Here is a 72,089-nt window from a genome sequence, read left to right on the forward strand (position 1 = left end):
GGTTTTCCTCCTCATCAAGAAGTATAATTTTCCATTGAATTAGTGCCATGTGTAGCTCCAACATTCAAAGCTATGTACAGAATGAGCACACTAGAATTAGTTGAGTTGAAGCTACAACTCAAGGAGATGTTGGACACATTTTACATAAGGCTAAGTATGTCTCCATGGGGAACACCAGTTCTGATTGTTAAGAAGAAGGATGGCACACTCAAGTCGTGCATTGATTATAGGAAATTAAACAAGGTGAAAATCAAGAACATATATCCATTTCCACAGATTAATGATCTATTCGATCAGTTAAGAGGAGCAACAATAGTATCCAAAATTGATCTGAGATCAGGATATCATAAGGTGCGTATAAAGGATGAGGATATCCATAAAATAGCGTTTAGAACAATGTATGGGCATTATGAATTTGTGGTAGTTCCCTTTGGGATTTTTTTTTTTTTTTTTTCACGGGTGGTTCATGGATACCCGTGGTCACTGGGTGGCCGCTACGTCCACGGAAATATCTGAGCTTGATCAAGGGTATCAAGCCCCACAGCCAATAGCTAGGCCTAACCTCAAGGGCTTTGGGGAGAATTGACCCTGTGACCTCCTGAACGGCGAGGCACTTATTTGACTAGTTGAGCTAACCCTTGGGGATACAAATTCCAATCCCCACAAGTTCCCTTTGGGATTACCAATGCACCTACAATGTTTATGTGCATTGGGAACAATGTGTTGCTTCCTTACTTTGAGAAGTTTGTCATAGTTTTCAATCATGACATTTTGGTATATTCAAAGACCGAGGAACATGAAGAGAATCTGGACACAATACTACAATTTCTAAGGGAGCATAATATTTATGCTAAGCTTAGTAAGTGTAATTTATTTTAGTCACAAATTCATTACTTGGGACACATTGTCTTAAGGGAGGGAGTAGCAGTTGATCCAAAAAAGATCAAGGTCGCCATGGAATGGCCAACACCTAATAATGTGGCTAAAGTTATATCCTTCATGGGACTGGTAGACTATTATAGGAGGTTCACGAAGAAATTTTCTAAGATTCGCCATCCAATTACTTCTTTGCAAAATAAAGGGAAGCGGTTTGAATGGATAATTGATTTTGCTGCAAGCTTCAATTAACTTAAGAAACTATTGATCCTGAAAAGGATTTTATTTTATTTACAAATTCCTACAAGGAGGGAATTGGTGGATTCCTGATGCAAGAAGGCCAAGTGGTATGCTATTAATCTTGAAAATTAAATGATCATGAAAAAAACTATGTAATACATAACTTGGAATTGGATTCCATCATCCATGCATTGAAGAAGTGGAGACACTACCTCATTGGTAGAAAATTTACTCTAATGACCGATCATGGAGGGTTGAAATATTTTCTCGATCAACCTATGCTTAATGAGTTTGATTTTGAGATCAAATACATTAAAGATAAGGAGAATATGGTTGTTGATGCACTTAGAAGAAGAGTGCAAATAAACCACCTAGAAGCCATAAGTTCTTATGGGATTGACGTTGAAGAGTAAATAAAACGTGATGGATAGTATGATGAAAAGTATCAATAAATAAAGTAAAAGTTACAACAAGTTGGTGAGGGTGAAAAGAATGAGGAACATAATCTTACAAGAGATGGCTTAATTTGATTCAAGAACATAACCCGTGCCAAAAAATAGTGACTTGAAGAAACTCATACTAAAAGAGTTTAATTCCAAGCCATATTTTGGCCATCCTAGATACTAAAAGACCCTCATGACCATAAATAAGTTTTACTGGTGGCTTGATTTCAAGGGATAGGTAGCTGATTTTGTTGCAAAGTGCATGGCATGCCAACAAGTGAAGGCTGAGTGCAAGCACCCAACTGGCTTACTGTAGCCTATTCTTGTACTGAAATGGAAATATGAAGTGATTTTGATGGAATTCATTACAGGGATGCCAAGGATTCCAAAATAACATGATGCAATCATGGTAGTGGTCGATAAGTTGAGCAAGGTGGCTCACTTTGTGGTTGTTAAATCTACAAATTCAGCTAGTGAGGTGGCTCAAGTTTTCATAAAGGAGATTGTGAGACTACATGGAGTTCCCAAGAAAATAATCTTGGATAGAGATGCCAAATTTACTTCAAGGTTTTGGAAAGAGTTGTTTGCAGGCTTGGGAACAGAGTTGGCTTTTAGCACAACATATCATCCTCAGACTAATGGGAAAATATAGAGAACAAACAAAATTCTTGAAGACATGCTAATAATGTATGTAATGCACTAACCAAATAAGTGGGAAGAGTACCTTCCACTTGTGGAATTTTCATACAATGATGGGTATCAGAATTCGCTAACAATGAGCCCATTTGAAGCACTTTATGGGAGGAGTTGTAACACTCATATCAGCAAGAGTGATCTAGTGAATAGGGTCCTTATTGTCCTGATATGTTGAAAGACATGGAGTAGGAAATGAAAACTATTAGAAGAAGTTTAAAAGTGGCACATGACAAGTATAAGAACTATGGGGACTAGAATAGAGTTCACAAAGAGTTTCAAGTTGGGGAACCATTGCTTTCTTGCGAGTTAGACCCAAGAAGAGCCCCTTGAAATTTGGGTCATGTGCCAAGTTGGAACCACACTTTTGTAGTCCTTTTGAAGTGCTCGAAAGGATGGGGCCAACATGTTATGAAACTAGCTCACAAAAAGATAGAAAAGATAGATCAACACCTTATAATTCAGCCTCTTCGAGGGGGAAACCTCCTTTACATTACACAAATGAACAATTCTTCGATGATACAAATGAAAAGACCCTCTTTCTATATATAGGAGTCTAAGGGGTCATCATATAATCATAGCCGACATAACAATAATAATGTAAGGGCACAATAATAACAATATTTGGCTTCTATGGGGCACAATAGTAACAATATGGGGACTACATGGGTACAACAATATAACAAGGGGGTTGTACTAATAACAATAAGGGGTTACACTAGTAGTATAGGGGCCTAACATGCCCCTCTCCTTCAAAAAGTGTTGTCCTCAACGCTTGAGTAGTTCTTGATGCTTCTGTATAAAATGCTTGTCCTCCCATGTGGAATCTTCAGCGGGTAAGTTCTTCCACTTGATGAGATACTCTGAAATTGATCGATTTCATAGCTGTCGGGTTCTTGTTTCTGTGACTGCTCCAGGTTCCAATATGATTTTTCTTCCTCTTCAAGTTCTAGCAATATTGTTTGAATTGGGATCTTTTGCAACTTTTGAATGAGTGGCCATACTTCTTCATCCTTCTTCCATTCAGCCCTTGCTTTGATACCAAATGTTATGAAACCAGCTCACAAAAAGATAGAAAAGATAGATCAACGCCTTATAATTCAACCTCTTTGAGGGGGCAACCTCCTTTACATTACACAAATGAACAATTCTTCGATGATACAAATGAAAGACCTCCTTTCTATATATAGGAGTCTAAGGGGTCATCATATAATCATAGCCGACATAACAATAATAATGTAATGGCACAATAATAACAATAGTGGGCTTGTATGGGGCACAATAGTAACAATATGGGGACTACATGGGTACAAAAATATAATAAGGGGGTTGTACTAATAACAATAAGGGGTTACACTAGTAGTATAGGGGCCTAACACAACAACTTATAGGCTAGATTGTCCTCTATCAATTAGAGTGCATGATGTTTTCCATGTTTCATTCTTAAAAGATATGTGTAAGATGCTAATCATGTGATTGATTGGTCCGTGTTACATGTAGAACGAGAGGGAGAGTTCTAACCAGAACCTCTATGCATCCTATATTGGAGGCAACTAACACTCTATAATCGTGAAATAGAGAAAGTGAAAGTGTAGTGGAGGAACTTTGGGCCCAAGGAATCCATGTCGGAAATGGCTAACTAGATGCAAGAAACATATCCTTTCTTATTTTTTGGGTAGAAGAAAATGTAAATACAATGTAAATGCTATGCACAATTATGTATATAAAGCTCCATAATCAACGATGCTTGGTCTAAAGAATGTTATTCTTTGTATGGTTATTGAACACCAAGGACAGTGTTCCCCCTAAGGGGGATGAGATTGTGACATCCCTTGGTTAATATTTTCCTATTGTAAATAATTGTAATTAATTAAAATGGGTTGAGAGGAAGGGACACATGTTCTAGATTGTTTGGGGAGGGATATTTGAGGAAATGGTTAATTTACATATATCATCCATGGGTTGGATGGGAAGTTAAAGGGATGAATGAGAAATCAATTTAACTAAAAATAAGAGGACATGTCTAGGTGTCCTTTAAGCTCCAAAAACAAGCAAGAAGAGGACAAAATATTGAAGGCAACACAGGTTGTGTTGTCCTGAATGGTCTATTAACATGGAGTTGGGAAGAAAATAGATGGTTAGTCTATTTGGAAAGACACACACCCCACACATGATACACACACGCATACACAACAAAGAAAAAAATCTCTCTCATTCTCTCTCATGCGCAGATACAGTGTAAAAAGGAAGAACACATTCTTCACACAAGCAACAAAAGTGAGGATGCAGTGAGAATGTTGCAAGAAAAATTACTCCAAGGTTGGAGGTGATAAAACAAAGAGCAATGATCTGATTTGGAGAAAGCAAGCTATAAAGAGAGAACTGGCTTGGTGGTAAGGCTGAGGAACCCAGTGGAAGCTTGTGGATTGATGAACCTATTGGTTAGGGAAAACTCACTCAAGTGGTTGTGAGGGATGTTAAACCAATAAGATTTTCCTTAGGGTTGAAGCTCTAGTTCTTGAATCATTAATGAAGCACCTAGAGAGGTGATTTCTTACCCATCAATAACTTATAAACTAATGAAACTTCCCTTGATGTGGACTCTCTTCTCCTGAAAGTGAGAAGAGACTCTTTGCATTGTGGTATCCTAGCATGGATGTCATTTATGTTTGAAAATATTGAGTGAAATTTTGTGTAGATGGTCGATGAAGGTAGAGTGGCCTTGTGGCATGCTGTTTTAGCTATAATATTGGTGAAGTATACCCTCAGAAGCATCTCACCTCAAGCATTGGAATCTGGCTTGGGGGCGACAACTATAAGTAACTATGGTTGTAGCTCATCTAAGGTTGAGTGGAAAGTTAGAGTTCCACTGTCACTTGTAAAATCATTGTGTTCCATAAGATAAGTGCTTACCTATGCTTCTTGTTTGAACGTTTTGTGCATATTTTTTGCATTGGTTGAATGTGGTGTTTGTGATATGAAATTGGACTCCACTCATAAAAGAGGAATGCCACTAATCCATGTAATGATGTTTAAGGAAGATTTTTTTTCTTGCGATTAATTCTAGACTACATTGTAACCTTAATAATTGGTTAAATGCATATGTGAAATCTCTTGTTAAAAATACTTCTATGTTTATTCTGAGATTGGAAATTTAGTTCAGTGGCACATATGCAACCTTTCTATATGAAGAAATATGTGACTATATGCATTGGGCTATATTTTTCTCATTTAATCTTAGAAGAGATGGCGTATATATATATATATATATATATATATATATATATATATATATATATATATATATATATATATATATATGATCACATGTGTATAGACGTCCATGGCCATGATTGAGGTTTGTTAAAGCTCTGGAGGGATAGATTGGAAGAACCTATATATGCCCTTGTATGTCATTGACTGTGTATCAAAGGCCTGGTTGGAGGCCTTGTACATTTAATAAGCGATTTCTAAGTGTGGGGATAGAACTATTTTAAGCCCAAGGCACAAGATGTTGGGAGGAATTGGCTAACCCTCCTTAACCTTGTGATCAACTGCAAGCACACAAGTAAGGAAGATTTGGCTCGCTAATGGACAAGCGCCCATGGCCATTGGATGACCCCGAAGGTTTGATACCCTAGAGGTTTAAATTGAAGCACCAATGGAAACTATGGGGATAAAATCCTTGGGATGATGTGGTAGTGGGGCCTTTTCCCCAGTGCAAAATGATGAAGGGAAGACCCCTAGTTAAATATTAAGAGAATGCTTTGTGGTGCAACCCACAATTACAGGGTGCATGGTATGGAGTATGTGATGAGGGATGATGTCACCCCAGGGCCCGAACCCTAGATATTTTGAGTGCAGGGCATAGTCGAACACTCAAGATCTAAGTCCCAGGGTGACTTGGTGTGTGTGGGTCCCATTCAATGGGATAAGTGCCATGTGGTATGAATGCATTTGCGTATGGGTAAAGAGGGTGACAAGCTTCAATGTGAGGTGTGTAATGCAACGGAACTCGAAAGATTGTCCCAACAAGTTCCAATGGGGAGCAGTATTGAGACCCTCAAAGATTTAACTCCTTAGGTGACATGGCCTTAGAGGGCCCACACCTACATATATCCATCGTATATAACATAAATTATGTTATAATTGGTTGCAAGGACTTTATGAATGTGGTTATATGTGACCTGGTATGAGCGGGTTGGAAACTGACACTTGGCATGACATGGCATGTGATTTGGCAGCCGCTTGGTAGGTTAAGATGGTGTTGCTCAATATGATTGGCCAAGACTCTAACCAACCATATATTTCAATCTGAGAGTCAAATTGAGACAAATTTTATATTGTTGGAAAGGTCTCGATGAGATGAACACAATGATGTTATCTATTTTACGTTTTGAAGAAGTTGTAAGAGGTCAAAAAAATTAGACCCCATTTCCTTGATGTGAATGTGGGAGTCTGGTCTTCATGCTAACCACCTCCTGCTAACCTTAGTGGTGGCTCATATTAGTAGGGGGTGTTTTACATATATTTAACACCTTCTAAAGAATGAATGCATTATAAAGTGGTCGCTCCAATTCAAGCACACAAGCCTTTGTCATTAAGTTCGCATGTTCATGAAATATTATAGATGGAGCTTTGTGCTTGATGAGGGGCATTGTGCTTATGTACACTCTCTTATACACTTGTAATAGCTTAGCTTCTAACCACTTTGGCAGGTGTTGAGGTGTTTTGTTCACATGTATGTTTTGTGGTCTTTCGTGGGACATCACCACCATCAATCATGTAAAATTTACATTTATCAATTGGGGTTTTTTAAAATTTTAATGTTTAAAAGTTATATATATATATGGGTTATTTCTGGTGGTGGGATGAAGGAATGGAATCCTCATCACCCAAATTAATTCTTGCAAATGATATGACATATGTTAATAATATTACCAGAATATGTATATTAATCATACAGTTTTGTGTGTGTGTATATATATATATATATATATATACTCAAGGTTAGCTAAATTTGATATTGTTTAGAGTTGTTGTTGATTATGGGTTCGACTCTCTTTGATTCCCTTGGGCCAACGTCTTTGTGAGGAAGTACTCTAGATTTTCTCATGCTTTCATTCCAAATGTGTGTGCATGTGCGTGTGCATGTGTGTGTGTGTGTGTTTGTGTGTATTACTCATATATAGTATATATATATATATATATATATATATATATATATATATATATATACTCAAGGGTTAGTTCAATTTGGTGGTGGGACGAAGGAATGGAATCCTCATCACCCAAATTAATTCTTGCAAATGATATGACATATGTTAATAATATTACCAGAATATGTATATTACTCATACAATTTTGTGTGTGTGTGTGTGTATATATATATATATATATATATATATATATATACTCAAGGTTAGCTAAATTTGATATTGTTTAGAGTTGTTGTTGATTATGGGTTCGACTCTCTTTGATTCCCTTGGGCCAACGTCTTTGTGAGGAAGTACTCTAGATTTTCTCATGCTTTCATTCCAAATGTGTGTGCATGTGCGTGTGTGTGTGTGTGTGTGTGTGTGTGTATTACTCATATATAGTTTTATACCTATATATATATATATACTCAAGGGTTAGTTCAATTTGATATTGTTTAGACTAGTTGTTTCTGATTATGGGTTTAACTCTCTTTGATTCCCTAGGGCCAATGTCCTTGTGAGGAAGTACTCTAGAGTTTCCTGTGCTTTCATTCCAAATGTCTATGTGTGTGTGTGTGTGTGTGTTTCATGCTATTTTTAATAATCATGTTTTAAGTAAGTTTTAATATTGGTTTTTATATGCTTTATAGTAAGTCTTTTAAAATTTGGTTTTAAATTACAAATTACATTAATAATAATATTATTTTTATTGTTCTGAGGCTTCTGCGATTAGTCTCTTGTGTATTGTTTTCTTCTTCCGGGATTATCGCATCCATGATTATTTAAATCAACGTTTCAAGCCATCCACTGTGGCTCATCATCAGGATAGATCAAAAGACGTATAAGCTAGATCTCAATGGGATGTATATGTAGAGGTGTGAGAGAAGAATGATGGTAGCCGACATGTTTTTAGGTTAGGTTAATTAGTAATTAATAATATTTAATAATTATTATAGTTAGTCATCTTATAATATTAATTTGGGTTATAAATCAATATTAAACTTATTTTAATTGTAATTAATATTAATTTTAGTTTCTTTTAATTATAATGTGTAATGATAAGAATTTTTATTTTTAATAATATTAATAACATTGTTAAATTCATAATTTATTATCATATTTATAATTGAGTGTTTTTTGTTTTATATGATATTAATTAATTTTAATTAATATTTTTGATTTTTATAAATTTGTTTTATGTGAATTTAATTAATTAATTTTAATTTTAATTTTATTATATTTTAATTCTTGTGTATGTTTAATTATATATAATTTAAACTTTTTTAGGTATATCCTAGGTTATTCGATTTTTATAAATTTGTTTTATGTGAATTTAATTAATTAATTTTTATTTTTATTTTATTTTAATTTAATTCTTGTGTGTATTTAATTATATATAATTTAAAAATTTTCATATTTGATTTTTATAAATTTGTTTTATGTGAATTTAATTAATTAACTCTAATTAAATTTTATTAATTTTTATTTTTATTTTATTTTAATTCTTGTGTGTATTTAATTATGTATAGTTTAAATTTTTTTTTAGGTATATTCTTAGTTATTTAATTTAGTGAAGGTGATGTTGATCTTAATGATTGATTCAAATTTTTGATATGTTTAGGATTAAATCACATTAATCATTTAAAAAAAAAATTTCTTAGTATGATTAAATTCAAATTTAATTAATTTAAATTAATTATTCAAATTTATTTATTTAAAATTTTAATATTTGTTTTTAAATATATTTTTAACATTTATGTTTATTTTATTTAAAAAATGTGTTTAATGTAAATAACATATTTGTTGTTTGTTTAAATTTATTTATTTAAAATTTTGAATATTTGTTTTGAAATATATTTTTATTATTTATCTTTAGTTTATTTAAAAAAATGTTTTTAATGAAATTTTGTATTTTTCATATTTATAATGTAATAATGTTTTTTGTTTTTTTGTTGTTTTTTTAACGAAATTATGTTTTTTCTCATATGAGGGTGAGAATGCGGGTAATGGTGGAGAGATAATAGAGAAAACATATTAACACGAGGGTGGAGGTACACATTTTTATGTTTTTACTATTATTTCCCCCACTCTCCCCATTAGATACCCTCATCTATGAGGGTGGGGGAAATAGAGAAAACATAAAAGCCTAGATACCCTCATCTATGAGAGTGGGGGAAATAGAGAAAACATAAAAGCCTAGATACCCTCATCTATGAAAGAGTGGGGTGAGGAAATAATAGAGAAAACATAAAATGAGGGTCAGTGTGGAGAAAAATAATATAGAAAACATAGAAACTCATGTATGAGGGTGGGGTGGCAGAAATATAGAGAAAACATAACATTAGGGTCTAATATTTTTATTTTCTTTATTATTTCCTCACTCCCCACCCAAATACCATCATCTTTGAGGATTCTCCTTCTTATTTTGTTTTTTTGCTTTATATTTTTATTTATTTATTTTCCTTTTTCTGTGATTTTGTGTAATATAATGTTGGCTTGCGAGGCATGGGATCTAAAATGTTAAAATTTTATGCCTCCAAAAAAGACCTTGTTAATGATATTGTCTCTTTATGGTTACATTTTTATTCTTTTCGATTACATGATTGATCTTAAGATTTTGGTTCTAAGGGTACCAGTGGACAAGGGCATAATTTCATGAAATTACAATTTTTTTTAAATGGGGCCCACTAGAAGCACGCTTTTAAATTTTGGGGTTGAATCATTTTAAGATTTTGGTTGAAATGGAACTTATTAATAAGTCTAAAGGTTTCAAAATAGTTGGAGTTTTAACCTCGAAAATAAGAGCATGCTGTTTTTAACAATAGTTTTCAATTTGCTTGTTGATTTTAAGGCTTTTGTCGATAACATTGCCACATTATTAAGTCCATGCTTGGAAAAGGTAGTAATTTTAAATCTTAAAAGAAATAAGGTGCTACCAATAGCACCACATTTTGAAACATAGATTGTTTTTGGTTTTCTTAACCTAAAAATATAGTTTTTAGGGATAGAGCTTTGTTTTGAGATTGTAGTTATTGTTAAATCAATAATTATGTTACTCATTCAACTTTAACTCTAATAATTATGATATATCACAATGTATCATTTCTCATAATAACATTCACAAACAATTGATGTTGAATCAATCAAGACATATTGTAGAAAATCTGTTGTAGGTTAACCCAATAATGCAATAAAAATCAAAGCAGAATATTATAACCTACTTCTACTATCAATTTGCGGAAGCTTAAAGAACGAGCTGAACAATATAACCAAAAGAAGAAGAATCAATGGCACAATACACATGAAAATACTTCGGGGAAAGCCTCAGCTAAAAATCCCACTCTATTTTATTATCATACATGTGGAAATACATAGGAATTATACAAAGCCTTAGCTCTCACAACTAGCCAACTCTCAGTACAATCCTCACAGATGTTCACAGGCAATATTGGCTTCTCTCTAGCCTTCCTTTCTGCCCTCCAAGCTCCTATTTCCTTGTGCTATTCCTTGTGGATGATTCTCCTATTACCAAGTGGAACACTACTCTCACACACTTTAAAACTGCGCAATCCTCAAGGAATGATGCCTTGATTGCATGCATGAGTTTCTGATGAGGGAATCTTCAGTTAACTGGAGTAGCACTAGTTGAGTGCATGCATGCATCAACAGACTATTAACTCACCATTAGTTCCTCAAACAGTTTGGAACTAATTTAACTGGATTTAACTTAGTAAACTGAGTTAACTAATTACAACTCAAATATAACTCAATATTATCTCCTTAATTTAAGGGATAACTCTTGCATGACTTCAGAAATAATTCTAACTTGAATTTCTCCAACTAATTAATTCCTTGTGAATTAATTAATTATTTCCAAGTAGTTGTTAAGACTAAATTTGATTTTAATTCACAATTTAATTCAAGGACAAATTAAATTGGAATATTCTTGTTGCCATATTTCAAAACTCCCTCTCAACAAGAAATGGATTATCTGCCACCCCGATCATGTCTTTATGGAACTCAAATTTACACTTTGACAATGCCTTTGTCAAAATGTCAACATCTTGCTTCTCTGTCGAAATATACTACAGCAACATGATCTGTGAAAAGCCACGGGCAACAAATCTTGCCTTATGCTTCTCCACACTACCATCAACAGCTTGATTTACCTTGTAAATCCAACAGGAACTCACAACTGACTTGTTCTCCGGTCTCAGAGCCACATCCCAAACACTATTACGAACTATGGAGTCATAATCCTCCACCATAGTATCAACCCAAATCGGCTGCTTCACTACTCCCTCAAAGGAAGATGGCTCGGTCTCAACACATTCCCTAGCAAGGGCCATGTATCCAGTGTACCTCTCAGGTGACCTCCTCAGTCTGCGCTGAGAATATGGTGCTCCCACGTTCTCTCTCGCATCCTCCAACAATCTATTAGCTTCTCTTGTGCACTTCTGTCCATCTCTGGAAGACTCTGCTTGAGTGGATGTCTCCACTCTTGGAACCTCTGCATGCTTTTGCTCCGCATTAGTCTGAGGCTCCTCCTCCTTAGGAACTAACAGTTCCTCCATAGCCTATAGTTGGAGCTCCCTCTCAAGGGAAACTCACATGACCTTCTACTCATCAAACTTGAGATCTTTGCGAACCACTGTCCTCTGACTGGTAGGCAAGTACACCCGATAGTTGTGAGGTGTATCAGTGTACCCCACAAGTATCTCCAACTCTACTGTCGGCTCAAGCTTCTTCCGTGCATCCTTTGTCACATGGAAATATACCGATGAGCCAAAGATCCTGAAGTGACCCACATTTGGTCTCTTACCGTAGAAAGCTTCCTCTGGTGTCTTCATCCCAAGTAAGCGATGTGGGCTTCTATTCTACAAATAGACCGTTGTGTTACATGCCTCAACCCACAAGTGAAGTGGTAGGCCTTGGTCATGCAGCATTGCCTGTGCTGCCCCTACAATAGTTATGTTCTTCCTCTCGGCCACCCCATTCTACTGTGGGTTATGAGGTGTCGTCAACTCTCATTTAATTCCTTCTGCTGCACAGAATTCCTTAAACTCTTGAGAGACATATTCTCCACCATTGTCACTTCTCAAGGCCTTGATCTTCTTCCCTGACTCTTTCTCGACCAAAGCTTTGAACTCACAAAACTTTGTGAAGGTTTGGTCCTTCTTCTGCATGAAATAAATCCAGCATTTACGAGAATAGTCATTAATGAAAATCACATAATACCTTTGCTTCGCTGTGGATGCCGTCAAGAATGGTCCACACAAATTAGTATGAACTCACTTTAAGATAGCCTCTGCTTGACTGTCTCAATCATGAAAGGAATACTTGGTGTACTTTCCCAAGGTACAACCTTTGCATGTGTCAACTTGCTCAAGTTTACCTTTGGGAAGTCCTGTAGATATCTATTGCATTATCTTCAAAGCCCCATGAAGCAAATGGCCCAACCGCCTGTGCCACAACTCGCCAATGTGTTGGCTTTGCACTAATTCTTCTTTCATACTCAATGCTGCACAATTATCTACCTCTAGTTTATAGAGATTCTTCACCCGAATACCTATCCTCTTGGTCTGACCATTGTCTATGTGTCTTAGGAACACATTTTCTTTACTGAAGACAACATCGTAGCCTTTTTCCTCCAACATCGCGATCGATACCAAGTTCTTCTTTAGTCCAGACACATACATCACATCTGTCAAGGTGAGAGGAGCTCCATGCTCCCTCTAAAAAGCAACTGTGCCCACTCCTGAAACACTATACCTTCCATCGTCACCCATCTCTATGTGCATCTTGAGGTCTTTCTCCTCCAAGGCACTGAATAAATTTTTATCACTGGTCATGTGGAATGAGGCTCCACTGTCAAGATACCAGACACAACCCATCATCGATGACACCATGCATGTGATGAGGGTAAAGTCCATTTCAAACTGAGAGGCTAATGCCTCACCTTCTGATCCTTCCGAGGATCCCTTCTTGGACTTCTTCGATGGGCAATTAGTCACATAATGTCCCATCTTGTGACAATTAAAGCATCTTACTTTAGACATGTCACCCTTCTTCCCTCCATGAGAAGAATTTGATTTAAAATGGGAAGCCTTCCCATTCCCTTTCCTTGCCTTACTTTCTAAGGCCAGATTTTCTTCATCATCATTCTTGGATGAAGAACCATCTCGTGTGCTCCTCTTGATTTCCTCCTGCATAAGATCTGACTACAGTCGTTCCCAATCCAACAGTTTCTCCCTTCCATTCACAGAGTCCTGGTAATTATTCCAACTCTTTGGAAGGCCAAGGAGAGCGAGGCTCACCATATCCTCATCGACAATAGTTATTCCCACACTTCCAAGCTCATCTCTGCAGGTGGTGAGCTTGTTCAGATATGTGGAAATAGTATCGCCCTTCTCCATCTTGATTCTTCGAAGCTTATCCTTGAGCGCCAATTTACTTTGGTTGCTATTGTTATGGTAGAGGTCCTTCAATGTCTTCCACATTGAAAATGGAGTATCCTTCCCATGGAGACTCGAGACAATATGGTCTCAAAATCCCTCAAGCATGATCCGTCTCACCTTCACCACACACTTCTTCCACTCAGGCAACTCTTGTGCATTAGTTGAAGCTCGCTTTGGGATTTCTTAATCAATGAATTCCTTCAAGCCATTGTCTTCTAATACAACCTCCATTCTATCTTTCCATGTTATGCAACTCGAGCTACCTTCCAAGGCATACTCGAGTCTCAAGCCATAGAACGCCATTGGCCAACCTTGAAGTATAATATTAATTCGATTTGCACCTGCAACCTCGAAATTCAAACTTCGAATTCTCTTCTTAGTATATTGTTCACAACTCCGATACCATGTAGAAACTCTCTACAAATCTAGCTTTGGTATCATGTAGAAAATTTGTTGTAGGTTAACCTGATAATGCAATATAAATCAAAGCAGAATACTATAACCTAATTCTACTATAAATTTGCATAAGCTTAAAGATAGAGCTGAACAATATAACCAGAAGAAGAAGAAATAATCAAAAAATACACATGAAAATACTTTGGGGAAAGCCTCAGCTAGAAACCCCACTCTATTGTATTATCATACATGTGGAAATACATAGGAATTATACAAAGCCTTAGCTCTCACAGCTAGCCAGCTCTCTGTACAATCCTCACAGATGCTCATTGGCAATCTTCGCTTCTCTCCAGCCTTCCTCTCTGCCCTCCAAGCTCCTATTTCCTTGCGCTGTTCCTTGTGGATGATTCTCCTGTTACCAAGTGGAACATTGCTCTCACACACTTTAAAACTGCGCAATCCTCAAGGAATGATGCCTTGACTGCATGCATGAGTTTTCTTTATAAGAAAACACATGCAATTGATAGTACACTTCCCTTTACTTTAATCTCAACTGGGTCTTTCTCATAATAGACATGCATGAGTTTCTGATGAGGGAATCTTCAGTTAACTGGAGTAGCACTAGTTGAGTGCATGCATGCATCAACGCACTGTTAACTCACCATTAGTTCCTCAAACAGTTTGGAACTAATTTAACTTGAATTAACTCAGTAAACTGAGTTAACTAATTACAACTCACATATAACTCAATCTTATCTCCTTAATTTAAGGGATAACTCTTGCATGACTTCAGAAAGACTTCTAACTTGAATTTCTCCAACTAATTAATTCCTTGTGAATTAATTAATTATTTCCAAGTAGCTGTTAAGACTAAATTCAATTTTAATTCACAATTTAATTCAAGGACAAATTAAATTGGAATATTCCTGTTGCCATATTTCAACTAACCTAAAAATATAGTTTTTAGGGATAGATCTTTGTTTTGAGATTGTAGTTATCATTAAATCAATAATTATGTTACTCATTCAACTTTAACTCTAATAATTAAAATATATAATAATGTATAATTTCTCATAATAACATTCACAAACAATTGATATTGAATCAATCAAGACGTATCTGCTACTGTCAATGTGAAATCCATTGATAATGTATCCATGAGCCATCGATGTTGAATCTTTCAAGTTGAACTTTCAGAAGTTCGTGTTGATTGATAACAACTTTGATAGCCAAAATTACACAATGAAGACACTTGTTTTTACTAAAATTGTTTAAACAATGATAAATATGACAAATTCAAAATTTCCTTAATTAAAATCATATTTAGCTTCTATGAATTATAAAACCACCTATGATTGAAGGCAAGCTCAACTTTTTGGAAATAAACAAAATCACTTAAATAACTTAAATTTGAATGAAATAGGACAAATTAAAATAAACGAGACACCTACTTGTTCAATCAAAGGAGGATTGAACTTATTTGACTCTAACTTACTTAATCAATTAATAAATTTGAAACCACCTCATCCCCCCACCATCCCCCTTTTTTTTTAAATAATACATTATACTTTTCATGATTGATCAAAATACTCAATTGGCCTATATAACCATTTAGCATATAATTGGTTGATCCTATAAAACATATCAACATAATTTTAGTCAATTGCAGTTATCCCGAGTGGTTGGGAGGAATGATTGGGAACCTCCCCACCTGGGTTTAATTCCCACAAATGACATGATGAACTTTGAAGTATTGGATGGAATATGTATATTCCTATATATATATATATATATAGATAGATAGATAGATAGATAGATAGATATACCTCATTACTATATTTTGTTGAGATGTTGTCATTGATGGTAAAGCAAAGGGTCAAAATATCAAGAACAAACCAAGGAGTTATTGTGTTAAGACATTGTGTTGACCATCCTTTAGTACCTATGTCTTCAACTGCTCATTATTTGTACAATGTTGAACACAGATAACAATTCTTTTCAGGATACCATAGAAGTGTTTGGCATATTGACCTAGTGTCTCTTAGAAATTCATGTGAGAAGAAATTGGCCTGATTACTTTCCTAATGGTTACATAAAAAATGAATACAACGATTATGCGTTGACTAGATTGAGGTGATTTTTATTTGTTAGATTGGGAACTACAAATCAAGCATTTTTAGAGGAACATTAAATGGTATAATGTCTACAAGTCGGCTCTAATATACAAGTCGACTCTCCAAAAGACATGTCCATTCAATATGGGATTCAAATTGTATAAATACAACCTCATTTGACCTCAAGCAAGCATCCAAATTGATCAAGCATAGAATAAGGAACTAGGATATGAGGAAAGTGAAGAGAAGGTTCACAGCTCGTGAACCAAGGAGCAAAACAAGGAGAATAAGGTGGGTTTATCGATTGGAATATTTTGGTTGTCTTCTGCATTTTTCATTGTGTTGTCTTGAATCAAACTCAGTCCTTTTGGTGCATATTCAACCCAACAAATAAGGAATAACTCAATAATTACAAAGGAACACTATTCTACCTATCTTGATTTGATAGCAACCCTCTTCTCTGCTAAACATTCAACCCATCTATGGCTCAAAATTTTGGCCCATCTATGGACCATGATTCAACCCTTCTATGGATCCATCCTCAGAAAAACAACCATTAACACAACTCAGTCCAAACCTCAGTTTTGTGGGATGGACCTTGACTTGAAAGGAGTAGGGTTTGGGCTTATTAGATCAGTCCTCTAGGAGCATACCTACTTGGTCTTGGAGAAAACCCAAACTTGTCATGAACAAACCTATTTGACCTAGGAGAATACTACAATTTTTCCTCTTGTGAGAATAGCATAGACACTTTTGGAGCAGAATGTTGAGGGCAGTAACTTTGCATCTTTTAGAAATTGGAATTGGTTTTTGAAGCTGATCCTTTGGAGCTGAGTTGAAGCATTGTTGGAGCTGTTCTTGGATGCCTTGTTTAAGACTTGAAGACAATTTTGGAGTAGACATATTGTAAATACTTGAGAAACTTATTGAAGTAGATTTATTGAGATGATATAGATCACCTGTTGGAGCACACATCCTTATCCACACTTGGAGCATCATTGAGGACATTCTTGGAGCATTCTTGAAGATATTCCTGGAGCATTGAACATTCTTGAAGAACAACCTAGTAAAGCATTGTTTAAGATCTTGTTGGAGTATTGTTGGGACCTATTAAAATATGAATAGATTTGGATACACTTTCAATGAATCTTGAAGCCTTGAATTGAACCAAAAGTACCTTGGAGGCCATATAGAAGAATTTTTTGAGGTAAGCCTTGGAGAAGTTTGTGAAGCATTATTGAAGAAATATTGGAGACATCCTTGTGCATTGTTGAAGAGATATTTCAAGTCTTGTTTAAGAATCTTTTGGAAGAATTAAAGCAATATTGGATCTATCTTGAAGGAATGAAGCAAATTAAGAGGGTTAGAGCCCTAGAGGATTGGATTCCTCATATAAGGTTGAAGCCTTGTAAGATACCATGTTGGACCCTGGATTGTTTTTAAGGATTCGAGTCCTCATAAGAGGTTGGAGCCTAGTTGAGACCAAGGTTGGAGCATCGAAGGAGTTGGAATTTTATTGGACAAGTTGGAGCCTGATTTTTGTAAGAGGTTTGAAGTCCTTGTCATTTTCATTGATAAAATTATTTTTTGTTGCTATACATCTTGTGTTATGGTTTAACTAGTGATCTTAACTGGCATAATTTAACAATTGTAAAGAAATAATGATTCACCCCCCCTTTTAGCATTTCCAACATATTTGGGATGAAATTCTAACATTTGAATTGACGTTTGAAGAAAAAAAATAGTTTCTATTTCATGGTTTTTTAGTCCCTAATAAAATTCCCCTATTCTACATCCTTGGAGTCATGTCAACCAATCAATACTAATGATGTATGTTAATTGATGTCATGTTTTCCTATTAAATTTTAATAAAGTTAATGTTTATTCTAGTGGAATTACAACACTTATGCTATATTTTTTTGTTGGGTTGAATACCAATGTGTATTTTATTATTTGGACATTTATAATAGAGGTATTTTTTACATTTTAAAAATAAAAACAAGAAAGAAACCATATTTTTTTGTAAATAGTTGGGATTAAGTGATGTATTAGAAGTGGTAAATCACACCTACATTTGGGTAAAAATTCTAACACTTTATCATTACTTACTTTGATGCCAATAAATAAAAAATTGTAATTTTTCTATTGTGAGAATAGTTTCATCACAACTATACTACATTCTTCATCATTGGTTTATAATTTCAATTTCAATACACTTTGGATGAAATGTGGCACTATAATTAAACATTTTTGTGATATTACATTGGTATTCCAATAGTATAGTGGCATTATTTTAACCATCCTACTAACCATATGTGATTCTTATGAACAATCAGTTAATGTCTGATTAAGATCAACACACAACTTTATAACATGATTTCGACACACTACCAATTTAAATCCAATCATCCCAATAACCATGCATCACATTCAAAAGAAATTGTTGTGGATTTTTGTCAGTATTTTGACTAAGTTCCAACATTATAGTGATGCATAAAGAATTCAATGTCTATGCATGTGTTTCAGTTCAATACTTCTTAGGTGTCATAAAGACATCAAAAGATGTAACACCTCAATGGAATAAAGCAATCCTAAATGCACTGAAGGTGTTGCTAAGATGTCAAAACAAGGTTGGAACAATGGTAAATTTGTTGTTATTTGTAACACTTATGTTGTTAAGGTATCATAATTTTGAAGTGTTCTAAATTAAAAAAGAAGAAAAAAAAAAAGAGGACAAATAAATCCACTTTTCACACATGCAATCCCCTAATTAATAGTCAAAGTACTAATCTCTCTTTTAAGAAAGTGAGTCCTAACTTGTGCCTACTAAATTTATTACTTTGGTTGTAATCTTATTATATAAAATACACCATAATATTAAATTATGGTTGGGAGGATAAAAGCAGAAGCAATATATATATATTTTTTTCTTTTCGCTATACATAAATTATTTGTCAGCACCCAATCCCAATAAACAATTACCAAATCATAAGAGTATATAAGTTAGTATAACACTTGGGAGAGTGCTTGAAATTCATACTATGGTTTTAAAAATCTAGGGCTTTTGAGCTCATTTTTATAGTGAACCTACGATGGGGAGGGTATCCCTCTCCTTTCACAACATCATCGCAAGGAACTCGAATCTGCAACAACATCTGCCATCGACTATGGGAGGCAAAGGAGAAAAGACAAAGGACAACCATGAAGCAAAGGATAATTAGGAAATTGACACACCAACGAATTAACAAAGCCATATCAATATAAATAACCCACAAGCACGTAGACAATATACTTTCACTCCTTAGGTCAAACACATTCCAAACTATGAAATAACATCCACAAAATTGTTGAAAATATCCAATATATGTAGGACCACATATTAGTAGGATTCTTTTAGGGAATATGGCTGACAGAGAAGGCCCTAATATGGTGGAGTAAGACATTCCATAAACTAAAGGGCCATTTTGAAGTAAAGCTAGGATTAAAGGGATTTTTTCAAGATAATTTTTAACAACTTGGAGGACAAAGAAAGGATCTTGGAAAATGAACCTTATTTCTTCAACTCGATAGGTTTATATCTCCGATTTTGGAAAGAAAACTTCAACTTTGACAAATAAGATTGCACAGTAGCCCTTGTTTGGAGATGAGTGTACTCCCTTCCATAGGAGTTTTGGGAAATGGAAATATTCAAGGGCATTGGCAGTATTGTAGGAAGATATGATGCGATCTTGGATGCTACAAAATAGGGAAGTATACCTTGTATACTAGAATTTATGTATACATAGATATATATAAATCCCTTCTAGCTTCAATACACCTTAGCTATAGGGATAATACATGGGTGAAAATAGTGTATTATGAGCACATCCCATTTAGGTGTCGAAAATTCCATGAACATGGCCACTTATTTGGAGATTTTCCATTCAACCAGATCTAATAACCCAAAACACAATTAAAAAAAGATGCACATGGGTTTGAAAAAGTGACAAGAAAGAGGAGAGCTAACATAAGTCCCAAATCCAACCCTAAAATCATTGGCCCAATATCAAAAAACAAATATGTAGCAATGCATGACAAAGAAGAGGAAAGTTAATGCAACATCCCAAAAAATACAAAAAAACAACCACAAGCCAAATTAGAAGAAAAAATGAGGTTAAAAGGCTCAAAGAAAAGGAAAATTGAAAAAACAACACAGGAGGAATGTAAATATGACAAAGGAAACAGATAACCACTTAGGATTCAAATGAAGGGGGAGATATGGAATTAGAAGATCTCGACTTATAGGAGCTAGAAACAAATTGGAAAACCCAAGATCTCAAGACCATGTTGGAGTAACAGATTCAATAAATAAAAAGGTTTTACATTAAAGGTCTACATCAATAACCATGAAAGACAAATATCAAAGGCAAAAGGTATGTATAATTCTCATGAACCACTGGGTTTCAAAGCAATTACTCCAAAGAAAAAACCAAAAAGGAAAAAAAAGCAAGGATATAGAAGAAATAAGCAACTTTTACAAGAACTAAGAGAGTTACTTCTTGACTTAAGAAGAGTAGCCCTTATGATAGAGAAATTAAAACCCTCCCCATCTAATCATTAATGGAAATAATATCATGGAATATGAGGGGCTTTAATGAAAAATCCAACTAGAGATTCCTAAAATCAAAAATCAAATTGAGTCAATTGACTATCATCATGATTCAAGAAACCAAATGTAGAAATGGAAATTTAAATAAAGTTTCTAGCATGTGCTAGAAAGGATGTGAGTCTATAGCCATTGATGCCCATGGTGAAACATATGTCATTTCCCTCATTTGGAAACATCTAAAATTACTCTACAAAATTACGACACTACGGAAAGAACAATAACACCTATGATTCCAACCCATAGGTTCAACCCACTTAGGATATTAACAACTTTTTATGGCCCTAACCAACAAGGAGAGAAGGCAATCCTTCGTGATGAAATCCTTCACATTTCCTAGCTCATCTATCCAAATTGATAGATTCTTGGAGGAAATTTCATTATGATCAAATCATTAGAAGAGAAAAGAAGAGGGATACAAAAAATGGAGATAGAGTTAGAAAATTTTAAAATCATGATCATTCAATTGAACCTAATAAAAATTGACACTATAAATGGAATACATACATGGAACAACAAAAGAGGAGGAGATCATCAAATAACTTCAAGGGTGGATTGAATTTTAGCAACAAAGAATCTCATCATTCTAGGAATATATATGGAGGCTTCCATATTACTAGGTGCATGTTGTGGTCATTAGGAAATCAACTTAAATCTAAACTGGGATGGTAGCCCAATAAACCTACCCTTTAGGTTTGAAGCATTCTAGTTGAATCATCTAGATTTTCATAAAATATAGCTACCTGGTTGAAAGATGCACCAATTTTTTTTGGATAGACAATGTATAAATTTTAGGAAAACTAAATTATATTAAAAAATTCCCAGGGAAATGGAATAAATAAGATTTTGGAGATATATTTGAAGTGCAAAAATTTCTAAATGAGAAAATGGATAAAATTCAACAACAAATCATAGAAAAAGGCAGAATAGAGGAGCTCTAAGAGTAGGAAAGCCAAGCACAAAGCGTATTGAATAAAGAAACAACTAGGAAGATATTTATGGAGACAAAAATCTAGAATAAAATGGATTATTGGGAGAGAAATGCAAAATTATTTCAAAGACCTATGATAAAAACAAGCAATATAACAAAATTAGGGCCATTAAAAACCGCCAAGGGGAAAGCCTAGAAGAGCATAGAGAATTGAACAAGAGTTAGTAAAATTATATAAAAAATTTCTCAATGAATCCATCAAGGATACAATAGAAGCCATTCACAACCTTATTTATGGTACATCATCCCCCCTGCCCCCCTCATCAATTCAAAAAAAAAGTGCAACTTTGCTAAGGGAGATCACCATGTTGGAACTGTAACAAGTTATAAAGGAGATTTGAAAAGGTAAGTTCCCTAGACTATATGGATTTATAGGTGATTTTTTTCAATATTGATGGACTATATTAAAAGAAGAAATATTAGAACTAATTAACGAGTCAAGGAACCCCTACTCAGTTCATCCAAAATTCAACTCCACTTTTATTGCGTTGGTGCCTATGGAACAAAAGGTCAAAGATCCAAGAATATTTAGACCCATAGCCTTATGTAATGTTATCTTTAAAATCATAACCAAAATCATAGCCAATAGACTAAAGTCTCTTCTCCCATTGCTCATTTCCTCAAATAAATATGGGCATGTGGAAGGAAGGTAGATACATGATAGCATCCTTCTAGTCCATGAAAGCTCCATTCCATCAAATCTACTAAAACCCCATGTATGTTAATAAAATTGGACATGTCCATTTCCTTTGATAAGCTAAGTTGGTAGCATATATATCATATGTTTAAGGCCTTTGGGTTTGCACCTAAATGGATCACCTAGGTATTATCCTTAAACTCTTCTCCATTCTTCTCAATTTTGGTCAATGCACATCCTTCTCACACTTTTGCGCAATCTCGGGGAATAGGATAGTGAGACCCTCTCTCCTCATTTATCTTAATTCTTATGGTTGATGGTATCAACAAAGCACCATAAAAGAAGTTGTGGGACTAAAATAAATAAAGGTCTCAACTTACATGGGATAGAACTTTAGTAACCCATGAAAAATTTGTGGATGACACACTTTTAATGGGATCCCCTTAGCAAAAGAGGTCAATGATTTCAAGGACATCCCAGATAAATTCAATGTGGCTTAAGGTACTAGCATAAATCTTTAAAAAAATCATTTTGTTTCTTCAACACTCCACTCGCAGTGCAATTTAATGTAACCAAAATTTCACACTTCTAGAGAATCCCCCTTTTGTCCAAATATTTAGGTATTCCTCTAATGGAAAATGCTCTAAGACACACTTCATACGAAAATATACTTCAAAAAATGGAAGACAAATTAGAGAGTTGGACTTACGGTTCCCTCAATCTAGCATAACACTTAATCCTTCTCAAATCAATCCTCGAAGCCACAAATTAGAGAGTTAGAATTTCTATTCCCTTAATCTATCAGGGAATTTAATCCTTCTCAAGTTAGTCCTCCAAGCCATGCCTCTTTATCCTTTTTCATCCTTGGTAGCTCCCAAATCCATTTTGGAAAATACACAACTTGCACTCTGCCTTCCTATGGGGGGTAGGAAAATAGGAGAATAAATGGGAAATTGTCTCCTAGGATAAAGACAAGTATTCCTAAAAAACAAGGGGGAATGCCACTTGTGAGACTTAGAAACATTGAATGGAACTCTAGAAACCAAAATTCGGTGGAGGTTTCTATAAAACAAATAGGAAATATGTTGCAGGGTGTGGTAGATAAATTATGCCCAAAACATTAACAAAAGGTACTTGGTAAGACTGGGGAGGGGGGGATAATTATTTAATAATAAAAAAATGGAATATGGCCCGACAAAACAAGAATCTCATCCAAAACTACTATTTTAGGGAAATAAAAATTTGGTAGAGCATAATATTATGGGATGAATATTAGCAGCAAAGGCTAAAGATGCAATCTAAAGAGGACCTCCAACCCTACAAATATTTATTGGAAATACAACGAAAAACCAAATTCAATGAATATTGGGAACAAAACAAAGATCATCACAACTAGAGATCCTCAAGAAACAAAAATGAAGAAGAACCATTAAAGGAAGGACTTAGTTGGAAACAATCTAGATAGCAATAGGTGATAAAAAGATCAGAAAACAATATGAAGAAGATATCCTCCAATGGGGGTATTATAGGCTGGAAGGACAATATAACTTAAAATAATCCTATTTCCTGGCTTAAAATATCTCCAATCAACCATCCTCACCACTTTGGAGAAAAATTTGGAGTTCAAAAAATTGACCAAAGTATTTATCTTCGTATGTATGCTCAACCATAGAAAAAATTGAACTTAGGATAAACTAAAAAAGCAAGCATTTCAAGTACCATCAATATGTTGCCTCTGCCAACAACATGGAGAAAACAAGGAGCACCTATTTAATTCATGCCCATTTTCATCCGAACTCTAGGATATGGGTGCCATTATTTTTAGGAAACTAGACATCACAACTATTATAGAAATTTGGAGGCCCATGGAATTTATCTATCCAATCATAAAATGGACTTGGAAACTCCTCTTGAGATTTTTATTGTGGGAAATATGAAAAGAGAGAAACCAGAGAATATTTAGAGGACTAACACGTGAGGAACTAAACATATGGAGAAAAATAATAAAGTGCATCAAATAAATTTCTTATACATCCCTGGTTCGATTAAGATTGGAAAGGAAATGATATGTACATCTCAATCCTTCACTAGCTTGACATCTCCCCCACTATCTCTCCCTCCTCCCGCCAAGCCCTCATCTCTCGAATCCTAGTCTCTCCACCCTCAACAATATGTAAAGATCAACTTTGATAGAGATACTTAGGGTAAACTAGGCCCTACCATCTTAATAGGCATCTTTAGAAATCACATAGGAGAAATGATTCATATATATGATGGGAAATGGGGAACTGAAAGCAATGATTTTGTAGAACTCTTTTCCCTATAACATGGACTATTGATATCCATATGCAAGAATTTACAATTCTCCCAAGTAGAAGGATATTCCCATCTCATAATCATAAGCCTTAAAAACCTACAACATGGTGTTGTCCCTTCAAAAATTTCAAAGAGATGGTGACTAGAAATTGCCCTCAACATAATCAAATCAATCCTATTACAAATAGTAGTCATACTTTTTCTTCAAATAAGAAGAACATGTAACAAATTGGTAGATCATTTGGTTAATGAAGTATTAAATATGGATAAATAAATATCAGATATGCAATGGGAGAAAGATACACACATCTCCCTAAAAATTTCATGCTCCAACATTACCTCGAGGATAAAAACTCCCTGGATTGGGTGATTCCATGATTGTCATTGAAACCATGTTTACATCACACAACTAAAATTTAATGGGAATTTAAGATTTTGTATAGTTGAAAAGATGTAAGGATGGGTGGTTGCATGACATTTTGAATTAGTATATGGCAATCAATATCATACACCACACTACCATGCAAATAATGTACTCTGAGCATTTGCATAGATATTTTTTTATTCAACCTTCACGTGGTTTCATTGCGGCATTGGAAAACAATTTTTTGATCCACTAAGAGCCATTAGTGGTTCTACATTAGGTTAATTTACTTACAAAGAGTTGGGGTAAGACTCTGGGTTGCTCTAAAGCTTCTTCATTTATTCTCCCTAGTTTCCTTGTTTTATATCCCTCTTACTCGTCACTCTTTTCAAGAGGTTCATTCGCCTTATGGTCTTCTTTTTCTTGGTTTCCATGGTAGCCATTTCTACCTTGTATTTCACTTCAATCTATCCTATCGAGTCCCTTCGAGGTTGGTGTCCTCACTTTCCTTACTTGTGCCTCTGTTCTACCTCTATCTCTCCCTTTGGAGTGTATTCCATACCCCTCCTTTGTCCACCACCACAAGGAAAAGACGCTCTAGTGGAGGTTTTTACAGAAGTACCTATAAAAATAGCCCAAAAATCTATTTGTAGTGGAGGTCAATGGTGAAGTTGGGTGGGCGTATGTTTTAGCAGATGTTTTTTAACGGTACATATATAATACAATAACACACTAATGCATTACTATACCTATACACACTAATTCTTAATAACATATGGTGCACCGTGGAAAAAATATTTTTTATAAAAAATAAAAAATACCAATGTGCTAAGTACCTAATGCACACCAATGCATATAATATTTGATAACACCATAAAATGGTTAAATTAAAAAAAAATGTCGATCATAAAAATCATTTTGACCAGTTCAGTGCTATAATCTCATGACGCCCCAGTGCTAAAAATCGTATAAGAACACCCCCATGCATAAACAATATGGTGCAATGTTGTGGGGTTTTTAATTTAAAAATGGTGGTGCACTGATTATATTATATGCATTGGTGTTGTTAATTGAACTGAAGGCCCTAATGCTTAATATAAAATGGTGCACCATTGCAAGGTTATTTTTTATACAAATAAAAACAACAATGCCCTACGTATATAAGGCACAGTGGTGAGTATACTATTTGATAGCACTGGACAAGGGTTAAATTAAAAAAAAAAAAAAAAAATGGCTTTAAAATTCATTTTCCCCATTTCGATGCTATACTCACATAAAACATTGGTGCTTTCCATTTTTATGAAAGCCCCGATGCGTAAAAACATGGTGCACTAAGGCAAGGTTTTTAATTTAAAAAACTTCAGTGTGCTACTTATATAATAAGTATCGGTGACATTAATAGAACTATATGTCCCAATGCTTAATATACAATGGTGCACCATTTGATGGTTATTTTTTTTAAAGTAAAAGTTTATGGTGCATTAAGTAACTATGGAGTATCAATGCATATACTACTCGATAACACTGGACTATGTAAATTTTAAAAAATATTTCGGTTGTAAAATTCATTTTCGCCATTCCGGTGCTATACTCTAATGAAGCCCCTATGCTTTGACATTTTCAGAACACCCTAGTGTGTATAAGACATGGTGCACTGTTGCGGGGTTTTTAATTTTAAAATAACATTGCGATAGGTGAAATTGGAGCACCAGGGCGTATACTACTCAATAACACTAGACAAAGGTTAAATTTAAAAAATGACGTTCATAAAATTCATTTTCACCATTTTGGTAGTATACTCCCATGAATCACTGGTGCTATTCATGTCTTAACATGCCTCGATGTGTAAATAACATGGTGCAACGAGGTAGGGTTTTCAATTTAAAAGACAACTTTGCACTTCATAAATAATCCACACCAGTGCGGTATTGGAGCGCGTCAAAACATGGTTAATTAAAAAAAAACTTACTGGCCGTAAAATTCATTTTTACCATTTGCAGTTCGGTAAAGCTCTCAAGCACTTGTGCAAATTTTTCCTCTATGAAGCGCCCTACCATCAATTCTTCCCTTGCTGTAGAAATAACTCAAAATTTTTAGTTGCTAAAAACAATAAACACAAATTTCTTCTACTCAATCCATGGAAGGGAAATCATACTAAAGAAACAAATGCAATCATTCAATCACAATGAACACAATTTTTACTGGGGAACCCGACTGGGAAAAACCCCTCCTCTATTTGTGTTATATTAGATGAGACAATGATCAATTACAATGACTGCTTCAATCCTTGAAGCTCAATCTATACAGAAATACTAATCTCCTGCTCTAGATGCTCTAACCAAACCTTAGTCAAAATAGGCTTCCAACTTCCTCCTATTTCCTTGTGCAATTCAACACCTAAAGAATAAGAAGAGCTCCTATTTCCTTGCTAAAATCCCAAGGGAATGAGCTCACCTGCTACATGTAAACTCTGTACACTCACTAGCATACAATAATAAATACAATTATGCCTTTTCCCTCCACTCAACTAGGCAATTCGAATTGCATGCATGAATAGGAATATTTTCAGTAAATTGACTGGTTAACTGAGAGATAAGTGAATTAACAATAGTTGCAACTACTCAACTGAACTCCTAATGACTATATTCATGACTAATGCTCAAATAACTGAGTTTCACTAACTATAACTCCACTAGATTGCTAGATCTTAGCAATCAACTCATGCACAACTCTACTTCTATCACACAAAATTGAATTGACTGACTTAATGAAGTGACTTGGCCATGTCACTCCTGCTAAGTGCAACTCAATTCCTCTTGCTGATATGGAAATTTGAATTTCTCCATTTGACTAAGGCACAATTCAAATGAAGCCATTTCTTGCTACAATTTAACACTCCTTCTTAGCAAGAAAAGGGTTATGAACAATCCCAATCCTGCTCCTCCTGAGGAATTTACTATAACACAACTAAGAATCCCTCTCACTATTGTTGTTGCTACTGCAACAACTGCAAATGAGAGCATCCAAAATACTAAATTAATTGTGTCTCTAAGCTACGACAGTCTCCTAAGTCTTTGACTTCTACTAGCCTATGCATTGTCACTCAAGATCTAATTGCATCAATTGACACTAATCCTTCTTCTACAAAATACTGTGGGTCCCTATAGCAAGGGTAATCATCGAAGACAAGAGTATAATACAATTTTTGCTACCCTCCTATGGACCTTGCCCAAATCTTTCCAACTCTAGGACTAAGGCTTACATTGCCCCACCTCACTTCTAGAGGTATAACTGCATGCATGGAAAAATCTACCTCTAGCTTGTAGAGATTTTTAACTTGAATACAAATCTGTTTTACTTGTCCAATAGAAACATGTTTCAGATAAGCTTTCCCCTTACTAATCACCACATCATATCCTTTCTCCTCAAGTACAACTACAAAAACTAAATTTTTCTTCAGATAAGGCACATACATTACATTCTTTAGGTGAAGATGGGACTTTCTCTCCCTCTTAAAGGTGACAGTGCTAATCCATTTGGTACTATATCTCCCATGATCTCCAAGCTCTATGGGTAATTGTAGGTCCTTCTCCTCTAGGCTACTGAAGAACTCCTTATTTCCTATCGTATGATAGTCTAGGTATGACTCACTCCCTCTTATTGTGATTTCCATGCAAGAAATGAGGGTGAAATCCAACTCAAATTGTGATGCAAGAGAATATCCTCCTGCTCCTGATGTAGGCTCCTTACTAGATTTCTTGTGTGGACACTTTGTTTCATAGTGTCCATACTCATGGCAGTGAAAGCACTTAATTTTACTAAGGTGTTTCTTCTTGCCATGGTTCTGGATGGATTCTGCCTCGCCTTAGGCCTTCTTGCCTTTTCCAACTAGAGAAAATTCTTCTTCCTCATCAGATATAGATGAGAGTCCTAATCTCATCTAATCTCCTTTGTCACCAAGTCAAACCAAAGTCTCTCCCAATATGGGATCTTGTCGCTTCCATTGGCTGAATCCTGATAGCTATGCTAGGACTTCGAAAGACCAAGGAGTGCTAAGCTCACAAGCTTAGATAGTGGCACAGTCTCTCCTACTCCTTCAAGTTCATCTATGACCTGAGTGAATCTGGATAGATACTGAACATTGGTTTCATTTTTCTACGTCCGAATGTTCCTAAGGTTAACTTTCAATGTTAATTTCCTAACATCACTGCCACTTTCAAATAACTCTATGATGGTTTTCCACCTGGCATAAGCAATTTTCTTGCCATGCAAACTTGAAACCACATGGTCTCTGACTCCCTCTAGGATAATCCTCCTCACTTTTGATGTATCTTTCTTCCACTGAGCCAAATGTTGTGCATTTGATACTGTTGGTTTTGGAATATCAATTTGTGTGTATTCCAATACTCCATTGTCATCCAACATAAATTCCATTCTATCTTTACAAGCAATGAAATTTGAAGTGCCCTCTAATGCATACTCAAGCCTTAATCCATAGAAAGACATTGTTCATGCATAAAAGAAAATTCCCACACCACAAATATGCTATTCAAAATTTATTTGAGAGATGATTAGGAATATTTTTTATATGAAGTTTTCAATAGCTCTGATACCATGTAGAAATAACTCAAATTTTTCAATTGCTAATGAATTCAGACTGAAAACAATTAACACAATTATCTTCTACTCAATCTGCTGAAGGGAAAACATACAATAGAAACACATGCAATCATTCAATCACAATGAACACAATTTTTACTGGGGAACCCAACTTGGATAATCCCCTCCTCTGTTTGTATTATATCAGATGGAATAATGATCAATTACAATGACTACTTCAATCCTTGAAGCTCAATCTGTACTACAATATTGATCTCATGCTCTGCATTCTATTACCAACATTAAGCCAAAATAGGCCTCTAACTTCCCCTATTTCTTTTCACAATTTAGCTCCTAAAGAATATGAAGAGATCATATTTCCTTGCGAAAATCCCATGAGAATGAGCTCACCTGCTACATGCAAATTCTGTACACTCACTAGTATACAATCATAAATACAATTTTGCCTTTTCCCTCCACTCAACTAGGTAATTCAAATTGCATGCATGACCAGGGATAGTTATAGTAAATTGACTAGTTAACTAAGATATTAGTGAGTTAACAATAGTTACAACTACTCAACTAAAATCCTACTAACTCTATTCATTACTAGAGCGTAGATAACTAAGTTTCCCTAACTAGAACTCCACTAGATTTCTAGATCTTAGCAATCACTCATGAACAACTCTACTTATTTCCCACAAACTTGAATTCACTGACTTAACTAAGTGACTTGGCCATGTCACTCTTGCTAACTACAACTCAAGTCATATTGCTAATGTGGAAATTCAATTTTCTCCATTTGACTAAGGCACAAAGCAAATGAATCCTTTGCTTGCTACAATTTAACACTTGCTTTCCATCCTTTTGTCCACTGCTCACTGTCTACATTTCAAATTTTGTCAAATGGTGGTCAAATTTGCTTTTTTCATTTAAATGGAAACTGTGCCTCCTCAATGAGAAAAATGTCTAGGTGATGTCTATGTTTCTCCCTAACTTAATTTTTTTGCGGAGTAGAATTTAAAATTAAGTAAAAAAATGCATGGGTTTTTTTTTTGTTATGCGCGATGCATTTGAGAATCTCAACTCACATCGTTCACAGTGCACCCTGTAAATTTATAAGATGCACCTCAAGTCAGTTCATAAATTTAGTGCACCACTAGTGGTTCAGTGTATTTGGTAAATATAAATGCACTGAGCCGTGAAGTTCCATGATGCACCACTTTAAAAATTATAATTTTTATGGTGGTGCGTCTGGTAAAAGCAACTTCCCGTGGGTTTATTTTTTCCAAACACACTGCTTAATATTAAAAAATATAGCTTGTTGAATTTGTTAACATGAACATTCCATTGCGGTTCGTTGACCTAAACTTAATGCGCCAGTGCAGAATGTTATGTCGATGCACTGCATTGAAAAATAAAAATAACTAATTTTATGTATGTATGCAAACTGAAATTGGTGTGTGAGTTCGATGTATGCACCATGTTCGGTGCACTTTTTTTTTTTGTGCACCGTGTTCGGTGCACTCCTTTTTTTTGTGCACCGTGTATGGTGCGTTCTTGTTTTTTTGGCGCACTGAGGTTGATTTTTTTTATTAATTGAAATTTATATGTCCATATTTATAAACACATTTTTCATTTAATAAAAAAAATGTTTTATGTATGAGGCTGATGTATTTTATATTTCAATCATGTAGAGACATCAATAGAGAGAGGAGCAACAACAATAAGCAAAAAGAGTTGACCAGTACGATATGGTACCAGAGTGGGAGGCATGAGAGAGGGAGAGGAATTTGTACCCTCACCCTATCACTGTAGTGACCCAAGGCCTCTTGAGGAATCTAGGCCTCCTTAAGTGCTATAAGGAGGCTACATACCTCAAGGGGCACTCTGGTTTGTTGGCACATCTGATATGTTAGTGGGATGTCCACTGACAAACTTTCCGTGTCAGTCCTGACATGTAGTTTCAACCCACTAAGGAGGACATTTGTTTTCTCATTGGCCTATCCAAGAGAGGGGAGTATTTTCCCCAGTTCCCCAATATCCCCCATGGTGTTGCAACAAAGAGTCAACTTGTCTACTCTTAGAGAAATTCTGAGGCTCATGTAATTTTTCCAGCAGATTTTTGGGTGTCTAGTGGAGAACTGCAAATCACTTATTTTGGTGCAGAGGAGGTTAGGTGCCTCTCACTATTAGTGATTACCATTACACATTATACTAGTGATGGGAAATGCATTAGTTTCCCTATTTTGTTTTATGTTAAATCTTTGGTGCAGAAGCCACTATATACTAAATGGTATGCAATTTTTTGTTGCTTTTTTGCATAACTTTAGATAGATGTCGTGTTATGATACATTGGAGGGAAAACTTTTATTTTGCTTCAGAGCTATTTTGTTTATTTTTTGAGAGGTTTCCAGAGACAAGGCCTAGTTTTTATCATCACCCTCCTAGGCCGATGACTGAGGTGGAGATGCACATGTGGGGGGAGATGATGCCCAAGAGGGGCCATCTAGAGCATTTGACTAGGATTTTCGCCAACGCACTAGGGCTACTAGGCAGTGGGGCCGACCACATGTTCGTCTTGGTTCCTTGTCCATACATGGAGAAAAATTGGTGACAGTGTCCCAACATCATCTTCAAATAGGATGATCAAACAAATGATAGAGGTAATATTAGTGTTTTCTTTAAATTATTCTAGTTTCATTTTATTGTCTTAATTAATTAGAATAAAATTTATTCTACCATGTTCTTTAACTTGTTTTATTAAATTGTTTAATGAGATTGTCTAATTATTATTGTGTACTATATATTTTGCAGACATAAACACATTCGTTGGGGACATGCCTCCTTCCCCATCGGATGGAAATGTTGAGATGGTTGAGGCTGCGAAGGGTGGAGGATGTCCTGATCGGATCCACGTGGGAATGCGGCTACGTCGTGGGTCTGATGTTGGATTTAGGATGGAGTTGGGTGACCAAATATCTAGAGTTTTGGTTGAGGTGGGAGTCCACCTTGGGACGACTCAAGACATTAAGGTAGATCCTAGGCTCCTAGAGCTCTTGACAGAATTTTTGTACAATATGATGAGTCTTATGCATCATATCCTCAGAGCTAGCATGTTTATATTGGTATTGAGGAGGGATCGCCGCCATGCAGTAGATACAAAGTCTTCATGCAGGACTAACCCATCGAATCATGATGATCATGGTGGTGACCTCCTCCTCCACCTCATAGTTCAACTCTTGATTAGGCAGTTGATCATCCATCGTCTTCTACCACAGACCAAGCTACCACTACTACTGTTTTATCGGATATTTGACTTATATATATATATATATATATATATATATATATATATATATATATATATATATATATATATGGTGCATTTTTGTTGTTCATGTTGATGTACTTAATTTATATGTTGGTGTTGATGTGTATATTGTTAGGTCATGTTAGATATGTTCATTTAATGTGCTTGCAGATAGATGTTTATGTTATAGTAGTTATTTGACAATATGAGATGTGTATTTGAGGATGTGTGCAGTGATGATGTTAGAAAATGCTTGTGTTTTGTTAGATATGATCACGATGCTGATGCCCTGTAAGATTATTAGATTTGTGTGCTAGCTAATGACTTTTATATGTGCTAGAGGTGTATATAATTAGATGATGTTAGCGAATTTGAATGTGTATTTTAGATGATGTTTATGTTTGTTAGATGGTTATCATCATGATGTTTATTTTTATGAAAATATATTTATTTATTATAGATTATATATTAGTGAACTTTATATCAAAATTTTATATACGTAATTATGCAAAAAGACTTCAACTAAAAAATACAAAGATATTTTTATAAATTACAAAGTTTAACATGGTTGAAACTATAAATGTAAACTTACCATAAATATTTTTCTATTTTATAGATAATTCATACATATTCATTCTAACTAAATACCTTTTCAAAAAGAATTACATATCAATAAATGCTATTTTCCATTGTACTATTTACTCTTTTTGAATAGAATTTTCTACCCTAAAAATTGTTATTATAAAAAAGTTATGATCTCCTATCATAAGCATTTCTATTGGCCCTAAAATTTTATGGATGTAAATCTTCCTATATTTGTTGTTTTTGTCATTATTACCCTTACGCAAGCCGTAATAGCGTAATCAATTTTGCGTTTATTTCAATTAGTCCAATCATTGACCAAAAATTAGACTTGATTTCACAAAATTTACATTAGAATATTTTATTATTAATTTAATTTATTTATTAGCATTTCTATTGGTTAGAGTCTTATTTTTCCATCATTGTCCTTGGCACTATCACAGTGAGTCCTCCTTGTACTTGGGCATTATAGTAGTCAGTCATCAACGCATTAGCCATCAACACATTCGATGAATATGGTATTTCATTTCAAGTCTGTACTTTGAAATCCACTCATAGTGGATTCATTATATATTACATTAATTTTCCTTAATTATCTCCTCAACCCGAATTACTTTACCAAATTCATCTATTAAAGCCGATATTTCATAGTAGTTGCACGCGTTTTGAAGCAAAACTAATGATTTCAATTGTGAGATGGGTAATCTAATTCTCTCTACAATTCAACATTCTATGCGTTGGGAGACTTTTTGCTGAATAATGTGGTGGAAGGTGGAATTCACGGGATCTTATTTGCTATCAATCTCGAATGCTAAAACTATAAAATTTTTGAAGTACCAAACATGCATATAATTACAAGAAAGCTTTGTATCAAATTTTCTAGCGAAACAAAAGCAAAAAGAGGGAAATAGGGCTTTTCCTATTTCCACCTCTATAGCATTATAAATGCTATCTGACATATGAGGGGAATAGCCATGGAGTGCCCTCTCCGTGCTCGCGCTCTCTCTCCATGTGCTGTCACTCAGAGGGCGATGGCTATTGCCCTCACATGTCAGATAGCATTTATAATGCTATAGAGGTGGAAATAGGAAAAACCCTTTTTCTATTTCCACCTCTATAGCATTATAAATGCTATCTGACATGCGAGGGGAATAGCCATGGAGTGCCCTCTCCATGCTCGCCCTCTCTCTCCATGTGCTGTCACTCAGAGGGCGATGGCTATTCCCCTCGCATGTCAGATAGCATTTATAATGCTATAGAGGTGGAAATAGGAAAAGCCGGGAAATAGCAGGACTTGGTTTTTCATTTCATGTCAGTCATAAGTGGGCATTTCGTTTGACCGCAATGTAATTTTTTTTTTTCATTTAATATTAGGGTTGGTTATGTAATCATTATCCATTTTTACCACTTGTACCATCAAATCTTTATAAAATCTCATTTATGTGTTAATTCAAATTATGTATGTATGCTTTCCTATGTAGTTAACATGTTGCACACAATTAATTTTGCTTCTCTCCCTTTCCTAGTTAAATAGTTTATATATCTCTGAATTAAAAAAGTCAATCCTTTATTTATCCATAATAAGTTATGGTATATATATTCAGAACACATTTTGTTAGGAATATATATAAGGATTTAGGTAAATTAACTTATATTTTAATTTATATCATTATGGTAACTTCACATCTAAATGATGGAAAGCAAATTCTTTATCTAATACAATTTAATTTCATACATTATACATACAAATTTTAAATATAAAATATTATTAGTATGTAAAATTGTTTTGGAGAATGTGATGGTAAATGATTTGACACGTTTGACACGTATAAAGTTCTATAGATATAAAGATAACCCAATGTTCTTTTGAAATATCTGTGCAAAATGTAATAGGAGATCTGGAAGTTGTACATGGTCCGGTTGTCAATGAAGCATAGATAGCAAAAAGCGAATAATGGACAGTGAAATTTGCCTGATACTAATAGGAATATTAAGGTCTGTCTAATCGAAATGCAGTGAACTTGAATAGAGACAACAACATATTGAAGAAAAACAAATAGTAATATATATTTATATACACCCACGTGCTTCGATCCAATTTCATTAGGGACGCTGTTTTTAAGATGACACATCATGATGTGATCGAGATTATGTTCCCATCGAATTTTGTAACATTCATTTTTTCCTAAATACATCAGGTGTGATGTGCAACTATATATTTATATACATAGAACAATGTGTATTTTTTTGGCCAATATCTTGGTGTCCATATCCAATAACACAATATGATATCTCACCCTACATGTTATCAAAAATATGAATTGCCTACATAAGATAACTAAAACACATTAGATACTACAAAACATATTTCTTTAATATATATTAATAATGTATATTGATTTTTATTAAAATTAATAGTGTTTGATATATAACACTAAATAATTTTTAAAATAAAGTATTATGATTTTTTATATATATTTAATTTACAATTACAATTAATGAATAATAAAACTATTTAATCAATCAATTAATAAATTTAATCAATCAATATATTAAATTAAAGTAAAATAATAAAATCATTTTTCATTTCATAAATATATGTATGAAATTAATCAAATACCAAGTAAATCAATAAATAAAATGTAAACAATTCCATATTTTAATTATTTTAATTTAGTTGTCTGCTATATTTAAACTAAGCGACAATGAACTTTAGCTAAACCAAATTATCACAAAATCTAAATTAAATTTATTGAAAACTTCGAATTAAACAAATATGTTAAAATGTTAATTTTTAGATTATAAATTACACAATTGGAAATACTTAGTTTTAAGTGTTAAAACATTTCCACTGGAAAATAGATGTAAAAACATTTATGAATCTTACTAATTATATAAAATGCCAAGAAAATGAATAAAAAACATTATAATTGATGAAATAAAGAAAATAAAACATACAACAATAGTATAAATGATGAAATAACACAAGTACATATTAATCTTCGTTGTACAATTCAAAGGTGCATTATGAAGTTAAAAATGTACATAAAGAGATTATTACTAAGTTGATGCACTTAATCCCTATGCTTAGTGCATCCTCTTCAGCACACAGGTAATGACCAAATGGACCGTATTTCTCTCTAATTTGCTCAACAACCCAATTGTTGGGGCATATCATTGACATATTTTGTTTTAAATGATCAAGGCAAGGCACACTTCTACCATTCAATCGTATGAATTTTTTCCTGTCACTGTCCCATTTCCTCATCTTCTGTTCATACAATACGAACCATGACTGTGTCACTTTCCAATTGCAAAGAATGAATTTGTTGATGGTTTGCATTTCTTAATTCATTGATGAAATCAAACCAACATATATAGTATGTATGAGATCAAAATATACATTGTGAAATTCAATGTGAATAGTTATTGTGTATAAATTTGATGAATGATAAGTCACTTACTCTTTATAACACGCCTTTTCATATTCATTTCAAGAAGCTACCCTTCTCTTTTGTCTTCATCCCTTTTATTGTCCCAAATCACCGCACCTAGTGTGTTGTTGATCTACTTGAAGTACTCACTACCATAAATGGAAGACTCATATGATTTGTACCCCTATGTCATAGACCCCTCAGGTTTGTTCCTTATATAAAAAAAAAAACGTTTCAATTTCTTCATGTACCTCTCTAAGAATAACATCCAACAACAAGAGACCACCCTCATATACTAGGTGAATTAAAAGATGAACATGCAAGTCCATGAAACTCGTCAACAATGCCTTCTTAAACATAAAATGAATCTCAACTATCTCTTGATGCCACCATGGAATGCTATCCATATGAATATCCTTTAATGTGATCAAACGTACAAATGCAAGCAATTTATATATGGCACGACGTAGGTCTTGGGGGAAGTCATGGTTCACACACCCACACATGAACAAAGGATAATAACGCTGCAAAGTAAACACATACAAAAATTAATTATATTTCATCCCATGGAATGAAATTAATAAAAAAAGGATTTACCCAACTTTAGAGCCCTACACAGTTCTGCTGTTGCGCGCGCCCTACCTGATCACGCTCCTGGAGATCGATCCCAACCAGCAACGCAACGGCCTGGGCCTTGGCCCCCCCGGATTCGCCTCAGGAGGACCCCGATCCTCAAAAAACCTTCTCAGATCTGGTGAAATCTCTTCCCCCTCAACGCCCCAAACCTGCAATCTCGAAATTTGTCAAGAAGCTAGATGTTTTTCAGGAAGTTCAGCTGCCCCCAACTATTCCTCGCATGGCAGCACTATCCCTTGCTGAGAGAGGGCTAATAGGGCAATTTACAGGCCTTTGGCCATCACCAAGAACAGTTCAAAGATGGGTCGAACGAAACTGGTCAGACAAGATCCAAGGGAAAATATCCATTAGGTTATGCAGAAAAGGGTATTACACTTTTCACTTCGAATCCAAAGAGGACAAGGATCTGATCTTTAGGAACGGGCCGTACTTCATGGATTCTAGGGGTCTCTATCTCAATAAATGGACCCCATATTTCGATCCGGAACTGGATATCCCTAGTATCATACCATTCTGGGTCCGTCTCCCTCACCTCCCTCTCCACTACTAGGGTGATGAGTCTGTTCGGGCCATAGGGAATGTTGTTGGCAAATACATTGACCGTAGCGAGCCCAAGGACAACATGCAAGCCTGCGCAAGGATCTGTGTCGAAGTGGATCTAGGTAGAGGACTACCTGAAGCGATAAAGCTGAAAGTGGACGACTGGAGCCATATCCAGCAACTGGACTATGAGCAGATACCATTTAAATGCAAGGTATGTCACGAATACGGGCACTTTGCTAATAGATGCACAAAAATTGTTAATGTAGAGAATGATGAGCAAGATGGTCATTGGGAAACAGTCAAAAAGAAGAAACCAGCCCCCCGCCAATCCTTCCTTGGATTCTGAAAACCCTGAACCCCCTAATCTGCGACCTTCCCCCTCCTCTCCCTCCCCATCAGCCCCCCTCCCCACTGAACCACCCCTCCCTTCCTCCTCCAACCCCTTCTAATCCTCGCCACGGTCGATTCTACCCCTGAAAATCCCCCCTCTGAGCCCCCAGACTCCCATCTACCCCAAACCATCTCTTCTCAGCCCCCCCTGAGCCCCTTTCATCAAGGATTACCATAAGCTCCTCCAAAGAACATGGAGCAACCAGTGATACATATAAAAAACAGGGATCGGGCAGAAAATCAGCCAAGAAACACAGGGATGAGAATGCCCAGAAGGACATAGTTATGGGCATGCAAACTCCAATAGAGTCCTTCATCCTTGGGCACCAAGAAAAAGAGACAAGCGGCAAAGACCAAGAGAGGCGAGCACCTCTCCGCATGCCCAATGCATCATGATGAAAATCCTTTCTTGGAACAGCAGGGGTTTAGGGCACCCCTCTAAAATAGCTGCCCTCAGAGATCTAATCCACAACGAAAAGCCAAAAATCATGCTGATACAGGAGACAAAACAAGATCAGCAAGAAATGAGAAAAATTATAGACCAGCAGAGACAGTACTTAGGAAGCATCAGCGAATCTAGAGGAGCCTCCGGAGGAATTGTCACCATTTGGGACAACAGTAAATGGGTATGCATTTCAACAAATCCCCACCAGAACTGGATCAAAACCACTCTTGACAGCAGAACAGGCAATCAAACAGTAACCATATATAATGTTTATGTTCCCAACCATTACAGAGAAAAAGAAATCTGCTGGGATGATTTGAAGGCAAGCATTGATGGGGAACGAAATACTAATATTATAGTTGCAGGTGACTTCAACCTGATTCTTCATGCCAATGAAAAAGGGGAGGAACCTTCGCTCCAGATCCCTTCAGAGGCCATCTGGAGACCATCATCCAGGAGCATGAATTAGTTGATGTTATACCCAAAAATCGCAGATATACCTGGAGTAATCGTAGGATTGGCATCGGCAACATAATGGAAAGACTAGATAGATTTCTAGTCAATATCTCGTTCCTCTCCTCCTTCTCTGTAGGATATGCTAACATCCTCAATACTTCTGCCTCTGACCACTACCCCATCACTCTGACTTTGGAAACCCACTACCCTCTTGGCCCTATCCCTTTTAAATATAGTCCTCTCTGGAATCGGATTCCTGCAGCCAGGGAAATTGTCCAGAAGACCTGGAACCAGCATGTAGAAGGTTTGCCAAGCTTTATTTGGGAAACCAAATTAAAAAGAACCAAGCAGGTATTAAAATATTGGGCCAAAGATAGCTCTCAGGAGCCAGAGGAGATTAAAAAGAAAGTCAAAAGCGAACTAGAAGATGTGCAGTCAAGGATTGAAGAACAAGATTATCGCAGCAAAACAAAGAGCAAGAAAGTGTTTTATATGCACAGTTGAGCCATATTAACAGGGAGGAAGAAATACAGCCTACTTCCACAAACAGGCCATTGCTCGAAAGCTCAGGAACAATGTAAGCACAATCTTGGACAGCGAAGGAAATCGGCATAGCACTCAAGAAACCATAAGGAATGCTGCCTCCAAGCACTACAGGGACCTCCTAACTGAAATTAAAGGGGCAGAAGACTATTCCAACTTGCTCCAGCATCTGTCCAAAGGAGTCACTAAGGAGATGAACGACAACCTTAGCAAAGAAATTGAAGAAGAGGAAATTAAGAGAGCAATTTGGAGCTTGCACCCTGATAAGGCGCCAGGGCCTGACATATTCCCCATCTGCTTCTTCAGGGAGTTCTGGACTCTGATAAAAAAGGACTTGACAAAGATGATTCATTGGGTGCAAAGAAAAGGGAAATTAGGAGGATACACCAATTCTACCTTTCTTGCCCTCATACCCAAGGAAAATCGGCCCTCTTCCTTTTCCAAATTCCGACCCATTTCCCTCTGCAATTCTTCCTACAAAATTCTATCCAAAATTTTAGCTACCAAACTCAAACCCCTTCTTCCCTCCTTGATATCTGAAAATCAAGGAGGTTTCCTATCCAACAGACATATCACTGACTCCATCCTTATTGTTTAAGAAGCCATCCACTCGAGTTTATCCAGGAAAGAGAAAGGATTTGTCCTAAAGCTCGATCTGGCGAACGCCTTCGATAGAGTAAGGCACTCCTTCCTTATTGATGTCCTAAAAAAGATGGGCTTTGAGACCCCCTTCATTAATATTATTGTAGCTTGCATCTCTGGGCCCTGGATCTCCCCCTTGATCAACGGTAGGCCAGGTGAAGCATTCCAATCCTCCTGGGGGCTCAGACAAGGCTGTCCCCTCTCTCCCTACCTCTTCATCCTCATGGCAGAATCCTTCAGTCAAGCTTTGGACCACAATCAGAGAGTGGGCCTTATAACCGGTATCAAATTTGGGAATGGAGCAAAAAACATTAACCACTCACAGTTTGCTGATGATACCTTATTAATTGGGGGAGCCTCCACCACAATAGCAAGGCGATTCAAGAAACTTCTTGACCAATTTATGGGGTACTCCGGAGGCCTGGTCAATCAGCTCAAAAGCTGTATTTACGGATGGAACACTTCAAATCAGGTTATCCACAGCATTGCAAGCATATTTGGTGTCACATGCAATCTAGAATGGACCCACTTTTCCTATCTGGGCATGCCAGTGAGCTTGGGGCCTTTGAAGGCCGAAACTTGGAACAAAATCATTGACAAGGTAAAGAGGAAAGTGCAGCAATGGGGAACAATGTGGCTCAACCCAACAGGCAGGCTCATTCTCCTTAAATCAGGTATCACTTGCCTTCCCCTCTATCGTTTTTCTCTATATCAAGCTCCTGCTATTTTTCACCATAAATTGGAAGTTGCACTTCGCCACTTCCTTTGGCAAGGGGGGAAGAACGATAAAAGCAAGTTTAATTTAGTCAGTTGCAAGCATGTTATTCAAACCCAAGATATAGGAGCTCTTGGTATTAGATCACCAAAGTTCTTAAATCTGGCCTTTGGTGCGAAAATTGTATGGAGATTAATAACAGGACCTTCATCGTGGTGGAAAAAGGTGCTGGAGGTCAAATACCTAAACTTCCCCAGGCAGCAACTCCTTGACTCCAATATCCCCAACAGAGACTCCACTAAAATCTGGAGATTATGCAAGAAGGCCCTTCCTCTTATGATTCAAAATATTTCGAAAGTTCTAGGGGGGAACCAGCAATAATTTTGGAAATGACAAAATCTTGGGCCAACAACCCTTGATTATGCACAAAGAGGCCACTCCCATCATCAAACTTTTCAACAATAGAGGTATCCATCATCTGGCTCAAATTTCTAGTTGGGATCCTCATTCACATGTCTGGACTGGCTGGTCCTTTCCTGAAATCCCCAATGCTTTAGATCCTAGTCTCAGCTACCTAAAGGCGCTCCTCCACAGTAAGGCTCCCATCAAGGAAGGTGAAATGGATGGTTTTCGTTGGGACTCAACAAGAAAAAATTATACAGTCAAAGTAGGCCATCAACATCTTTGCAACAACACCTTTCAGATGAGTTTGTGGAACCACTGGAAAATAGTTTGGCGAATAGAGGCTCCTCCAAAAATAAAATTTTTTATATGGCTTTTGCTGAAAGGCAAAATCTTAACAGCAGAGAATCTAAAAAGAAGAGGCATCAACGGTCCATCCAGATGCCCAAACTGTTGCAAGGCCGAGGAAACGATGCATCATCTATTCATAGAATGCCCCTTTGCTGTTGACTGTTGCGAAAAGATGTCCTCCACAGGTAATTTAAACTGGGAACCTTAGCACACCATAGCTGAGACAATCTACAAATGGAGAAAATGTTGCCCTTGGAAAGAAAAAAGAAGCAACTTGGTGAAGAGAGTATGGAACACTCTCCCCCACACTTTGCTATGGCGAATTTGGCTAGCTAGAAATCAAAAAAATTTCCAAGACAAGAGTTCAAATACATGAATAATCTACAGCAAAGCCAAAATTCTTGCTCTGGAAACTATCTCAATCAACACCACTGGAAAGATTGATGCAACAAAATATAGTGTAGAGGAGCGAGATTTCATAAGTTACATTCTGGAAAAAAATCACAATGCACAGGAAGCTAACAAGAGGGAGGCACAGAGCAAAGTAGAAGTCAACTCATGGAAAGTCAGATTAAAATAAGAGGAGTTTGCCAACTAGATACAAGACTGCAACTCCTTTTATCTGTTCTTCGATGGGGCATCAAAATCAAATCCTGGTACAGCTGGAGCAGGAGGGTTGATTTTTAACGCCAATGGGGAGTGCATTCTCCATTATGAGTGGGGCCTAGGGAAGGTTTCAAATAATAGAGCTGAAGCATTAGCTCTGTTTCAGGGCCTAACTCAGTTAGGCAAACTGGGAATAAAGAAGGCGAAGGTATTCGGGGACTCCTCTGTTGTCATCTGCTTAATGGTCCATCAGTAGAGCTCTCCCAACACCCTTCTACAGCAGATAAACAGGCGCAATCAAATTCTGCATCAGGCAATGGAAGACATTCAATATCACCATATTCTTCGTAACCTTAATAAGAGGGCCGATGACCGCGCCAACAGTGCGTGTGGAAGGCCAGTTGGCGTCCTAAGTTGCAACTCCAAGGAGACTTACCAACCTCTGCCATGACTCCAAAAAATCTCATTAGCGTCAAGCACCAAAACAATGATAGAATCGATGTGAATCATGTTCCTAGGGCTGTCAACAGGATAGCTTATTGCAGCAGGATATTGAATAGATATGGTATCCATAAAACACTCATTGATTTTGATAATCTCAACATCTCAGCCGGCAGACGTCCCATCAGATCCGATTCATGGATCTTCCAGGACATTTCCCCGATCTTCCAGCAGGATCCCCTCCTCCATCCCATGACTGGCTGGCCCCTTTCCCGCCCCTCCTCTCTGCAGCTTCCCCCTATATTTCTCCCCCTTTCCTATTTCATCAGTGCTAAGTTTGTCATTGCTTCCAAGAGTTTTTGTTTTCTGACATTTTTCGTGTGCTTTTTTCGTTTTTGATCCTTCACTTTTGCCTCAGAGATAGCCTCTGCCCTCTCTGTAGCGATCCGATCCTCTGGACAGCCCTATTCTATTTTATCTGTTTGATTGTCCGCGTCTCCAGGCGGTTTCAGGCCTTCAAGTGCCCAGTTCCGTGGCTTGTTGCTACCATCCCCTCTATCCCTGGTGTTGTTTCATCTTTCGTCCGCACCCACTCCTTATCTCATTCACCCCCAGCAGCAAATATGGCACGTAATGAGGATTGTCTGCACTGCGCGGACCTGCAAGTTGAGTTAGAAGAAGTCAGGGCTCAGCAGCGTATCTTGGAGAATCAACAGAGGATCTTGGAGACGAGAATTGAAGACCAGAATCGCATCATCAATGATAAATACCGAGCTGAAATCGACCTCTTCCTGCATAGGGTCGCCTCTCTTCATGATCAGTTCAGCCATTTGTCAAACCGATGCAGTCATGCTGAAGAGTCGATTTCGATCCTGCAGTATATGATGGATAAGCGAAACCAGGCAGCCCCTAGTTCCTCAAGTGCCAAGAAGACAGAACCGGACCAAAATCCAGAGGAATCCACCACAAGGCAAATTAGTCACATAGAAATAGATTAAAAATGTTTTGCAAATGTAAATTTTGGTTGTTCCAATATGTAAGAAGTTATAGTAGCTCAGGTAATTTTAGACGTAGAACAAGCAAGAAAAGGATCAAGGAGAAATTCCTATTTTGTAACTCCTCTGATCCAAGCTGCCAGCGGTATCTAATGCATCTCAGGAGCTCTGACTCCTCTTTTTTCAGCCATTAATATAGCAACCGACTTTGTTAAAAAAAAAAGAAATTAATAAAAAATAATAAAATCATCTTTTTTACATACATATTCTTGGAAGGTTCAAATGGTCATGTGTTTTCAACCTTGACAAATGGTCTTCCACAACGAAGCAACACTCTAGTGAAGAGCCATATGGAGAAGTTACCCTCACACCCATTATAAATTCGTTTGCCAAAGAAAGATCAACTTTCTTTAAAATCCATGGGGCACCACCTTCTTTGAAATACCAAGATGTTGAAATTGTAGCTAGTATCGATCTTCATAATTGTTGTCTAGCTCTTGACATGATGTAATTCTTATATATTTGTCAAAAGAAAGAAAAAAGAAAATATTGTAAAGCTCAAAAGAAAATTATTTTTATAAGAATGGGTTTCATGCTCAATTTATTATATTTCTAGGTCAAAGCACCCATTGTGTGCTTCTAGGTTTTGTGTCATGGGTCATTGTCCTTGTCATCATATGATAGACCCTTATTGGGAATCTTGTGTCAGTTTTTTTGTTTTTTTTTTTTTTTTTTAATTAATTTATTTATTTATTTATGGAAATTGGTCTAATATGGCTCCTCCACCAAGTCGGCCTGCCCTCCATTCAATTTGGTCTCATATATGGGATTTGACCTCACCTAAAGACTATATATAGAAGTGTAACTCGATCTCATATGACCACTCATCAAGCAAGTTTTGATCTGTAGTTGCAAAAGGAAGAAAATAAGTGTGAAATACATAGAAGGAGAGGAGAAACTAAGAAAATAAGAAGGAAACACTTTTCAAGCAAGAAGAAGTAAAAAATTCTCTCTTTTCTGTCACAGATGTGAGTTTTTGGGTTGCAGGAAGGGGCCAAAATTGCAAGACTGTAGTAAGGCCGAAATTCCAATGCAATAGGGCCAAATTTTTTGGTTGATGTAGTATTGAAGAATATAATTGTAAGGACTATATTGGGAGGTTAACTTGGAGGATTTGAGGATGTATTTGTCTTGGCTGTCTCATTTGATTTGTTTCTTAAGGAAGAGAAGATAATTTTTTGGTTTTCCCCTAGGAGAGGGGTTTTTCCCTAGATTAGAACCTATATCCTGTGTCCTTGTTGTTTTGATCTTCATGCATTTATATTTTAATATTGGCTTGATGATAAGAATATAAAAGAAGACATAAAATAAATTAATAAAGATTACTAAGAAATCACAAGTAATTATCGGGATAAGAAAGTATTTCTACTTTTTTGATTTTCTAACATGGAATCATAGTTAAGGTGAAAAAGAAGGAAAAAGGCATCTTGAAGATATGTTGAATAAAACCATTTGATAGAAGGAAAGAAGTCTTGGGAAGATCATATACTAGTCTACTATAAAGAAGATAACCTTTTAAGTCTTCAATATATCTAGTAAGGGTGACATTTACAAAAAACTAACTTTAGAGCATCGAAAACAAGGATGGACCTCATCCTTGCAAAGAATAAGGTATTGGAATTAGCACAAGGAAAAATCAAAGAACCTACAAATGATGGAAAGGAGAAGTACAAAGAAAATGACATTATTTCCATGAACCTAATTGTGGATGGAGTTAAAGACAACTTGATTTTCTACATATCCATGTTAGTTTCTTCAATGGAAATGTGTGATGCTCTTTCCAAGTTATTTACGATTAAGAATATTGGACAAGTGGAAAGTATAAAGAATGAATTTTGAATTGTCAAAATTACCAAATATGATACAATATATTCCTATTTTGTGGGAATTTTCTGTATAATAGATGAATTACAAGTAGTTGATTAAATAGTCCCTGAAAAAGAACTTGTGATTGCTGCCCTTCTTGGACTACCAAAGTATTAGAATGCCTTTGCAATTGGAATTAGCAGGAGTCTTAGAATGCCTTTGCAACTAGAATTAGTAGTTGTAATAATTCTCCATCCTTTGAAGAAATTTGGTCTACCTATATTCAAGAAGAAACTCATCTTTCCTTGATAAGAGGTGAGCAAGAAGATGAAGAAAATACTTCAAATGCATACTCTTCTCATTTCAAGAGGAAAGGAGGAATTAGAAGTTTAAAGAGTCAAAGAAAAATCATGGGAAGATTGACCTCTCTGAAATATAATGTTATCATTGTCACAAAATGGGAAATTATAAGAATAATTGCCTCGATAATCCTAAGAACAAGAAGAGAGAAAGAGACCAAGCTGCAATTGCAATTGATGAAGCTCCACCAAATAAGTCCAAAACTGAGGATTTTGAAGTCAAATATTATTCTATTAAGTCTTTATGGATATTATCCATTATATATCCTTTGCTTATAGTATAGGTTATTATTTTTAGGTCTTGTAAACTTTCTCTTATGTTTGACTCTAGGATCAATCTTTCTTTTTGATTTCTATGGTTTATATATCTAATATGTTTTTTTAGAAAGTTCTTGAGTTGTTTTTAATAAGTTTAAGAAATCCCTCACAAAGCTAGTTTGATGCAAGGTCAAGAGGGAGCTTACACCTTTTCACGAAAATATAAGTATTCCTTATTTCCTTCATTATTTTGTTGATTCCCTCTATACATATTTAACTTTATTTTTTATGCTTGATTATAATCGTTTCCTTGTGTTTTATTTGGAAGAAGGATTGTAGGTATATTCTAAAGAAGAAATGATTGTGATTAGATTCAAAGGAATACTCGAGAAACTTTGTTGCAAATAAATCCCTTCAAGGTTTGTAAAAAAAACAACTCAATGTATGTAAAATTACAAGATTTGTAGTAGATAAGAAGGTACGATCATTCTGAAATTTTCTTTATATTATTAACTCTCTCATGTTTAGGGTTTTATATAGAATCATAAAGAATCTTATTTTCTAGGGCGATTGATATTTAGATTAATCAACCTTATCATACTATCTATTTTTTGTTCACTTTGGTAAAACCCTAACCTTTAGTGTTCACATTAAAACCCTAGCCTTTTAGGGTTTGTTGATGATATCTATAACATATGATGAAACCCAATATTTTTAGGGTTTGATGAATTAGGGTTAAAGTAATATCCTAGGAATGAAACCCTAGGTGTATATGCTTCTGTATGGTTGAAACCATAACTTGGTCTAATTGTCGTATATTTAATTAATATCAAAGTTTTGATGATGGTATCTAACAAATTCCTAGCAAAGTTTATTGTAAGAGTCTAGGGCATGAAAATGTAATCCTAGTTGATTGCTAACAAGGTATATGATTTGAATATCTAAGTTTTGATAACCCTAGATGCTCTCTTTGTGATAACATGATAACCCTAGATTGATAAAGTTAACTTCATGCTCTTGTACATATATTGGTGCTTGGTTGTACTTGTTGATGAAATGTGTAGATACATGGTTAGCAAAGTTGTAAAGAGGTAAGCCTACCTCATAATGATGTTGAGCATGATGGAAAGAGGGAGTTGTAAGAACCCTGATAACATTGATGATTGAAATATGACATTGTTGCCGTGAGAAGATAAAGATTGAAGTTTATGAAGGAATGATGTTTTGGAAGGTCAAATTTCTCCAATAACATGACGATGTAAAAGAAAGAACCTATGAAATTGAAAATATGTTGATGAACTTATCTCCCTAAGTCATGAGGGAGCTTCAATGAAGGAAAGTGTATATCCTCCACATATTAGAGGGAGGACTTGATGTGTCAGCCATATGTATCATAAGGAGAGAATGAGATCAGAGAATCACTGCTGGTTGGTATTGATATATCGTGAATAAGATTTAGATTGTCTTAAGAAGTGCTGAAATTGAGTTTGGTCTTGCTAGAGAAGTTGGAGAAGGAAGTTTCCATCGAGAGTTGTTTGGATACTATGATGACATAAGTAGCATTAGAATGGTTGAGGACCTTAGAGATTATGCTAGCATATAGATAATAAGAGGCAATATATATTGAAAGTGATTGGGGTTGTGAGGCTACAATATGTTCATGTAGATGAGCAAGTAGTTGATATGTTGATCTCTCCCTTAGAAGTTTGTATATTTAGAAGCATGCTTGGATTGGTGGATATCTTTGATTTGGTTGAGAGGGAGAGATGAGTACCATAAAATGACTATATGATGGTACTTGGAAGGACATCTTGGCCTGGTTAGTGTTGAGATCTCAGTGATAGTTTGGCCTTGATAATGTCTAGATCCTAGCATGGGAGGGTATCTTGGTCTTATGGAGCTTCATTTTAGTGTTGACCTTGTTGACAATACCTAGATCCCTATGAGGGTTGGTTTCAGTTCTTGGAGGCCTATATGGCATATATATCCTGTTGAATTGATACGGGGTTGTAGCCTAATGGTACCTATAGTGGAAATTTTCCTTGATAACACCTTAGTCCCTGTTAATGTCATCGATCCTTGTATCAATGTCTTGGAAAGGACATTTTAGATCCTCGACTTTATGAACCCTTGAAATAATGTCTTGACACTTGGACCTTTGATGTGTTGGATATATTTTCAATTTTGATATCCCTAGCATTGTGTATGTTGTTGTAACCTTCTTGGAACATTTCAAATTGAGGTCAACCTTGTACCAGTTAAACTATTATGAATACCTCCCTAGTTAAGAGGGAGTTTTGAAATTGTAACTAGTATCGTCTTCATAATTGTCATCTAGCTCCTTACATGATATAATTCTTATGTATTTGTCAAAAGAAAAGAAAAAGGAAATTATATTAAAGATAAATTTTTTTATTTTTTTTATAAGCATGAGTTTCATGCTCAATTTATTATATTTCTAGGTCTAAGCACCCATTGTGTGTTTCTAGGGTTTATGTCATGAGTCATTGTCCTTGTCATTCTATAATATTCCCTTATTGGGTATCTTGTATCAAAGAATAGAATTTATTTTATGTAAATTGGTCTAATATGGCTCCTCCATCAAGTCAACTTGCCCTCCATTCAATTCGGCCTCAAAGGGAATTCGACCACACCTAAAGACTTATAGACGTGCAACTTGACCTCATTTGACCACTCATCAAGCAAGTTTTGATTTGTAGTTGCAAGAGGAAGAAAATACGTGTGAAATACCTATAAGGAGAGGAGAAACTAAGAGAAGGATAAGGAGACATTTATCAAGAAATAATAAGCCGAAAATTATCTCTTTTATATCACATGTGTGAGTTTCTGGGTTGCAGGAAGGGGTCGAAATTGCAGGATTACAGTAAGGATGAAATTCTGATGCAGTAGGGCCAAAAATTTTGGTTGATGCAATATTGAAGAAGATAATTGGAAGGAATATCTAGGGAGGCTAACTTGGTGGATTGGAGGAGGTATTTGTCTTGGTTGTCTCATTTGATTTGGTTCTAAAGGAAGAGAAGAAAATTTTTGGGTTTTCCCCTAGGAGAGGGGTTTTTCCCTGGCTGAAAGCCTATATCCCATGTCCTTGTCATTTTGATCTTCATGCATTGATGTTTTGATAGTTGCTTCATGATAAGAAGATAAAAGAAAAAATAAAAGAATTTAATAAAGATTACTAAGAAATCACAAGTAATTATCAAGATAAGAAAGTTTTTCTACCTTTATAATTTTCTAATAGAAAAGCGACTAACCTCTCTGATGAGGCTCATCAATAGGTAAACTATATGGGTCATAATTCCAATCTACGGCTTATTAAAATTAACTTTTCTCACATTTATTTACATATTTTGTTATATTTTTCTTAGTGAGAAGGATGAAGGTGAGTTACTATGTCATGTGGCCTAATATGTATTAAATACAAGAATTGGAGAAGTTTTGGGTTGACTTAAGTGCAGGATCTCAAAGTGGGAAAACAAGAGATATTTTAGGAGATTGGTCTCCCTCATTAACTCCTCAAATAATTAAAATATTCCTCCACCATATCTCATCAACTCGGAGTTACTAGCAGCCAAGAAAGCCAAGTCCATTGGCAGCCAAGCCAGTGACAATTAAGAAAGAGTCGCTCTTGAGTTAGGGAGCCAAGTATCCCTATTTTTTAGGGAGTTATTGGTAGCTCTATTTTTGTATAAATAAGAGAGCCAAGGTACTCATTAGGATTCAATTTTTTGTTGTAGCCAAGAGGCCATTTTAAGCCAAAACATTGTGATAGTTATTATTATGTTGTATTTGACATTTTGATGATAATGAGAAATTCTACCTTGATCCAGCACTGAGTTGACTCAGAGGGATGAAGCTATTGGGTTAGGGCCCAACCCTAGTAGCAAAGGTTCCTCTTTTTTGTATCTGTATTCTTAGAGTAAAATGATAGTTAGTTATTGAAGTTTATTTATGTTTTGTTTAGCTTAACTAGTATTTGAATTATTGCTTAACCTAGTTTCCATTAGTTTGAAGAGGTAGATTAGTGGTGCAGTAGTCAAGGAAATAATTCAGAAAATGTTATGACAGTGGCCTTTATCTCATCTCCCTCATGGGATCATGATTAAAGGGCCCGACTCTCACAGCCCCAAAACAGAGTTTGCATTTTGGTCAATGCATAACTTAGGGTGCATTCTAAACTAGATCATTGTTTATGATTTCTTGGAAGCCTACTGTTGTTATCTTGTTTCCTTAAGTTGTTGTAGCTTAAAAAGGCATTCCATTTCATAGATCTAGTCCTTAACAATAGATAGATCAACTTTCTCAAATTCAATTCATCTTTTCCATGTTGACATGTAGTGATGCATAAATGAAAAGAAAAATAGGTTTTGTTGTAGGGATTGTTGATCTGCAGGGAGGAACTCATCCAACCAGCTTCACCTAGGTCCTCTCCACCTTCTGCCAAGGCATACCAGCCCATAGTCCAAACCTCTGTTTTGCAGCCACCGTGAGAAAGCCACCTTAGGCAAATCCAACCTCCTTGGAGTGTTGGGCTTAGTATTGGGTAATGTGCACCTTCCCTACACCTTCTATCACCATCATACATCTCTCCAACACCTCATCTCACTTTTATTCCCCCCCTAAGCCTTTCAAATAACTTCCTGTAGCAAACCAAGACATCTTGTAGCAGATCAGGACATCCTGTAGCAGCTACAGGATCTCCTGTAGCAACCCATTTGACCCTGTTTTGACCAAAGATGATAGTATAAGAGTAGGTTAGGCCCTCATATTGGATTCCATGCCTATCAATGCCACCTGAGATCAGCTCTCCCATGCCTTCTCCCTTTGCAAGATCAGATAAAATATCATAGCATTTACATTTCTGAATTTAGAAATTAAAAGATTATTTTTCTGTAAATGTAAAATGAGATAGTTAGTGCATGTATATATGAGTCCTGGAATGATAGAACAACTTTCCATTTCTAAACATTCATAATTGCTAGAGGATAAATTGCAAGGTTAGCATAGTTCTTTTCTACAAGTAATTTGTGTCATTTCCTAGCTAGATGATTAATGGCATTTCATAACATTTACTATTCAGTAACTTTCATTTCCTATACAGGAAAGCATTTACTTGCATGCATTAGAACTAGTTATATATTCACTCTTAGTAGTCAGACTCCTTTTAGTCAATAGAAGATTGGTCTAGAACCCTAGTGGTCTAGCGCCCCAGTTGAGTAGTGACATGAGTAGAATGTTGCATTTGTTTTGTATATAGCACTGTCACCTCCAAGTTTGTATGAAATCCTGGGTTGATAAAGTAAAGTTGGTAGCCCTAGGATTTGCAACATCCTTGCTGCAATACTGAGGCTCATCACAAAAGCGACCAACCTCTCCTCTACTTTCTTGTCTTGGGCCAATGTTTCTTTTCAATTGTTGAAATAATATCTCTCCTAACAACCAATGTGTCATCTTATTTCAATGACATCTGCCTCCATAAAGAAGATGAAACATTTTTAAATATATCCATGGGATCTAGTAACTGGGTAATCTTAAGATGCTCCCAATATGGGAGCTCATAAAAGACAAATTTTCTTTTCATCCCAATGTGCAATTTCTCAAGATAGGTGTCAAAGTATTTTGGATCATCGAATATAAGCTCCCCAATTGAATCAAACATTTATGTAATATCATTCTCCTTCTCTCTCTCTCATATGCTCTAAGCAATTCAAATGGTGTCATTATTTCAAGCCTTTGGGTTCTTTGCTTTACCATTGAAAGTGGATGTTGCTCCTCTGTAAGGATGTTCTTCTAGGAGAAATACCTTGAAGAAGTCATATAATGGATTTCGTAGGTGGTTGGACCACCTAGCCTTCAGAGAAGGTCCACAACATTTACATCCATGATGCCCTTTTGTTACAAGACCTACAAAATTATTGTATACAAGGAACATTAGGGATCACGAAGATCAGAATAACTGAAATTAATTAAATTAATATGTGAAACAATATTGTTACGTATATAAAAAAAATAAAAATAAAATTAAATAAACATGTAATTTACCAAAGTAAACTCCTAAGCCTAGATAATCACGTGTGGTGTAAGCACATATGCCATACAATGTAAAAATCCTCTCTTTTGTGATGGGTCTTGATACATCGTATACATGTATCCCTTCCCATTATTACTTCAATTCATATACCTTTGGTTGTAAGTAGACATCCATATTCTTCACTTGTCTTCTACCAAGGACTATGAGAGCCAACATAAGATGTTCATTCTTCATGGACAACCATGGGGGGATATTGTTATTGAGCACTATTATAGGAAAAACATAACAATTGGTGTTTTGGAGGGAGTATGGGTTGATGTCATCCTTGGCTATGTTGAGTCATAGATTTCGTACTTCATCCTTGATTTTTTAGGGCCATGTATGCTCTATATGCTTCATGGCTATTAAATTTATTGGGATTCACATAACTCCCGACTCGCTTCTGTGTGAGGCATGCCATCCCTAAAACATAGCTAATTCTTTGCATGAAAGAGCCTTTGAATCCTTGGGTTTATAGGCATGTGCCTCAATATGTTATGAGGAGGACCATGTTATTTAACCTTTTTTTATGGTAACTATCATGCCCACATTTTAGACATATCTCTTTGTCTGCATATTCTCCTCCATATAGAATACAATCATTCAGACATGCATGATATGATAATTACTCAACACCTAACATTTTCAACAACTGCTTTACCTATTCATAGCTACTGGGAAAGACATTCTCACTTGGAAGAACCTTATCTTTGAATAACCTGCAGTTGGTGGGAAATATAAATGTACAATGTAAATATTTAACATTCATAAAATCAACCATTTTTAATGTTGATTGTGTGACAAGATTTCTCAAAATATAAGGGACTTGATCATGGTCAATTACCTTAATATTACCAATAAACATGCATTTGACATGCCAAATTTTGGTTTTAAGTTGTACAATAACATCATTGTCCCCAACTAGGTCGATTTTGACTAGCCAACATGTCCAAAGAGAGGAGTGGTGGAAGCAGATTTCAAGCTTTCGAAAAAGGTATTAGTGATATGAGAATCATCCCCTAGCTCATCATTCTGGAACACATCCAACAACATTTCCTCCATGATAGCGATATCCCATAAGTAATCATCCATACCAACCTCTATTTGATTGCCTCCATTTCCAACTTGTGATGAAGAATTACTATTGTTGTAGTCATTCCTAATTGGTGAATCTGGACGTAGTGGGAATTGAATAGGTGGTTGATTCAACCATTATTTGTATGCTTCCTCTCCAATTTTTTCTCTTAATGCAACCTTCTCTCAATTTGACATTGTAGTGGGGTGCACTGAAAGATGGTAGGTGGGTCGCTCATCATCACTAGAATCCTAATTTCAAAAAATATTGAACATTAGTACATCAATGATATTAGTAAGCACAATGAAATTGGTTTGTTGAAATTACATTATACCAAAACAATTATTGCCATCACTGACCCGATATTGCAACCAGAAGATGGCATGTTACAATTGTCAGGGTAAAATGACTGCCCATTTTCATCTACCAACTGCTTGCGGTATGCTGCTCTTGAGAAGAGCTTCTGACATTTTTGAACTGATGGAATATTTTCTACATCTAAACTCGATTGTGAATCAAGGTCCTGTAAATTTGGATACGTTTTTATTCAAATCGACATGGATATAAATAAATAAATTCAATTAGATAACCGAAATATAAATAAAATCTGAACTTACTGGAGATGGAAAGGGAGAACTCTTTGAAGGACTTTGAGCAATATGGAACGAGTTGGGATTTGAAAAATTGGCCATTTGATATTATGGGATTTTCTCCCTATATTTGAGAAAAATCAACAATAATTTTGTGTACATAACTAAAATTAATTTTGAGAATGATATAACCACAATATATATTCCAATATAGTTTTCAAACCATTTCTCAAGAATAAGACGACTTTAAGTGGAAAATGTATACTATGAACTACTATAACTCATGTGGATGCGTCCTAAAAGATAATTTGAGATGAATATGCCATTTTATATGAAAATAAAAATTTAGATAACTTTTAAAGCATATCGGTGCTCCTGTAAAACTAACCACACTAATGCGTTTAAATAATAACTGCACCGATGTGTTAAAATAATAACTACAATAGTTTTCGAGATTTCGAAAATTAAAAAAAAAAACAAATTATATCATATTGGTGTGTTAAAAAATTTCGTGCATCGATAAGTTATCTTAATAGGTGCACATTACTATTAAACACACCAGTGCTTTTTAAGATAAAACACATCGATGTTCCAAAAAAAATGAAAAAAAAAAATGTCACGATTTTATTTGTTTCAAATTGAAAAATGAGCAGTAATTTATTTTTCAAAATCTAATTTCATAAAGTCTTATAAATAGTAAGAAGCTATTCACTATTTCATTATTTTTCCCAAAACTTCAAGGGAGATATTTGCAAGAGAGACATATTGGGAGAACTGTGAAGCAGCGAAATGCTTTGGAACAACAAAATGATAAAAAATTGAAAGGTATGGTGATTCACTCAAAACCCTGTATACTAAAATTTTTAAATTTTACTATTGATTTTATTAATAAATTATTTTACAATTTTTGTTAGATTTAATTAAAATTTAGAAAAAAATAAAAACCCTACATAGTAAATATTTTACTATTGATCTTATTAATAAATTTTTTATAATCTCTATTCCTATTTAGATTTACTTAGAATTCAGCAAAAAAAAAAAACAAGAAGAAGAAGAAGAAGAAGAAATAATAATAATAATAATAAATAAATTAATTAATTAATTAATACTTACTTTAAACCCTTGCTTCTTCTTGCTTATGTGATTGCAAAATTTCACCTTAGGGTTTAACTCCCTCTACCACTTCACAATTATGGTTTTTCATTTTAGGCATTTTATATTTAATGGGTTTGTGTTACTATATATAAGGTGTTTGACATGTAAAGTAGGGGGACCACTTATTGAATTAGATCCAAACTCTGTCGAGCGTGTTTGTTAATATATATATATATATATATATATGTTTGTCAGTGTGCCCTGTGTAATATAACGCATCAGTGCGCCTATGATAAATAGCACCGTAAATCCAAAAAACTTGTGTTTAATTTTTTATATTTTCATTTTTTACTGTGATGGCAGTGCTTTTATCGTTACATATCGCACCATCATAATTTAAAGTTATTTTAAAAAAATAATTTTGGTTGTTGGTGTTAAATAATTAAATGCCTCGGTGCATTTACTAAATTAAACGCACTAGGGCATTTATGCATATAACTGCACTGATTACTAGACCTCTTTTTGGCTTAAAATTATGTGATTTATTTATAAAATATATTTAATGGCTTCTGCATTGAATAGTACAAGTTCTATATTGATATAAAAATGTCTGAAAAGTTTTCAAGTAACAAAATATTGATCGACATAATGATATCATAAACAAAAAAGTAGAAAAGACAAGTTCTTTGTAAATTCTTTACAGAATTAATATGTTTGAACTGTATGTAAGTGTTGGCTTGATTTGGGCTGACCGAGGTTCAATCTATACTGCACACCAAAAAAACTCTTGATCACTGGCCCTTGTGGCAACGACCTGCAAGAAGATCATAGTGTCACCCGAAGTGACTATGGGAAGATGCAAAACCGGGTTTCTGTAGCCTTGAAGGACTAGGAGATGTGGTATTATTATGTTATCTTATTTTTAGCATTTATAAATCACTTCGCTACATTAGATTAATCATTTAAACATGCCATATAAAACCATAAACCATCACTGTGATGAAGTAAAATGCAGCTATAATAACTACTACTCTACAATAGATAATAAGCAAATATACACATCAAAACACCAAATCAACGTGGTTCACCCCAATGTAGTGCTACGTCCATAAGAACTGTTGCTTAATATAATGAATCTTAGAACAAAAACTAGTTCTTAGTCTGCGCACTGAGTTGTAAACTCTTTTCCAGGCCTCTACGCACTCAGCTGCAGAGCCTCTCCTTTGTTACCAATTATAGATCACAATAATAATTCACCCATAACTCTAATCTGGATCAAAACTGATGATTCTCTTCTTATTATTTTACCCTATATATATTATTACATTGTAGGGTTACATCATCAAAATACCATGGTCCAAATACCATGGACTCCTTAAAACAAGCAACTATGGCCCCAAAACCATTGATCCCTTACAAAATCATGCGTTTTTACAAAAAGGCTAAGCGCTCCACTGTATGCTCCATTGCACGCTCCACTACGTGTTCCACCCCACAAAATGCAAAGACTTTGCCAAAATCTAGGCCAAGTTGGGTTGTGCCCAACAGGCCCCCAACACTCACATGTGACTTGTCCCGAGTCACTTAGCCGATCTTCCCCTGATCTTCATTGCAATGCTATTGTAGGTGTTGTTGAACTGCTACAGAATGTTTGTGACCTGCTTCTCTTCGCTACAAACTTCCTCTAGCATTTCTTCTGCCATTGGTCCCGTAGAATTCTGCATCACTTCCTTCTCTCTCCATCGAAGCACTTGAAGCTTCTAATCCACTACTTAGGATAGTTGGAGAGCATCATCCTGCCATAGCCAAGTTCTCTCTGTTAGAGTCTGCTCGTCCTTCCTCAACTCCTATATCTTCTTCTCGAGGGAATTTCCCTCATTGAACTTTGTGAGCTTCTGTGAGATTGGTAAGGTTTCCACAGTTTCCCGAATCTCCTCCAATTGTTGCTGCTTCTGTTGAATATCCTCTTGTAGTCTTTGTGCATTTGGATCTTCCTACAATGAAGTCCAAAACTATAAGCTCTCATCCAATAGCTTCCCACAATCTTCCACTATTGTAGAGATGTCGACCATTGCAACCTTCAGGTTGGCCTCCCTCTACTCTCACACTTCCTTTGGTGTGGTTGGCTATAGCTTCATCTCTATCTCGTTGATATTCATCTCATATGTTAATTGCACGTCCGTTATCTTATCATTAAATCCTTTTACTACAAGGCCGAGCTTCAAAACGTTGTCCTCCATTGGTTCCTCTTCTCGAACATCAATGTCTGGAACCTCACGGCATGTTGCTTTGACCACCTTATTCAGCTTCTGCTCCTGGTGTACTACCTGATCCCTCTCTTGGATCGCCTAGTCGAGCTTCTGCTTCTTTGAAGCTCACTCTCTCTCTCTATCTGAATGTTTAATTGCGAAATGAGTTGTTTGAGAAACTTCAACTCATCTATGATCTCCAGATGCATCTTGTGTAATCTTTGAAGTGGCACTGCTGCAATGTTCATCTTCATGTACCTCCAATCTTTGGGCTGCTATTGTACCTTAGAGGATTCAAATTGCAGGGCTCCAACAAGTATCGATGTTATCTGCACCCCAAGTGTAGGCTCGACTAGTTTTTCCTCTCCAAGCTTCTCCTCTTCCTACACTGGCTATCTGATTGTTTGTGCCAATATTCAATTCTGTAATGCACTCTGTGACACTTGTTAGAAGTGCAGTGTAGCGATCCTCTAGCTTGTTCCATGATTCTATTGTTGCTTCTTGAATTCTGTCCCCAATCTGGTCCAAGTCCCCATCAGTGAGAACCAATGGAATTATGTCCTTTGTCTTGTCTACCTTATACTTCTTTTTACTTCTTGTGGCAACTTCAACGCTTGCCTTCCTCTTCTCTGTGACAGCTAGGTCTATCTCTTTCTTTTCACACTCTTTGTTCTGCTCATCACCTCCAGGAGGATCTTGGAGACCCTCATCGTATTGCTCCTATTGTTATGACTCTTGGTCATCCTTATCCTTACCACTCACTTGCCCGAGCTACGTCGTGTCCTCCTTTGTCGGAGTATCCTTCGTCTGTGTCTCCAGAGCAATGATCCACTCCATAGACCACTACTATATTTGTACTAGGATATCGTCTTCTGTCACTAAATATGGTAGGGGATTCCATGTCTTCCTTGTGTCCCTATGATCCTGTATGTAAATTTTGTGGAAGTCAGCCTTAAACTTCGCAACAGAGCTATACTGCTCATATAATCTCGATGAAAGGCGAGAGTGCTGGTTCACCAACATGTGTAAGTTCATATGGTATAAAACGAAAAACATATTGTTATCCTTTGCTCACGCCAGATCAATGGTATACCACAACGAGGCATATCACGTGGCTTCACAAACATCCGAGGCTAGCAGAGGGAATTGCAAATCTTCTGGTTGTTTCCAAGCAAGCATTGCAATTATCAGAATTAACCATGCGTAGTGAAACAAAGTACCTTTCTCCTAAGCCTCGCAGCAGTCATCCATAAACTCTTGGCATAGATATGTGGCCCAGTTGTACTGAACCCCATTAGCACACTGTGCAACTAATGAAACCACCGGTGCAGGGACTTCATTAGCCCGACACTTCCTCATGATTTTTCCATCCAATATATGTGCTGTGAAGTGAACTCCCTGGTCATTGATTGAGTTGATATTATAACCTCACTTACCTTTTCGTCAATCCAAACCTCTTCTTCATGTTGTATCCTATGGCTCTATCCTGATATTTCCCAAAAAACTCCTCTATGAGGCTCAACCCTTGATAAGGTACTCTTTTGATTCTGCATATTAACATTAGGTCGATAGGGATCCTCTTCCCCACCACATACATCCATTGTGCACCAGTACGAGCAGTTGTCTCACATAAGCTATGCTTCTTAGACTTCTGACGAAGTGCGACACATTCAACGTATTCAACAAGCCCGACTGCACCAATCCAGCTGCCCACTAATGTGGTTCTAACCTTGTCACACCACTGTCAGGGTATTCCACTTGTTTTAAGTATTTGTTTGGTGCGAACTATAGATATTTCTTTTTGTAATTGAAATCATTGTCCGTGAACTTCAGCTACAGAATCTTTCCATGATTTTCTCTAATAAATCACACTGAATCCGATGATAAAGGTGTGAAGGTGCCATAATTTGCGTCCTTCGAATCTGTCATTGGTTTTGCATATGGTTTTCTTGGTGGAATATACAGTGGGAGAGACGATAGAAATGTTGTGCCATCCGTTTTCATTCGCACTCGCTCTGCTTCTTCCTCACTATCTCTCACATGTTCAGGCTCTTTTTGAGGCTCAACATGTCTCTTCTCTTGTTTCTTCTTCGTTCTCTCCTTTTTGGTCATTTTCTTTCGCAGAGATCTTTGTTGCACACGTCCAGGTCGTGGTGATGCTGCTATGGGCATATCATATAATGCTTCCATGACTCCGACTAAGCCCTTCTCACTAAATAGATGAATAATTTCTTCAAAGGAATCCTTAAATGACATACGATAGTGAAAATTTTTGCAACTTCTTCGCAATAGCAATATTCGAACCCTCAGGACAACATAGCGCCAAATATAGGTGGGACACATATTTTTATAACAAATATGAATTTATAACCCCATCATTACCTCAGGTTGTGTTCATTAATTGCATATCTATCACTAGATTGCGCAATTTGTCCTCATAAATGCATCCTTCTGTGTGCTTCAACAACAACTTTCCTTTTTAATGGTCATATTTTCTCGGCGAACTTCGACGCATCCCATGTTGTAGCGAAACAACCCCTCTTACGTCGAGTCTCCTACGAACTTTGACATAATACAAAATGTAGCGAAGTAACTTCCTATGTCAAAGCTCTCTTTACATCATAGTTTCTAGTCTAGTGCCCACTTTCAACTGCTGGGGGCGCTAAGACTTTTCTCCATTCTTCAGAGCAAAGCTGTAGGGGCAGGGTAGTCCCTGCACAACTTCAACTTGCTGCCATTTACTGTTTCTTGTACCAATTCTCCATTTAACTTTTGCTAATTGAAATGCACCTCCATCAATAATATGCTTGATAATGTATGGGCCCAACCAATGCATCTTGAATTTTTGTGGAAATTTTACAAACTTATTGTCATAAAGGAGAACAAGGTCTCCTACCTGAAACTTCTTCTGCTTAATATGTTTGTCATGCCAGGCCTTTTCTCTTGCATTCTGTACCTAGTTGACAGAATCTTGTAATGTCCCCTAATAATAATAAAAATAAAAATATTATAATATAATAATATATTATTAAAATATAAACAAATAAATGATAAACTATAAAGAAAAGATAATAATGATAAATAAATAATAGAAAATTAAATAAAAGATAATAATAGTAAATAAATAATAAAAAATGAAGAAAATATAATAATAATAAATAAATACAACAGTAAATAATAATACTGGAGTTCTAAATAAATATATATAATAGTAAACTATAAAAATAGTAAAAATAAGTAAAGCTAACAAAAAGTAAAATAAACTAAGAAAGAATTAAACTAAGAGAACTATAAAAAGATGTAAAGTTAACAAAAAGTAAAAAAGAATAAAATTAAATTAAATGAAGAGAAATATTAAATTAAGTAAAACCTAAAATAAAGAAATAAAAGTTGCATGTTGACACATGGAATGTGTGTATGTAGACCTCTTTCCATTGTTTGGTCTATTTAATAGATGATGAGGAAGATGAGATTCATCATTCCTTCCTCCATTCTTTGAGGAGAAAAATGTTGTGAGACAAAGGATTCCCTCACAGTAGTACGTTGGTTGAGGGCTCGGGGGTGGTCAGTTGTAGAAAGATTATGTGTAACTGAGCCTACAATTGGGTGGAGAGTCGTCCCCAAAACTTTGTTGCAATTAGCAGGATTCAAATAATGTTCAACACTGAAATCACAAGTAAGGAATATCATTGCTACAGGGAAGTTGCCTCTGCTCATGTTTTTCAAAATTCTATGATAATTAGTTGAATAGTTGTGTGTTGACTGTTAGTCATATAAATTGATATAATTATTTGTATATTTTAAATCAAGGTTGTTACATGTGGTATCAGAACAGGTTCGACTCTATGTGACTTCTGGGTAAAAGTTTAAAAAAATATTTAATTAAATTCATCAATAATTTTACTTGCGATGGCGGGGAGAAATTTAATGAAAATAAATTTCAAAAATAAATACAAATTTTATATTTTTCAACAACAATTATTATATAAATTATTAAATAAATATCATTATTTTTAAAATAATTATTATAAAAAATTATTAAATAACTATCAAAGTTTTTATGAAAGTAGATATTTTTTTTTAAATAATCTTTGAATGTATATACATACTCTACAAATTAGTAACATGGATACTCTAAATACATTATTATAAATTTTTTTATTTAAAAAATAAAATAAAGAAGCACAATTAATAAGATATTTGCATATGTTATTAATCTCAAATTAAAGTTTTTGCATATTAAATATAAAAGTGAATTCTTTTGAACAAAAAAATTATTTTAATTTTTTATTTATTTACATTAAAAAAATATTGTTATCATAAACTTTGTGATTTACTTGTGAAATAAAAAGTGATTTAAAAAAAAACCTAAAAATGATTAAATTTCTAATTGAAAACTAGTTATTAATAATTATAAGTTATATTTCAAACTGAAAACTAGTTATCAAGTAAAAATATTTTAAATTTTATTATTATTATTTATTTAAATTAAAACTTATCTTAAGTTAGTTATATATAATTGGTCATAAATAATTAAAAGTTGTTGAATTGAGGCTTCTGTGATCCATATCAGGTTTATGAAAAATTCTTCAGTGTAAATCACAGGATAAATCATTTGTCGACGCGTTTCGAACCAACAAGTGTGGTTCATCGTCAGGACAAGTTGAAGAAACAGATCTAGCTTAGCATGTTAAATAGTCTGAGCAGAGACTCCAACGGCTATCTTGACTAACGGCTAATTTTAACTTCAGGATCAGAGTCAAGATTTAATTGAAATTAGTTAAATTATGTGAATAAATAAAAATATAAAATAATTTAAAATTGTTAAAGGTTAGTTAGAAAGTTATTAAAAAATTATAATTTGTTTTTTAAATGGGACTTAAATAATAAGTATATGTATATAAAAGAAATATATACAAAGGTTAGTTAGAAAAAAATTGAAATATGAATAAAATTTTAATTACGAAAGTAATAAAAGGTAAAATTATTTTATTTCATTTTAAATAAATAAATAAATTCAAAAAAAAAAAACTAATAATAATAATCATAAATAAATAAATAAATAAACTAAAAAAAAAATCAATAAATAAATAATAATAATAATAATAATAATAATGGAAATTAAATAAATTAATTAATTAATTAAAGTAAATAAATCAAGCGAGCGAAAAATAAAATAAAATTAAAAATAATAATAATAATAATTGAATAAAACAAGCAAGCGAGGAGGAAGGAAAAAACAAGGCGCCCAGGAAAAACGACGAAATAAAGGGGAACCAACGAAAGCAAGAAAGGGCAAGACTAGGAAGAAAGGGCCGGGATCCAGCAGCTATTGATCTTCCAGCCATCATCTCTATTGAGATTGCTCGGCCTTCTTTCAATTTCAATAGCTTCTCTGAATTTACGGTGATGGAACTGAGCAACCTTGGCAATAACCTTGGCCTCCTCAATACACACTTGATGCTTGGTCTTTTCCGCATGCTTTGCTAACGCTGAAGACTTGGTTCTTCCATGTCTTAGGTCCACTGCATGTTCGCTAATCCTTTGATGGATGGAGCGCCCTGTTTCCCCAATATAGGGGGTCCCACAAGAACAGGGGATCAAGTAGACACCCTTCATATCTTTAGGATCAATGGGATCTTTCACTGATCTGAGGGATTTGCGAATAGTGTTGAGGGGCCTGAAGGTTGAGGGAATATCATACTTCTTAAGAATCCGAGCAATCTTGTCAGTGGTTCCTTGGACATAGGGAAGATGGACCCCTAGCCGGCGCTCTTTATGTTCTTTTTTGATTAACGAGATTTTAGAGGCTTTTAAGAACGCCTTCTGACCCAGGCGCCTACTATAGCCATTCTCCATAAAGACATGAAGGAGATGGGATTTCTCTTTATCGAAGCTCTCCTTATTAGAAATCCTCAGGGCTCGCGTAGCGAGTGTGTTAAGAACACCCAACTTTTGAGTAGGGAAATGATGGGAATCGGCATGAAGATATTGCTCAGTATGCGTTTTTTTCCGGAATACTGAGTGGGAGAGAGAACCATCATTATTCTTCGATATAAGGATATCCAAGAAAGGGAGGCAACCATTGACCTCTTTTTCCATAGTGAACTTAGTGGCAGAGGACTGACAGTTGAGGTGGTTGAAGAAGAGATCTAACTCCTTCGAGCCATGGGACCAGATGACATTAGTGTCATCTACATACCTTTTCCACAGCTTGGGAAGGAGACGAGCTGAGGCTAAAGCTCTGGCTTCGAAATATTCCATAAAAATATTCGCAAAAATAGGGGATAGGGGTGAGCCCATGGCAACACCACACGTTTGTTCATAGAACTCACCCTCAAAACAGAAGAAAGTGGAAGTGAGACAGATCTCAATAAGATGCGCTGTATCAGGATCTGTTAGGCGATAGATCACTGCCATGGCTTCCTTTATAGGGATACATGTATAAAGGGAGACCACATCAAAGCTCACGAGAATGTCTTCTGGGTCAAGCTTTATGTCCTTAAGCTCTTTAACGAAGGAAGTAGAGCCTTTTACGAATGACTCCGTACGGCCAACCAGGGGTTTGAGCTTAAGGGCAAGGAACTTGGCTAGAAGGTAGGTCGGCCCACCAATGGTGTTGAAAATAGGCCTCAGGGGGGTCCCTTCTTTATGAATCTTAGGCAGCCCATAAATCATAGGGGTAATTGGAATGCTTTCAATGAGCTTATGGTAAAGAGAACTCGTAGAGCTACAAGATTTGATGGCAACAACCACCGATTTGGAAATCTTCTTAAGAGGGTTCTTGGACAATTTTCTATAACTACCATTATTGTGAAGATGATCTAACATCTTCTGGCGGTAATCATCTTTGTTAAGGATGACCGTAGCCCCTCCTTTGTCAGCCCTCAGAACTACAATATCATTGTTCTGGTTTAAGGACTTAAGGGCGATGAATTCCTCATTGTTGAGGTTCTTCCGAGGGGGCTTAGCCCTTCTTAAGACCACTGCACAATCTTGCCTGATAGTGTCCTTAATATTATCAGGTAAACCTCTGATCCCAAACTCAGCATCACAGATGATATCGTCAACAGGAATCTTCATAGGGGCTAAGGCGAAATCTAAACCTTTCCCCACGACTTTAAAAACCGCAGAGGGGAAAACGAAACTCAAGAGGTTAATAACTTTATTATTACCATGAGCAGGAGGGGGAATTATATTAGAACAAGGATTATTTGATAGTTATTTGATTGTTATATTAAACTTTATGATTTATTTTTAAATTAAAAATTATTTTGGAAATAACTAAAATAAAAACTAGTTATAAATAATTAAAATTTATATTCTAAATTGTAAATTAATTATAGATAACTAAAGTTATATCTCAAACTAGAAACCAAAACCCAAAACTTAAAGAGAAGTTCTAGTTAATTTGTTATGACATACATAATTATTAATAATATAAAAGTTATGTATTTGTAAAAAAAAGGTGGAAATAGATGGTTTTTGTCAAAGTAGTTGGAAGATTATAAATAAATAAATAAATAATATATATATATATATATATATATATATATATATATATATATATTTGTGATTTGAAAAAAAAAAGTATTTATTAGAAGTACGTTATAATATTTCATTGTATGAAGGTTTATAATATTATTATGAGTGTTGTATTTGATTTAATAAGAAATTTGAGTGTAAATTAATAATTGATAAAGAATTTATTTGAATATTAAATAAAATAAAATATGAGAAGATGAAATAAAAGAAGAAAAAATGCAAGGATTGAGATCATATTTGATTACTTACATTGGAGGAGAAGTGAATAAACAAAATCCTAGTAATAATGATGTGGATTAGTTGGTTAAGTAAGATGGAGTGATTGAAATTTTGGATTCATGGTGAATATTGATAGTTTGTTGGTTGACTTTTCTCTAAGGATGTGGTCCCTTGAAGAAGGAAAGAATGGTAATGAAATCCTAACTATGAACATTAGGAAGTGGTCATCCAATATGAAGTAACATTCAAGACTAATAATAGATTAAATTTGCAAAGTTATATGTGTAAACTAGGCGTGGAAAATCGTATTTGAGTGAATGAAGGTGGATTATATACAAATTGGTTGTTTTGAAATTAATGTAAGTCATGTGTATCTTAAAGAGGTTGTATTAAAAAATAACTATAGGAATTGCATTATCACTAAGATATTTATGTTTGCACTTCTTAAGAGGCACACCTTTTAGAGTGATGCATTGTGGAAACTTAATGAAATATGGGAAGGTTGAAGTGTTTTAATTTTTTATATCCCAATGAGATGAGGACCAATCCATAACAAACTTTTCAAACTTATTTATGATGAAACTATGGGGTGATGATTACTATGACAACCTACTAGGAATGATGTAATTTGGAAGTGATAATTTAGTGATATAAATGAAAGGAGGTAATGTTTATCAATTATCATGTTTTCTTATCAAAGGGAAAATATTAGTACGATATACAATCCATAAAGAATTGGGAGCTTCATGTGGAAAATATTTAAAGAAGATGTGGAATGTATTTAAAGTGTCTATAGAATATAATTCAAGATGTTATGACTTTGTTTCGGGGATATTGATGAGTGGATTGAGCAACATGATTGGTAAGGGTCATAGTGATGAACTTCAAAATTTAAGTGTCAAGATTGGAATTTGTGAATACTTGTAATGGTGAGAAATGACAAGCAACAAACTAGGTGGATTAATGAGAAAACATTGAGCATGAACCATAAGAACATATGTTGTTGGAAATACTATAATGATACTTCAAGAGGAATATGCACAAATTGATAAAAGAAGTGAGATCAAGTGGTACTGAGATGAGAACTTGATAAGATAAGTAGGTCTTTTGAGGATGTATAATGATAATTACACAATGATGGATACATTACTAGGGATCAACAAACCCTCATCCAAGTTGATTAAGAAAGATAACAAACTTAACCAAAGATGACCTAGTGTATGTGTGTCATTAAGTAGAACGATGCTAAAATGAATAAGGAAAATATGTATAGTGATCATGGAATTTTAACTTGATATTGATGATTTAAATGATTGTATAAATGGTAATATATTAAAAATGAATTTCACTAAAATTTCCTTGGAGAAGGAAGAATATCTTACGAGAGATTAAGGCTCATTTGAAATTTAATGATATACTTATATGAGTATACCTACGATGTAAATGGTAAACTATCTAATAGAAAGAACAAGAAATGATTATGACACGACACTAATAGTATTGATGAGATAACATAGATCCTAGAGGGATGTTGAATAATCTTAATTCATAGTTAGTATTCATTGTTTATATAAGTAAATGAAATTAATTCATGATAATAATGTTTAAAGTGTATTGTTATTCTATATTTGATAAGTATTGAGATGATTCTCATATTAATGATGTTTCATGATGTGATGGTATGTGGTAAATGGATATAGTTCAGATGAGAGGTTAATGATGTGTATGTGGTGCTTATTTATTTATTTGTTATGATAATGATGTTGAATGCTCATGATGGATATGATATGCATAGAGATCATGATGTTATGATAAGATGTATATTGACATGTGGTTCATTTATTATGTGATGTCATGATGCAAATATGTTGATGTTATAAGTTATGACGGTATTTTATGATGTGAAGCATGTGGTAATCACATGCAGATTTTACGACATGCAAGAGCATGCAATTCTTTACTATTTAGAATGTTGTGATAACAATGATGTTATGTTATCAGGATGACATGCAAGAGTGGGCATATGGATTATTTTCTTTGATACTATGATTATAACTAATGCATTGGTTGCATGTTGAGGTGTGGTGACTGACAGGAACTCCACAAATGGGTCGAGAGGGCTGGTTTATTTGATGATCTCGTGGGAGACCATACCTGCGAGGGAGAATATGTAACACCATATGGGTTGGGGACATACTCAATCAACACTACATATGTCAATGGTTCCTTTGTCTTATATAGCTCTTGAGGGGCTATGGGACTATCTTGAGGAGGCCAAATGCCTGATATTATAGGCTAGGTGCCTGATAATGGGTTGGGAGACTGAATTCTGGTGGGGGTGTAAGGACTTCGATGCCTGGGGTTGCACACCTTAGTAGGTGTGGAGGGAGTGGGCCAACCTTGCGAGATGCCCAGAGTCATTGAGTATTGGGAACGAATGCCTGCCTTGGGGCATATGAGGTCTAAGAAAAGTGCGAGCCTTGGGCTAGGATACAAACCGATGAGGCTTATGCATGTTTTCGAAAGTGGGAAAAAGGAAAAAGATTCTTTGAGATTTCTTGGGTGTTGTGGAAAATTTCAATGCTTGCTGATTATACTAGTTCAGCAGAGGGTGTAGGGAAAACATGAAGTAATAAATAACTAAATAAATAAAATGTTAAATGATTCAACCTAACTTCGGGACGAATAAATGATAAACAATAAAGAAAAGATAATAATGATAAATAAATAATTAAAAATTAAAGAAAATATAATAATAGTAAATAAATAATAAATAATGAAGAGAATATAATAGTAATAAGTAAATAATAATACGGGAGTTCTAAATAAATATATATAAAAGTAAACTATAAAAATAGTAAAAATAAGTAAAGTTAACAAAAAGTAAAAAGGAATAAAATAAGAAAGAACTAAATTAAGAGAAATATTAAATTAAGTAAAACTTAAAATAAATAAATAGAAGTTTCATGTTGACACATGGAATGTGTGCATGCAGACCCCTTTCCAATGTTTGGTCTATTTAATAGGCGATGAGGAAGATGAGATTCATCATTCCTTCCTTCATTCTTTAGGGAGAAAAGTGTTGTGAGACATAGGACTCCCTGGCAGTGGTACATTGGTTAAGGGCTCGGGGGTGACCAGTTGTAGAAAGATTATGTACAACTGAGCCTATGATTGGGTGGAGAGTCATCCCCAAAACTTTTTTGCAGTTAGCAGGATTCAAATAACGTTCAACTCCGAAATCACAAGGAATATCATCGCTACAGGTAAGTTTCCTCTGCTCATGTTTTTCAAAATTCTATGCTAATTAGTTGAATAGTTGTGTGTTGATTATTAGTCATATAAATTGATTTAATTATTTATATATTTTAAATCGAGGTTGTTACAAATCCTGCTATAAATATATCTTCCTCCAAAGAAAGCAATTGTGACAGTCTCTCCTCCATTATATCAGGGTCTGCCATATCTGTAAAAGTTGCAATCCTCAAGTTAGGCACAATGTACTCCATGGGCATCACAACTTCTTGCCCATAAACTAACCTGAAGGGTGTCTAACCTGTCAACTTTTTACATGTGGTCCTATAAGCCCATAACACTGCTGGAATTCTAGGTTCCTAGTCATCTCTATTCACATTGCATACCTTAGTAAGTGCATTCTACAAAATCTTATTAAATGCTTCTATTGTTCCATTGGTCTGACAGTGATAAGGGGTACTCTTCTGATGATAAAATTGGAACTCCTCAATCAATGATTCAATAGTCTTATTTAGGAAGTGTGAACCTTGGTCACTCATCAAAATATTCAGACATCCAAATCTAGATAATATGTACTCAAAAATAAACTTCACAACAATCGCTACACTACAATTCCTTATTGGTTATGCTTTAGCCCATCTTATCAAGTAATTAGTCGTTGTAATTATGTACCTTGCACCAATCCTCTTTCCAGGTGGTTTGATGGTCTAACAAAATCAATGGCCAACTTATCAAAGGCCTGCAATGTAACTTGTGGTACCAATGGCATTTCATCTCTTCTAGAAGGCTTCCCTATTCTTTGACACACATCACATGCTTATTAGTACTCCTTCACATATTTATGTAGTGTAGGCCACCACAATCATGCTCTCAAAAGGTTCTATGTAGTAGCTTCTGCATAGTGTCCACCAGCTGCACCCCCATGAACCTCTACTAGAATCATTTGTATTTCATATTCAAGAACCTATCTGCGTAGTATCTCATATGGTCCCAGCTTATACAATTGTCATGCTATTAATGAAAAGTTAGCTTCCTTAACCAATAATTATTTCTTTTGTTGCGTAGCATACTCTGAAGGAGCCATTCTTGTGGTAAAAAACTGAATGATATCTGCGAAATGGTAATCTGCTACTCTGATTGCAAATAACTACGCATCAGGGAGATTATTCTCTATGCTAGTTGGTTCTTCCCCTATTTCCAATCTTGACAGATGGCGAGGCCCTACATTTAGTCTCCCTAATTTAACAATGATCTCAAAGTCAAATTACTGAACAGTAACCATCTACAAATATTTCCTCCTAAGACAGACTTATTAACCAAATACTTCAGTACAGAATGATCTATAAACATTTTAAAGTGTGACCCCAACAAATAGTGTCTAAACTTTTGCAAATCATACACCATGGCCAGTCCTTCCCTTTCTATAGTGGTGTAATTCTTTTCTTCTTTAGATAACTTTCTACTTACAAAATATATAGGATGATCAATCTCTCCTGCACCAGGTTGTGCCAGTACCACTCCCAACGCTATACAAGAGACATCCACATGGACATGGAATTCCTTATTCCAATCAAGGAACACTAGTATAGGTGCAGCTACCATTTTATCTTTCAATATGTCGAGACTCTTCTGACATTCTTCATTCCATTGAAAAGTTACATCCTTCTGTAAAAATTTCTCCATAGGTGTAGTGATTTGAGCATACCCCTTGATGAACTTCATGTAATACCGATTATGTCCCAACATAGTGAAAAGATGTCTTACTGTCTTAGGTGGAGGAAAGTTCACAATGATAGAAATCTTAGTAGGGTCCACCATTAGTCATTGCTTACAGACAATATTTCCCAACGATATGCCAAAAGGCACACAAAATATTCACTTCTTAAGGTTCAAAGAGATCTGATATTGTCTACATGTGTCAAGCATAAGTTTTAAACTTCCAACATGTTTTCTCAACAATCCAAATACTATACAATCATCAAAATATACCTCTAAAAACTTGTGGATGTATTCCTTAAAAGTTGTGACCACCACCCTAGAAAATATAGTAAGGGAATTTTTTAATCCAAAAGGCATTACTGTGTATTGATATGAGCCCCATTATGTAGAAAATGTGGTCTTATGTTGATCTTTAGGTGCAATCCTAATCTGATGATAACCTAAGAATCCATCTGTAAATGAGTAAGCTTCCTGACCTCCTACATTGTCTAGCACTTCATCTATGAAAGGGGTAGGGAAGAGATCATGTAAACATGCATTATTCAACTTTCTCAGATCACCACAAATCCTAATTTCTCCTTGAGACTTCTTTTCTTGCACCACCATATAACTCACCCATTCTGATTCTTCTACATGTTCAATAATTCTTGTTGTTATCATCTTATCAAGCTCTACTTTCACTTTCTCCTTATACTTCGGGTTCAACTTGTAAGGTATTTTTTTGATCGGATTCACATTAGGCTTAAGTGGAATCTTCATGACTCCTAGATCTACTATTATACCCTTCATCTCTGAAAATTTGGTGGGAAACAATTTTTGATATTCATAAACTAATTTTGTAACTTTCCTGACTACCTCCTCATACCAGTAGTCTCCTATTGTTGCAAACTTGTGTTCCTTCCCTGATCCTATGTTCACCTTCTTGGTCCTCAATGGCTTCATTATGTCTAGTATCTCTAGCTCAGGTCCAGGTACTTCGCAGTATCCTTCTGAATCTTCTATGTTGATGTTGTGAGGATATTCTTCTTCATCTGCAATAAGGTTATACCACTCTAGTGCATTTTCTATCTACGCAACCCAATCAGGTTATTGCCATGTCAACGGGGTTACATTATCAAAGATTCTCTTCTTGACTATCTGAAGGGCCAAATCTATGTATGGGAAATTGTCCTCAAATCTGAATGTTAATATGAAGCCATCAACCATGTATTCCCAGTTCACAGTACCATGTTGAAGCTCCATTTCTAGGTAACAGTTCTTAGGGATTATCTCTAATGTATGAATGAATCCATGTACCCATTCTTGCT

This window comes from Pinus tabuliformis, chromosome 5_1 (genome assembly GCF_031772625.1).
Source record: "Pinus tabuliformis cultivar Carrire ecotype Pingquan chromosome 5_1, CPIR1, whole genome shotgun sequence".
Lineage (NCBI taxonomy): Eukaryota > Viridiplantae > Streptophyta > Pinopsida > Pinales > Pinaceae > Pinus > Pinus tabuliformis.